Genomic DNA, 72089 nt, shown 5'->3' with positions numbered 1-72089 from the left:
TTTAACCTGTGTTCTACTAGAATATCAGCTGTGCTGGGCCATGGTGCAGTGACAGTGTATCATGTTTTCTGGGGCAATATTATTTACCATCACTCTTTTAGGGACCAACATATGGGCATACTTGGACATGCACAGCCAGGACATACAGCCTTTCCCAATCAAGCACATGTTTTGGACTATGGACTTCAGTTTTAATATTCCCTAACCAGCATAGCCAATGCTGACTAGAGGTGGTAGAAATTGTAGTTTAATACATCTGAAGAGCATCAAGTTTTTAAAGGTTAGTGTGACTGTTATATTCTATCACTCAATAACAATCAGCCTGATTACTGTTATGTTCCAATAGCAGAGAATATATATAGCTCAGGGTTGAACTGTGGAGTCCTTGGTGCTCTCTGAGCTTGGTTGTTTGCTTGAAGATGTTTCATTACCTGACTACGTAACATCATCAGTGCTAGTGAGTGTGGGGTTTGCTCCCTGTTTACATACAGTAGCTTGCCCTGCCAGTGTTGGTGGGGGTGTGGCTTTCTCCTTGACAGTTCCTTGATTCGGATATTGTTATCTGCTTGATTGTTTGTCTAGTATTATGTATTGTAATGTATGCTTGTTATGTATTGTACTATGCTTACTCGATTAAAGAAAGAAAATTATCTGCCCTTGACCTTTTTCTCCTGTTTCCTTTAGGCTTTTAAAAGCTAGCAGTATTGCCACACCCATATGAAATAACTCTGGAGGGATTTGTAGAATACATGTGCATGACAGAAAATTAATGAGTAAACCTGTCCAAGACTATGTATGAAGTGATATTAGGTAAAAAATTTGTAACAACCTCTTCTTTGTATTTGCCCAGCACAGCATGGTGGACAATAGGGTCCTGTCCTGATTAATGGGTTTCAGAGCAGAGGACTATTTCAGGCTGGAAGAATGTGCCACACCTATTTACCAGAGTTGGGGCTGAAAGGAACAGTTTGTGCAGTTTAAATCTGGCCAGAGAAAGGGAAAAGAGTTTGAGCTGTTTGGGGAAGTTTCTCAGAAGGATTCCTGTTGGCAAAACCAACTTTTTAGGATCTCAGGATGCTGCATTCTATAGGCCTATTTACTTTCCAATGGTTCATATTTCAGTAGAATATATAACTAGTATATTTGCAAATAGGTGCATTGCAACAAGGGCAAAATAACCACAAAAACTAACTCTCAAATGTCTTACTCTCTTTTCCTGCAAAGAAAATATAGCATAGAACATATACACAATCTTTTTTTTTTTTTTTAATGTCCCTCCCCATCTGGATCCCATGTATGGATGGACCCCACCCAAATTATCTTGGCGTATTTGGAATTATTAGATGGATCCATACTTCGTATTCCAATCGTAATAGCTAATCAGTTAAATAACCTCAAGAATAATTTCAGTATTAGAAGCTTTCACACCCCCACCCCCTCTGGAAGCTCATCGCTCCATTCAGTGCTTACATCTTTGAACAGACACCTTTCCAGTTTCTTTGCTTTCCCACTCCCTGCCCATACAACTGCAAACCTTTTTTTAAACCTTTCCTCTACTTCTTTAAGTAGTATAGTAGGCACATTGGTATGAAGCTATCAAGTTTCAGTGAGTACTACTTCGAAACTTAATCATCAGTTCTTACTTATACCAAAGCTTCTTTGGATCTACAGTGAAACCTACGAACAAAGAAACAACCTGCTCCCTTTGCTTTGATCTTTATAACATCAAAGCAACAAGGGTGCAATAGAAGGAAAAAAGAAAGAGATTGCTTTAGTGTCAAAAGAGAGAACCTGGAAAGGAGTGTGAAGGCAAACAAATGTGCAGACACCTGGAAAAGCAAAGGAAAAAAATTGAGATTGGTGAGGAGGGAATAATCCCTAAAAGGAAAAGGCAGGCACTGGGAGATCACAGAAGGGCCAGTCAGCAAAGCTTGACTTCCCAGCATGGATGGGGAGGGCAATAAGCGAGGAAAGGACCAATCAGGGCCTCTGGTGCCCATAGTTGAGACTGTGCATCAACCCAGCCCTGTTGCCAATCAACTGCAATCTGGACTGGAACGTCCAGAGTTAGCTTCAGGCACAGCCCACAGCTGAGAGTAGCATTTAGACTGCCATGCAAAGTCACCCTTAGAGAGGCCCTGTGTAGATGGCAACTTGAGTGTGATGATCAAGTGAGGGTGAAGAGGAAGGAAAAATGGAAAAAAAGGTATCTCAGGAGATGTCTCATTACTGTAGCAGTGACCTTGTCTACTGCTTCTCCTTCGCTATCAGTTTTTTAGAAACACTAAGGGAGAAGAAAAGTGTTGGGCACAGCAGCAGGGGGAGGGGGTGCTTTGGAACAGCAGGATTCATAACCCTCCTGCTCGCCCAGCAAAGAAAGAAGTTTGCTGTCCAAGTGAAGTTGGTGAGTCTCTACCTGCTTCCTCTCCAACTTCCTTTCCTGCTTGATGTTCTTTTCTCCTGCCCTCAGAGGATCGCTCAGCCTATCCAAACAGTCAGTCCACCATCTCTCCAGCAACCTCAAGAGTTCTCAAGAGCCAGAGCATAGTTCCAAATTAGCAGGTTGTAGGAATGAGGGATGAATGTCTCAGATAATATCTCTGTATTATGAACTGTTTATCAATCACACATTTAAATAATAAACTGCTCCTATATCTCCCTCCTCAGAAATATTAAATGGAAATGAAACAAGTAGTCAGGCATATAAACATGCATGCACTTTTCAAAGAAAAAGAGACAGCTTTATTTCTGTTGGTGATTCTTAGCGTTTGGTCTTCCTATTTTAACATCTCAGCAATAATCAAACATATGCATGTGTATCATGACATCACTGCAGAAATGAAGCAAATTATGCAATTTGTGTCATTTGCCTGATGGTGTCATGATGCATATGACCTCACTTGCAGCTTCTTCTAGTCTCCTGTGATCTCATCAGATATAGTCTGTTTCTGCAAAGCATGCAGTAGTATGTTTCACAAAAAGAAGATAGCAACAGACTGGATTAACTGGATTTAAGGCTATTTAAAGGGGAAGGCTGGGTTGCAAGAAGTATACAGTACATAAAAGGGTTTTATTTTACTATTTTAATTAACAAAAAGGAAATTTTTAGATGGAAAAATAAAAATGTCAGAGGGATAAGAATCTGAGCCTTTCCTTACTTAGGATATTTAGTGTAACGTGGCCCTTATTGTAATAACATGAGGTCTTGCTGGGGTATTGGGATCCCTTCCTGATTCTTGTTGCTATCACAGCTGGCTGCAAAACTCCAGGGAACCATTAGATGGCAGCAAAGAGGTACAACATTCCTAATGCTTTGTTGCCATCTAGAGGTTGTCCAGAGTTGTGCAGTTCAATTATAGTAGCTCTACAGCTAGTCATTTTTTCCCCCTGTATTGCTAGTGAGGAAAATATTGTGAGAATGCTGAGTGATTAATGAATAGTTGATCTTTAGCTTCCTCCTTCCTGAATATGGGCACCCCCTTCAGAAATCTAGCATCTGATCATTACTGTAGGCTGCATGGAATCCCAGTTCCTGTTTGCAGCCCCCAAAGTACTCCCAGATTTCCCCAGCAAATTTAATAGGAAAACTGCCAGTTTGGGCAGTGTACAGGTTTGCCCTCCACAGATGGGAATTAGATACATTGTCTTAACATATATATTTCAAACTCTTAAATCTTCCCCACAATTCCTTCCCTAAACAGACAGGACATTTTTGCTTCTTTGCCTGATAACATATCTCTAAACATGCCTCCTCTGAGGCCTAATTTTTTATTCAAAGTAATTAAGTGCAGCTCAAGCCAGTAAATAATAATAATAATAATTAAACAAACTGTCCATCTCTGGCTTAGTGTGATGTATGAACCCAGCCTGTAACAGCTTGCTCAACATGGGTTTTTCCAGACATATTGAACTCTAACCTTCCATAATCCCCAGCCAGCCTCGCCAAAGGCCAAGGCCATATATCAGTGGAGGGTTATAAAAAAGCCCCAGTTTAAGGAAGGCTGTTCTTTGAGGAGATGGAGTTGAGTGGCCTCTACTAGCCAGGATTTACTATTTATCTGCAAGACACTATCTCTTCTCAGAACTGAAGTTTGAATATGGATGAGAGCACTTCCATACTTGTCTTCTGTGTCACCAACTTCACTACCCAAAAACACAGAGCAGTATTTTGTACCAACATGTCCACAGACAGTGCTTCCTTGAATTCCCTGCAGTCAGCCCACAGGGGAGCACCAGAAATAGAAGACAGCTAGTTTGCAGCAAGACAAGGAGAATAAGTCAGTGAAGCTATTCTTCCATTCAGTGTTGAAGGACAGAAGAAGCCAAGGTGAGGTGTAGCCTTTGCGTCCAGCTTTTGAAGGAAAAGGGGGAATCCTAAAGGCAGGAGGAGGGATGAGGGGGGAGTTCCTGTCAATGGAAAGTTGCTCTGTGCTGCAGTTGAAGAGGAAGGACTCCTAAAAGAGACACTCCAGTGTCTATTCTGGATTTAAAGTCGAGCTGATTAACTTCTGGAGTTAATCAGCCCAGCTTTCATTGAACCCTTGATTCCCTATGGGGTCCTGGCAATTCTCAAAAGGCTGCCAATCTTAGATTAGAGCAGCCTTTGTAATTGGAAGGCCCTATAAGGGCAGACAGGAACTGAGAAAGCAGACGATTATCTACACGAGAGTCCGTAAGTGTGCAGCCCATTAGTACTCGTTATGAATGCATTGGAAGTCCCAAAGCACAGATGGTTGGTTGAATAGCACCCTGGGCAGCTTTATAGAGGGATTAAACAAATTCGCTGAGGATAAGGATGCTGGTGGCCACAAGCTGTATTATGTTCAGTACAGGCAGTATAGTGGCTACTGAGGAACATGAAGTGGAAAATGCTGCTATCGTGCTTTAATCCTTCTTGTGGGCTTCTCATGGACACTTGTTGGCCACAATGGTAAAAAAACAGCTGTGGCTAGTTGCAAGGTGACTCTCCTTATGTCACTGGAAATTCCAATGCACAAAAACAGATATTCAAAAGAAAATACAATAGAACCAGTCTTGATTAGATTTATAATATATCCATGAAAATATCTGCTTTCATGGCCATATAAATCCTCCCTCCCTCTTTTTTTTTAATCTGGATATTGTGAAAATAATTTGAATTGCAATATGCATATTGAAGCCAGATTTGTTTCAGCATCTTTGACAGAACACAAAGATAGATGTTCAGGAGAAGAAAGAGGAACTCCATCATAAAATACTCCTAATCAGAGTGTAACATATGCAACATTTGGACCAAAGCTCAGCGGCTAGATGTACACATCACGCAATCCTGTTTCATTAGATCATAATTTATTGAATAAACTGCAGTTGGCTGGTTTTTGTACCATGGTAAGCCATAAAACATGGTTTAGAAACTGCATTGGCTGGCTTCACAGTATACAATAAGCCAAAATTAAGCAAACTATATTATGACTTTGTACAAAGTGTGAACTAGTCAGCATAATTATATACTTTTCCCTCCTCCAAGCAGTGAAAAGTCCCAGAAACAGATGTTTCCTTCAGATGAAAGAGAACTGACCCAGGTTTAGCAGCATCTGCAATAATTGATTTATTAAAAAAACACCACAGAAGTGGAGGAAAAGTAGCACATGAGCAGCAGGCAGAGAAAAGATTTCAGCAGCATGTAATACTAGTGTGAAGGACAAATCTTAAGTAGGATCCCTGGGTATCAAAGCAGGGGAGGCTATAGGTTCAAAAGAGTGAACAATTTTCATTGATGAAATGGTGGTAGAAATAGAGCGGCAGTCTTGTGGATTAAGGGCTTGTGGTTCTGTGTAATCACAGGAACATTTTGGAAGGTTTCCCATAATTTCCAGTCTCCCTGCTCATCATAACAAGCCCAGGAATGGTTCATTTCATCTGAAAATGAAGTTAGCAATGTTCATGGTCTGATTAGTCCGCCCAAGCCAGTGCATTCCCTTGTTCTGACCAGGTTTTTAATGTGGCTGCAAAGACGATCTGTCACAAACAGTTTCGGTAGCCTTCCTCCTCCACTTCCCAACAGGCGAGCTGATCATCCAGTATCAGAACCTGACTCACCAGGAAAATATCCCTGGAATGAAGACATCCAGCTTGGTCTCTGAATGACAACCAGACTGGTGAAACACAGACAGCAGGCTCTCCAACCTAGATCCAGAGAGACTGAAAGCTCTGGGTTGCTTTTTTTTAAACTCTCTTCTCTCTCCCAAGTTTCTAATCTGAAAGGTGGACCAAATGCGTGCAGATGAGGAGAGAAAAGATTCAAGGGGGAGAACACAGCAGGAGAAAGGGGAGGAGACTTTTTCTTACCCCCATATGTGGAGTTCACATATGGTTGGGGGGGAAAAATAACAACCACACACACGACATCTCCAGATTGTATGGAAACAGGTCAGGTGTGTGCCTAAGCTAGCCTTCCCCACCAGGATGGGTTACAATGGCACTGCCCAAATTCCATTGGCCATGGTAGCTAGAATTCTGGGAGTTGTAGTATCAACTATTTGGAATGCCATTCCATCAAATGGAGTAAAGCTAATCTAAATAAATAGGCTTATTACCTTCAAGTAGCATGTAATGCTCATTCCAAGATTCTATGACAAGTCCACTTTTTGTCCTTTCTTGTACTATTTAGGGTACTACTTACTACTATTGAGGTAAAGTGATCTCCACCCATCTTTAATTCAGCAATCAACTAATGCCAGCACCAAATGCCCTTTGCTGATTGGGGCAGGGGCAGGGGCTGGGGCTGGGGGGGGGGGGGGGCGGGCAGGTAAAAAAAAAATCAAACATCCAAGCAATCAAAGTCCTATTGTTTTTAACATACGTTGCACATATGGTATATTAAAAAAGGGGCTTCCATTGTGCAGCCCTGGCCACCATCTTGACTTTTTTTACCCCTCTGGTGGATACCTGTGACTGATTCCAACCCTGCCTCTCTTTCAAGTCACTGCAGGCAGTTGATTCCCATCTTAGGTAATGGTGACAAAGCCTAACAGTTTTTTTATACTTTGAAGTTGTCTTTGGATAATGTCAGAATAAAAGGGATAAAATAAATTAATCCTATACCAATAGAGCTTAAAGCTGAGGACAAGACAAAAACAATGTCACAGGGACATGGATTTTACCAGGGCATGTTTGTACCATGGTTAGAACAAACAGGGGAAAGCCCTTAAACTCATTTTCTTAAAAATGTAAATTCTGATTTCAGTCAACTTAGCTCCTGACGATTTCATGAACATTTTCCATATAATTTTCTTGGAAACGGAATGTTTTTTCAACTTCCTAGTCTAGGCTACAATCAGGTTTGGTATCTATTGGGGGTATGCATTGAGATATTAATCTCACCTGCTAAGCTTTTAAGTTCAACTAAGAACAGTTAAGTCCTAGGTTTTTATCTAAGTACTTTCCCCACCATTAACTATTTCTCTTTCAACAAGTATATTGCACTTTTAAGCAAAGAATAAAGATCTGTTCTAATTAGTTTTCTGATGGCTTCCTCAGACACAGTCAAATTATTTACCCAAAACTTCAGGATGAAAACTATTTAGAAACAAAGCAAGAAAATATAAACAGAATCAACAGTGTCTAAACAGTATTCAAAAGCCATTAATGCAGCGAGGAAGTAGCTTGCAATGGGCACCAAGAGCAGATTTAAAGAGAGGGCTGGCTTTAAAAAGATAACGCCATGATCTGCCCCAAGTTCTAAAGATGAAGCAAGCACAAATCCCAATGAATAAAACACAATGAACTCAAGATTTAGCTCCTCCTGTTTATTACCAGAACCTATCCCATAAAAACTGAGATTTTACATTTCCTCTAGGTTCCTTTGTTATTCTGAATTACAGTGAACTCCAGCATAAATGTCAGTCAGCAGTGCTTACCATAGATCATTGGTTCTCAACGGGGGTGGTGGGAGGATGCTGAGGGGCGGTGAACTTGTTTTGGGTGGTAGGGGGGTGGTGGGCATGTTTTGGGCGGTAGAGGAGCGATGAGCATGTTTTGGCATTCGAGCTTAATTTTAAAACTCCCAAAAAAATTTATTAAATCGATTATCCGGTTTATACCATTTGTACCAGCAATAAAACGATCTTACGTGACGGCTGCCCTCACGCACTTCTAAGAATGGTGAGACGAATTTGCATTCTAGGTAGGCTGACCTTGAAGAACTCGACACTATGATTCTTCTCCGATCCCAACCAGCACAGTGCATGCGTCAGCTGTCTTCCTGCGCGATTAATCGCAGTGCGTGCGTTGAGCGTCCTTTCAACGCAGTATGTGCGTTAAGCATTTTTTTTTTGCATTAGTCATTTTAATTTTAATAAAAGGAATGCAATTACCTTCCAGGGCAAAAGTATCGAGTTAAATTGAACAAATTTGGTGTGTAAGTCTACTGAAAAAAATTACTTAAAATTTTTGCCTTTTATAATTCAGTAACTCAAACCCCCCATACCCTAAATTACAGGATTTTCACAAAGGGTGGCGTTGAAAAATTTTCCGCTCCTTAGGGGGGCGGCAGCTTCAAAAAGGTTGAGAATCACTGCCATAGATCCTGTGTCTTGCGTCTGCACTTCTTTGTGTGAAAGCATTAACAGATTCAAGGTAATAGGTGGGAATCTGGCAATAGTTCTCTACTCCTGGCTGTCATGTGTATGCCAAACTTGGTCTTTGAAGTGAAAACTGTGCAAAATGGCTGTGATTTGCAGTCATTAACTCTTGTAGAACTATATGTTTTCCCAATATCCTTGATATGAATGTTTGGTACACTCGATCGATTTGAATTTAGTTGGATGTTTAAGCCATGGAAAACCTGTGAAAGATGTAGACTTTCTGTCTAATATGTGAATCCCTGCAAGTGCAGGGACCAAGGAGAAATAGGGAATCTGCACAACGGGAATATTAGCAAGAACCAGAAATTGGAAAAACTCTCTAGCTCTGGACAGGGGCAACTCAGTTCCACAAGTGGCCAGAGTAATTTTTCGGATGAGCAATATTCTTAGGAATTTCTTCCAGTGCAATATCATCAGAGGAGTATTCCATAAGAACGTTTTCATCTTATTCAAGAATGCGGAGACGAATAAAACTGCAGGCCATCCCTTTAATGTGTGAGAACTGTATCAGGCAATATCAAAACAGATTTTTAAAGAGCTGCAATCCAAGAGTTGGCAGTGCAATGCAAATGAGCCCCTTATGAAAGTCACCCCTGACCCCTTGGTCCCTAGAGTCCGGTTGACATTGTCCTTGGGAATTTTTTCCAGGACAAGATGCCGCTGTGGAAAGAGAACCACATCTAGCAAAATTCCTATGTGCCAACTCACTCAGACAGACCATCCTATACTACTACCAGCCCTCCCCTTGCTCCCTGGCCCACACTCACAGCTTTCCACATTCTTTTTTCCTGCTCATCTCTCTCTTGCCCATATTCCCAGTTCTAAGGCGTCCTCTTGGGATCTTCTTTTTATCTATTTCATATTTCCACCACTATTATTCTAAGTTTCCCACCCAGGAAGCCAGAACTGGAATCTGTTTAACTGATACACACATCCAAGAACTCTGATTAATAGCACTTCTTAGCAGAAAAGTTAAAAGCCTTTACTCAAAAACCTTTCACAAGCACAGTATGTTCCCTTCAGATTCTTTGGAGAAGGAGGAGCCATTCCTGTTGGTTCCCGGTTTTAATGTCGCTGAGCCTGCCAGGGGGGTGAGAATGGACTCTGTTGGTTATTTCTTCACTTTTCCACTTACACAGCTTAAAGCGAAGCCACAAGACTTACAGCTCTATCCTCCATCGCAGGCTGCCACTTGATTGCCTGAAGTGATTATTTTGCTTTGGTTAAACATAGGACCAAGCCTGCCTCATCATCCTAACCTTGGGTTCCCTGTCCTTTAAACTGCCATCTTTCCCAGGACATTTTCTCTGTTTTCAGACTCCCTTATGTGAGGACATTTCTCTTCCCTTATTGAGCGTGACTTTCAAGCTATAGGAAAATCTGGGTTTTATGATCCATTGCAGGAACGGGTATCTGTTAAAGCTGAAAATCCATTAAATCCTAATGTACAATTTATGCAACTTACATAAAATGTATGAATTCAGTGTCCATTGCATCTGAAGTCCACTGCATGAGGTTCTATAGTACTGAGTTTTAACTTTAATTGCACGCTCATCTGCACATAACACTCTAAGTATCTAATCAACCAGTGTCAAGGACTTCAGTGTCCCAATTGCAACATATAGATTTCTACCATATTTATATAAGCAGCATTAAACTCAGCAAGACAGAGATAGTGAAGGACCTAGCTGAGGCTGTGTGAGCATTTATAAGGCAAAATCGGATTGTGATGTATGTGATAGATTGTCTGCAATGAAATAACAGAAATGTATCCTCCATTAAAAAAAAGTCTTGTGAGATATTTATTTATTTATATTTCAAATTTAGATACTGCCCATCTCACAAAAGGTGACTCTGGCAGTTCACAATAAAACAGCAATAAATATTAAAATACAATAAAACAATATAAAATACAGTAAAAATAGAATAAAACCAAACACATACACAAGTAACATCTTCCAAGATGTTGATGGTCAGTAAGATGTTAACATATGGGAGCATCTTCAAGGTGCTAGCCACCCCCAGGGTTGGTTGCCCTTTTTTGTGCCCCATGCCAGTTGGCAGAGCCAGGCCTTGACTGCTTTCCGGAAGGACAAGAGAGTTGGGGCCTGCCTCACCTCTGGGGGGAGAGTATTCCATATGGCGGGGGCCACAGCAGAGAAGGCTCTCTTTCTGGACCCCACCAGTCGACATTCTTTCATCGACAGGATCCGCAGCATACTCTTCCTGCCTGACTGGGTGGGACGGGTAGATATAATGGGAGTGAGATGGTCCCTCAGGTAACCCGGTCCCATACCATGTAGGGCTTTAAAGGTGATAACCAACACCTTGAATTGGACCTGGAAGTAGACTGGGACTCAATGCAGCTCACGTAGCAACGGTGTAACATGTGCCATCCTTGGGGCACCTAAAATTGCCTGCGCTGCTGCATTTTGAACCAGCTGAAGCTTCCAGATACTCTTCAAGGGTAGCCTGATGTACAGCGCATTGCAATAGTCTATACAGGAGATGACTAGGGCCTGAGTGACTGACTGAAGGGACTCCCAATGCAGAAAAGGGTGTAACTGGTGCACAACACGTAGCTGAGTAAAGGCCCTCCTGGCCATGACTGCCATCTGCTCTTCGAGCAGGAGTTGTGAGTCCAGGAGGACCCCCAGGTTATGCACCGGGTCTGCCTGGGGTAGTGTGACCCCATCCAGAACCAAAGATGGTATTCAATAGTTAGTAATACAGTGGTACACCAGTCAATGCAATAAAATCCAGAAAAATATACTAGAACAAAAGTACTTTGATTTATTATCAGCACCCATTTTCAACTTGTCTTCCCTCAGAAGACAATTGATTCCTCTTTGATTCTTCTGCAGTGGATACCCCTAAGATGAAGTCTTTCAATATGCAGAAGCAGACTCTCTCTGCTTCTGCATGTTGCAAGGAAAGATGGGGGCAGGGGGAGAAGCAGCCACCCCTGTCATTAATGGACTGGTCTTCCTACTGAGAAACTGACAGTAAACTTTCAAGAAATCAGGATGCCTCATAATTGACAGTATTTAAGAAGTACTTGCCACCAGTGATCCTAATGAAAAAGTGGAGGAAATGCTGACCAAATCTGCAGATAAATAAACAAATCTCTAGAAGACAGAAACAACATTCAAGATGATCTTATTAAGTTAGAGAAGTGGACTGAAGACCATAGACTGAAATGTAACAGAGGCAAATGCAAAGTTCTTTATTCTGGAAAAAGTAATCAAATGTATAGGTATAGGATGGGACAAAGCTAGTTTGGTAATTTTACATGTGAAAAAGATTTTGACATTGTGGTTGAACAAAATGAATCAGCAGTGTGATGTGGCTGCTAAACACAAGTGCAATTTTCAGTTGCATCAACAGAAGTAAAGTTTCTCAATTGCAGGAAATAATATTTCCATTTCATTTTCCATTGGTCAGATTCCATGAGAAAGAAAGAGGAACATCTTTATCAATCAGCTGATGGGAGATCCCATTACAGGTTTATCAGATAATCAGAGTTTTAGTCCTTCCTGCAAACATCTTAGGGCAGTGTTGTCCAAACTTGGCCACTTTAAGATGAGTGGACTTCAACTCCCAGAATTCCCATGGATGGGGAACCAGCATGGCTGGCTGGGGAATTCTGGGAGTTGAAGTCCACTCATCTTAAAGTGGCCAAGTTTGGACAACACTGATCTTAGGGGAAAAAGCTGCCAAGAGACCCTGGATTAATAAACTCATTAATAAAGGAGGGCTGGAGGATTCTTATCTCAGTTCTTAAGATTCTGATTCTAACCCCTAATTCTGGGCATTAAAACTAGTTAAAGAAACTCCAGTATAAATTTTGTTTCTTTTATCATGCTCTGCAGTTTGTTTGTTTGTTGAAATCATATTTATAAAGCTGCTCAACTCATAATGACCCTGGGATTGCATCTCAAGTATCGTACCCAGGTCTGGGTAGCACATTATAAGAAACATTGCAAGAAAGTGGATCAGGTGGAAAGACTGGTAAGAACGCTGATCTGGGGAGTGGAAATTAAATCTTATGAAGCGGTAATGTGGGAATTGGGAATTGCGGGGAACAGTTTGAGAGGACTGTGTTAGCACCCTTTACATACTGAAGTGCTATCACATAGAAGAAGCCAAGACATGTTGGCTGTTGGGTAAATGTGTCGGATAGTGAATAATGGCCTTATGTTATAGGAAGGAATTTTTGGTTGATTGTTAGGAAAAACTTTCTTACAGTAAAACAATTCAACAATGGAGCCAATTACTGGGTGCAGTAGTGAATGCCCCTTCCTTAGAAATGAATAAGCAGGATGTCACGCTCTTTGGCAGCTGCCAAAGCCAAAAGGGATTCTTTTCTAAACATGATTCTCATAGAGTTCTGTTTAGCAAGATTTACTGAGAACGAAGGGGAGGAGTTACAAGAATCCCAGGAAATGGCTATGGATGGTGAAACTGCAATTTTATATCGCTGGTTCTGAATGGGGCTGCAATGCCATCTGAAGGTCCTTCTGCGCTTGAGGCTCCTGTTCAAAGAGCAGGTGGCAACTGTGGCCAGGAGGACCTTTGCACAAATCTATCTTTTGCACCAATTGCATTCATTCTTCCCCAAGCCTGGGTCATGACCACTCATGCTTTGGTGACCTTTTGCCTGGATTACTGCAATGCATTGTACATGTGGCTGCCCTTGAAGACCACTTGGAAGCTATGGCTGGACCAGAATATGGCAGCACAGGAAGTTGCTGCACAATCTGCATTAGTTACCAGTCAGCTTACAGGTACAATTCAAGGTGCTGGACTAGTTATCACCTACAAAGCCCTTCACAGGAGAGGGGCAGAATATTGGAGGGACCACGTGTTTCACATGATCTCTGCCCATAAAAAAGATCAGGCAGGATTGGCATGCTCTGGGTCCTGTCTATTAAACAGTGCCATCTAGAGGGACCTAGGAAATATTCCTTCTCTGTTGCTGTGCCTGTCCTATGGAACAGCATCCCTCCCCACCCCCCAAGATCTGGATGGCACTGATCCTGTTGGCCTTTAGAAACAACCTGTAGACCTGGTTTTCCCTTGAGCCCTGGGCCAGGATGTTGTTTGAGCCATCAATATACGTGTTGTGAATTATTCTATCTGCTGCTATAGCTGTTATGTGTGTTTATGGTGTGCTGGATTTTTGTTATCTATGTTGGGGGGGTGGGCTTGGTTGCTTGGTTTCAATGTTGTTAGAAGCCCAGAGTCATTGGGAGTTGGGTGGCATGTAAATGTAATGTATCATCATCATCATCATCATCATCATCATCATCATCAACATGTTTTTTTAAAGTGTTCCTACATGATATATATCATGCCATCTGATATACCTAAGGATTTTTTTCCCAAATAAATTGAATATCTCTTTTTAAAAAAATCAAACCAATTTCATCAATATAATAGTCAAGTATCAACCAATTGTCAAACAGAAGCAGGTGTCTTTCAGAGTAATGCAGGCTGGCCAACTACCAAATGAGCAGTTAAACTCAACAGAGCCTCAATTTAAATTGCAAGCAGAAGACTGGTGATGGTGCTGCAAAGCTTGTTTTCAGATATATTTGCCTAGTGTTACTAGGCCATTCTGAAGGAACTTCAACAGCTTCACAACTCAGTTTGCTGTTCGAAAAGAAGTAAGAATAAGTGAAGTAGAAAAGTCATGCACTGAGGTAGTCATCATTGCAAAGTGAACGTTATGGAGGATGTTGCAGAATCACTGAGAAACTTGCAAGGAAATGATGCAAAAGCAGGGAATGAAATTCTGGAGATGTATAAGCAGACAAAGAAAAACCCAAAGAAGCAATAATGAGAAAATTAAAATGCAGCATTCTAGGAAAATAAAGCAAACAGCCTGAGTCCAAAATGAAAATGTTTATAAAATGTAAAGAAATGAAAATATAGGCACTAAAATTAAGCTATATATATTAAACCAGGAATAGATGACATAAGTATATGAGATATTAAAAATATAAAATAATACAATTGCAGTTTGGATTACTGAATGGCCATCCAGGTGTCTACCTTACAGATCACTGAACTCTATTTGAAAGGTTACAACAATGTTCTTTGCCTCTAAAGATTGGTTGTAATCTGATACCAACAACATTTAACACCAAGTTCACATTTACAGCAAAACCTCCATTTTGAAACTGAACTGCAAATTCATAGGTTAAACCTATGAATTTAACCTAATTTTTGGATTTCCTTTCTTCTTTCTTCTGTTTTTGGTAACATTGTACAAATTAAGGGAACTTGAAAATTTACACGTTTTATGTCATTTTGATTTTGGATTTTCACTGTGCACCCTCCCTGAACCAACACACGTTTCTTTCCTTTGAAGTATTTCCCAGTTCAAATCCAGTTGAAAATAAAGAATGATCTTGAAGAAGCCCATCAAGAGCTTTGAGCTGCACAAGATCACATCAAGGAGATGATTAAGGCCCTGGTCCTAGAGATATATGACCTGAAGTGGCTTACAGGTGTTTTGGGGTACACAGATGCTTGTTACTTATTCATTTCTATTTATTTTGAGCAAAATAAACCTGTGTGCCATGATTAGAGGTGCTGAGTGTGAACAGAAAGTTATACAGGTGGTCCTTGGGTTATGACCACTCATTCAGGGACCATTCAAACTTCTGAATGAGGGGGACTTATGATGGGTCCTTGGAGTTCCGGCCATTGCAGCATCCCCGTGGTCACATGATTGTGATCTGGGTGCCTGCCTTGTGATTATGAGATCGCAGCAAGCCACAGTCACATGTTTGTGATTTCTGATGTTTCTTGCTGGCTTCCCACAAGCAAAGACAATGGGGAAGCCAGTAGGAAGTTGGAAATCATGGTCACATGAGGTCCTCGCTTAACAACGGCAACCAGGATTGCCAGAATTGCCACCGCTAAGTGACACAGTCACATGACATCACGTTTTAAGGCTGTGTTGCTTAGTGACAGCAATTCTAGTCCCAATTGCCATTGTAACCCAAGGACTACCTATAAGCTGAAGGAACTGCATTTCCATCACATCTAGCACAATAGGCTGGACCTGTGGACACATTATTTGAGGTGGCAATAAAATAATATGAGATGTAACATCTCAAATCTGTAAGTTTAATTGTTACATGGTGCTATCATGCATTACATTTTTTGGCCAAAGATGATTTTTATTATATTGAATAATTTTTTATTTTGAAGGATAGAGTATCATGATTACGTACCTATATGAGTATTAGTTCTATACTTAATTTTAATTTCAATATTATATAAACTTTGCATTCTATTCACTTTACTAGCTGAATTCTCCTTCAAATATCTGGCAAACAAGGAACAGAAATATGGCTACAGGAAATGTGGCATCTTTCCCTCCCTCCCTCCCTCCCTCCCTCCAAGATTCTAGGGTAAAAGGAGGCATGCAACTGGAGGGGCCTTTCCTAAGTAGTGAATTAAACTTCTATCCACCTACCCTTAAGTCTTCATTAAAAAATGCCAGCCTAAAATTTGCTCCCCCCATTGGCAATCTCTAACCTGACACCAATGTGTCTGTTCTAAGACACTGCCAAATCATGATGTTCTGGTTTGGGAACTTACTACTCATATGGGCAAGGTGAATGGTTTTCTCCTCTGCTTTTGCTGCCATATCCTTTCAGCACATATCCTGCTAGTCAGAAAAGCCCCCACCAATCAAGGGGGTCACTTCAATAGTCTGTCTAGGCTGGCTTGTCTGATCCTTCTCCCGTGCCTCATTTGGGCCTCCCAGGTTAAAGTGATGTGAAATAAAGGAGCATCTGAGGAGGCACCAAGGCAGAAATAGCCCTAGAGAAGAGGGAGGCAGACTGAGCTATGATAATACAACTAATTCAGTCCTCAAAAGCTGCATAATTGGAACTGACTAGATGCTGAGCAACCAACTTTCAGGGGATGGGAAACTGACAACTAACTACAGTAACTACAAAGAAACTGGCAACTAAACAGCCCAGTTCAACATCCCTCATTATTCCTTGGATGCTGCAATAAGCTAAAAACACATTTCAGAATACTCTCAGAGGGGATTAGCATCAAAACATCCCCGTTCTGCCCCAAATAAAATAGTGGAGGTCTACTTTTTGGAAGCCTAGAGAGATGTTGGCATCCAAATTAGAGAAGACGAAGTGACAGATATGAAAGGAACTCAGGAAACCAATTGCTAATAAAGAAGGCAAATACTAGAAGAGAAATGGCTAAGGTGGAAGCTGACTAGTGACCAAGGGGGAGTGGGCAGGCTTGTACCTCCAAACAGATAAGGCAAAGATCTGAGCTGGTCCTGCAGACTTCTCTACAAGTTTTATGGATGAATAAGTGATCCTTGCAGGCTCAGACTCTGGTGTGTGTGTGTTGGTGTGTGTGTAGAAATCAGAAGTCCATCTGAGTGCATCTAACCTCAGTAACCTACAGATGTTCCTTTAGCAATGCTACAGTATGGTTTTCTCTACCTTTATATGTACTGAATTGTGGAGGAGGTAGAGTAACCGTAACTTTTGCACTAAGAATATATTTCCCACTCACTTTCTGGAAAAGTAGCATGTCTAATATAGCAGATTTCTGCATAATTAGAATTACATTCTATCCACACAGGAAACGTTGAGAAACAATACCACATGATAGGTGTGATATGTCACACAGTATGTTTCATGAAGTGTTGTGCTATTTCTAGCTCTACCATGTGATAACATTTCTCTGTCATTTAGCTATTTATGTCCATAGAAAGAAAATGTAGCAATTGTCTGATGGAAAGGACTGGCATGCAAGAAGGATGTACAGACAAAACAAGAGTCACTATGGTTAAGAAGCAGCATGTGGCATGACCCTGTCATGTGTTCAGAGATACCTCAGAGAAGCTAATTTGGGAAGGTTTTTATGAGTACATGGAGCAATTTTTTTTTTTTAAATTCTGTCCAGATTAGTAGAAAAGCAACCTTCTTGAACCAGGTAATTAGGTGGGACAACATCACAAACGGTTTTCAAAACATGGTTCTTTATGTGATATGATAATAATAAAAAAAGAACACAAACCACAAATCTATGTTCTTCTTTTTGAGATACTTTATATAGCAGCAGCATTTAGACCCTTTGAATCATATTCTCCTTTGTTTGGGCCAGAAATGAGAGAGTTCATTTCACCATTATTCTTGTCCATTGCTCCAGAATCAGATATGTCTCTACGGTTGTTCTGATAGGTTGTGATGCTTCTTGGAAGCCAGGTATAGACCCAGCTTGTCTGCTTCTCTGTGAGGACATTTATCTCTGCAAGGAAAATATTATTGGGCCGATCAGCAAATATTGGTGATATCTTGTCAATTCTGACCTGACCATGTTAAGTTGTACCTGGGCTGATCACAATGTGCAACTTTCTCTGGCTCCAAGCCATTACAATGAAGAACAGTTCTAAATGTTGTCCATGATCTAGAACAATATTCTACAATCTAGAGCCCTCCAGATGTTTGTTACTATAACACCAGGGTTCACAGGCTGACAGGGCATTTGGAGAGTTGTCCCAACAGAGCTGAAGGATACCTTTGGAGAAAGACAAATGCTAGTTTTTAAGAAACCACTAGTCACAGTGCATGGCTGTCTTGCTTTCTGATCATAGTGCCTGAAGGAACCCCTCTTTCCAGCATTGTTATTATCCTCACCATTTCTACATTGAGAGGTGTTTTGGAATGGGATTTGCCCCTTTAGACTTGAAGAGACAACTATTTTCTCTATGCTTTATACCCAGTTCCTAGTTCCCAAACATTATATGTAGATGGACCATAGGATATGGAATTACCCAGAGAGAGAGAGAGAGAGAGAGAGAGAGAGAGAGAGGAAATCTATTTCCTATAGCCTCTGTTAAAAGATGAATACATGTGTGGGATACACAAGCCTATTGCCTAAGCTGAAGTCTGGAACTACTTTGTGCCAAGAACAATAATTTAAAAACACATTGGCTTTGCACTAAAGAACATCATTTCCAAACCCAGCATTTTTCTGTTTTCTGGGCATTTATTTCATTTATATAATTTGTCCTATTATTGGAGTTTTCACAGAATATGGAGTGACTTCGTAAGAACTACAGTGGTAAAGCCAGGGATGAATTCTCTTCTAGCATTGGAAAGTGACTGAAAATGAACAAATCTGTCTTGGCCTGGTCCTGGGCTTTCAACAGCAGATTAAGCTGCTGAAATGAGACGTAAATCTATTTGAGGAACAGAGATAAACAGTTCTGACTTCTTAATAAAAGTAGATCAACCTGTTATTAAAAGCACCAAGGCAGAGGTCACAAACATTTTCACAATCTTTGGCTCTCACATCACTGCAAAGTTTCAGCCTAGGTTATCTTAGGCCCTATCTCTGCTTCATTTAACCATGGCACATATATGCCATCATAACCCCAATTAATTTTCCCCTTTCATCTCAATGGCATTGCTTTTATCCCATTCCCATCCCATGAGTGGAACTAAGCAAAAGTAAATTACCATTAGCTGTAGTGGCATAAAAGTAGCACCCATTCTGTAAAAATCTGTAAAACTTTGCTGTCCATCATCTTGAAGGCAAACAAGGCCAGCAGATTACCTGGTACAATCAGAAATGTGTTTGAGGACTATTCTGACGTATGGGCACTTATGTTCTTCTAGTTCTAGTTCTATGTTGGCCAGGCTGCTTATGAATACCAATTTAGCCCTCTTTCAGAAAGGCACTAGATTCATGGTCAGAAATAGGCCAAGTGACAAGTCACAAGTATGGAACACCTCTCTACTTGCAACCAGTTAGGCAACTTGACAGGTAATCAAACCCACCATTACATGCACCTGCCTATACTCACCCAGTCCCATCCCATCCCATCCCATTCCCTGATAGGGGGAATGATTAGTGGTTGTTCTTCCCACTTGTGGGGGATGCTTGGTGAGGAGGGAAAGAAAGCCTGGGAATCTACCAATTACCTGTCTTAATTTGACACATTAAATTAAATAAGTAAGAACAGCACCACTCACCAGCCTTGCTGCTTTAGCAAAGAGGGCTCAACCATTAGGGTAGCAAATTTTCTGCCAGCTCAAGAACTGGTGGATAGCACTTTAATGTGGCCATCTGGCTGTGTACATAGTGACCTGGTATCTCAGTCAGAACAGTCCTCTCAAGTCCTACATTATTTTCATTGTGAATTCAGAAGATTTAGGTGGAAGAAATATTGGTCACCTGGAAGTACCATTAGAGAACATCTCTGTTGTCTTGGGCCTGGCTTCAGCCATTGCAATAGACTCCAATAAAATAAAATATAAATTAGTAAATTTATTTATTGAAAAAAGGAAGAAGGAAGGAAGGAGGAAAGAGAGAGAGAGAGAGAGAGAGAGAGAGAGAGAGAGAGAGAGAGAGAGAGAGAGCAGGACTACAGGTAGTCCTTGGTTAACGACTGCCTTGTTCAGTGACTGTTTGAAAAGTGATTGTTTACGACAGAGCTGAAAAAGTAGATATACAACCAGTCCTCAAACTTACAGCTATTGCAACATCCCTGTGGCCACATGATCACAATTCAAATTGTCTGCCAGCTTCACAACTGGTGCACATTTATGATGGTCGCAGCATCCTGTGGTTCTGCAATCACCGTTTGCAACTTTCAGAGCCAGTTTCTGAGAAGCAAAGTCAATGGGGAAGCTGGCAGCAAAATTGCAAATAACAGTCACATGACATCATGCTTAACAATCATGGGTGATTCGCTTAATGACCACAGCAGGACTGACATTGTAAGTCAGGCATGGTCATGTGATGTTTTACTTAACAACTGCATCACTTAGCAATGGAATTGCCTATCCCAACAGTAGTTGTTAAGTGAGGACTACCTGTATTCCATTTTCCTTTGGGATCTCCATGTTACCTAGCAGCAGCCTTAAAACAGTTCTTAAACCATTTTCATCTTATGATAAGAGAGAGCTGATCAAATGATAACTTTAAGAAGTTATAGTTTGCTTTTTTCTCCCTCCTTCCTCATTCATTTTGCTTGTTCGGTCATGTCTTTTAGATTAAAAGCCTTAAAGTAAGGACTTTTCAATATGATTTTTGTAGTGAACCTTAAATAAATAATGACATGGACACAGATTATATTCGAGACCTTTCAAACACCCTTTAGGGCAGTGTTTCTCAACCTTGGCAACTTGGAGATGTGTGGACTTCAACTCCCAGACTTCCCCAGCCACCAGTTGTCAAGGTTGAGAAACACCGCTTTGGGGCTGGGGGGGGGGGGGAGGATAAGTTTCAGTTTTTTATTGAGACAACATGTTTCCTCCATTCCAATAGCATTCATAAATAAATAGTATGAAATTAAGAATAACAATTTCACTCTCTTGAGCAGAGTTGCCCTTTTCCTTGATTCCTGCAAAGGTCTCCAATTGTCCCCATGACCCCAAGAAGGACCGGAAGACTATGCAAATGAGCCTGAGATTGTCTGCGGCACAAACTGGGGCTGCACATTAAGTATTGCTCAAATTTCAGACTGGTGACCTCATCCCAGCTGTTCAAAAAGAGGGCAAAGAAGAGTTGCAGGGTGGGGTGCCGAACTCCTTAAATTGGCTTGAGGCTAGGTTGTTGTTCCCTTTTAATAAATACTGCTCCAAACTAACACAGGCTTAAAAGTATTCTTTTAACAACCTGGGCATTTACTATATTAATTGGCAATGAGCTACTAAGAGCACCAATAATGTTATATTGTCTTTTTTTCCCAGATCATAAACAGGTCCCTTGCTGGGCTATAGCACTAGCTATGGACATATGTCTGCTACATGGGCTCGGAGGTTGGGCTTTGCAGGCTGTTGTTTCAGCCTTTTTCACTTTCCTAAGTACGCTCTCATTCCAGCTAGTAAAGAGGGTCCTTTTGAAGGATGGGGGAGCCTGAAAGTAAAGCCAACACAAGAAGCTATTGGCTATTGCTTTAACTGGATTATGGTTATTCATTTCTGTATTATTTTCATGACCACATCTGCGATCTGAATATTTTTCTTTTTAATAATGTTCTTGTAAGAATTGTTGTCAGGACTGCAGTCCAAGGGCAGACAGAGAGATATGTTAAACCAATGAATAATAGCTTACTTTCCTTGGAGAAGCCCCATTCAGTTGAAGGCATCCAGAACAGGCTGGAATATTCTGGCCGCAGCCTGAAAGATGCCACTGTGTTTGCCTTGTCCAGCCATGGCACAGAGGAGAGAACGCCAGACCCTGACAGGGTGCAGATGGCAACTATAAGGAGCTTTGTTTGTGCCTAAACAAACAGTTTGGGGAACCAAGAAAACAGCTCCTCTTTGTTTAGAGTCTGATCAGATCCAGTAAGGGGCTCTGCCCCCATTCCTTTCGTCCCAACAATAATCCATAGCTGTCTTATTTTATAACTCCTGCTTTATAATTTGAAAAAAGTGCATGGTCATAATAATCAATGCAAGGAGAAAGTGAATAGAAGAGATACAGTGTTAGGGAAAACACAAGCTGTACAGTTAAAATTTTGAGAGCATATTAAGGGGTCTCTTTCAAAAATGACTGCCAAAGTATGGCCATTCACAAAACACCAATTTACCAGGAAGCAAATTGGTGATACTGCTCTTCCCCTCCATCCCTAGCACATCAGGATGCTCCCTACACTTTGGTTAACAAGGGAATTTTGGAGTTACAGTCCCAGGATATCTGCAGGATGCCAGGTTGGGAAAAGCTAAAGTAGACATTGGCTGAGTTCACATATCACACTAAACCATGTTTTGTTTTAACTGTTGTTTAAAAAGCCATCGTTATTTGATTTTGTGTATCATTAAACTATAAATCATGTTTTTTGAAACCACAATGGTTGGGTTCACAGATCACACTAACCTAAGAACAAACAATTGGAATGCATTAACACAACCAATGTCTTAAAATAGAGGACTGTTCTCTCTAAAATAGGACATGTGACATGATCCCATATGAGTGAAACCTCTTTGTAAATGTGTTTGCATTTTAAGCCAAAATTGTTTTCATGAAAGGCTGAACCAAACCAGAACATGAAGCTGGAATATCTTTCCACAAAAATAATGGAATGGAATGGAAAGTTCGTGTAATTTCTGCAGCACTTATGATCTGAGCTTACTCTGACAGCCAAGAACTTATCTCAACGGATAAATTGGCCATCTTCACTACTACTTCAACAGGAGCAGTGAAGATGGCCAATTTATACCCACAGAGGATGACATACAACAGTAAAAGAAAAAAAAGCTGTGATCTGAAAGAAATACATATTTAAAAAACATATTGAGGACATAAAGCATGAGCACACAATAATGAATAGGCTGAATACAGTTGGACCATCTTTTCAGTTCTTGTCCAGTGCTAGAGTCCAGCAGAGCCCTGCCAAAAAGGCTGGAGAACTAGTATGCTGGCTGGGGGATTCTGGGAGTTGAAGTTGCCAAGTCTGAGAAAGCCTGCCCTATGGAGTAGCATTTCAGGAGGAACAAAAGGACTGCCCATGGAAGGAGGAATTGTAACATTCACTTTCCCATTCCTACAGCTAGGACAAACAGAGCTCTAGTAAGTGCTACTCTGTATCCAACCTATTTATATTTATTTCTTCTTATATCTTGCCTTTCATAAGAATCCCAAAGCAGGTAACATTAATGTTAAAAAAATCAACAAACACATTTATTGAGAGCAGTCTTTCCAGGGATGGAGGATCACCATGGAGAACACCTTACTTGTGTCCATGATCAATGTACTTCTCATAATATGGCATAATACATTCCTTCAGATTCCTGTGTTCAAAATCATTAGGTCCTTATAAGCAAATGCAAACACCACAAATTGGAAATGGACATGTCCAGATTCCTTGAAGCAACATTTTATACCAGCTGAAACTGCCAAATTTCTTTTCTTTTCTTTTTTAAGGCTACCTCACATAAAGTAGAATACTGGTGAAAAGTTACCAGAGCTAATTCTCTCATAGTTTAGAAACAATCATAATTTGAGCCTCAGCCAAAGCTAATCAAGGGTACAATTTTGGTGTTGAGGCCACCTTAGCCTCCAATGATAGAGCCAGTTCAATGAGTTTTATCAGACAATGATTTATTTATACAATTTATATCCTGATTTTTTAGTAATCCCAAAGCAAGGATATAATTGAATTAAAATGTTAAAATAATTAATTAAAACATGCAATTAAAAACAGATAATTTGAAAATGGAATAATTCAACCAAAACCCTTAAAACTTATATACAAAATTATGAGACAAGTAAAATGCTGTGAACACAATAACATTCAGATAGAAAATAGCAGCAGTACCAATCTTAAGCTGACCCCAGAAACTTTCAAGCACTCATTCTATCATGTGAAGTATAATGCAAGCAGAATAGGACTGTGTTGCAGGACTTAAGAACCACCCATTCAGAAGTGCTTCAACTTTAGGGAATTCAGTCTAATATATAAGCTTTCATCCAAACATAATTGTCTCCAAGCATTGATCTACCACCTAGGTAGACTGACTTAAATGACAAGAAATCACCATAGTGCTTTGCACCAAATCCTCTGATGATCTCTTCTATGAGTTTTAAATAGAAATTTAAAAGGAACATTGCCAAATACCAAAATTGGCATTATGCCTACCAAGATCCTGTTGGTAGGTGTGGCACAATTATTTTATCACGCTTCCAATCCTGAGTCAATCCATCAGGATATGATGTCAATGATATCAAAAGCTATGAAGAAATTCAGGAAAGTGACCAGTAATGGACTACCTCAATTGTCATTTGGAAAAGCCATCCAAAAAAGCAGTTAAGACTATTTCAGTATCAATCCCTGGCTTGAAGCCAGATTGAAATGAGTCAAGGTCTATTTTCTGGAGCAACATCAAGACATATGAAACTTTTGTTGGAAGATACATATATTTTTAATGAGTAGCCTAAATGTATCTTATCTTTGCACTTGGAAGACCGCATATCCCATCCTATTACCTTACCTTGTTTATTGTTACATGATAGGCAGAAATCAACAAGTACAGCTCCCCCAACGCTAAGGAACCCAATGCCAGAAAGTCCTATAAAACTTCTCTCTTTGTACTTAGTTAACAAACAAAATCCAACTAAACCTGTTGTCAGGAAAAAGATGACAACCCTTCCTTGGGACTTCATGTGCAACTACTTGGCCTCACCTTAGTCCTTCAGCCACAGCAAAGTTGATAGGGAGAGCAAGTCACTTAGCAACCAAGCTAGGCTTTCTTGTTACTACAAATATCCTAGGGACTCCCCTGCAGACAGCTTCTGCTTTTTGTAGGGAGCAAATAAGTCATCAGTAATGATCTAACCATTATTGAGGTTTCCCTTACAAGGCAAAAATAACAATTTCCTGGAGAGCACACAATTATTTCCACTTGCACCATGCTAACCGGTATCCCCTGACATATAGTCATCTTCTTCCTTTTTATATGTTTCCACCATTCTGCCTGACCTCTTGACTCAACCAGTCTTAATGACAGGCCTGCAGGTTTAATTGACGAATCAGTTCAGTGAATCAGTTAAAAATTCTCTCTCTCTCTTGATTAATCAAGCAGCAGCAGATTAAAAGTAGCATTTTAAAAGAATACAGGATCTTTCAAAAAATGAAATAATAGCTGTTAGTTTAGAAAAGTAATTTGTCCTTTTCTCTTAAATATTAGCCTGAAGTGTTCCCCAACTGAATGTCTTCTATGAGCCTTTTTCCATTTGTACCTACCCAAGGACCATTCTGGTTTTGGCAACAGGAGAGCCTATGTGGACTGGGAATTCTGGGAGTTGTAATCCCAACACATCCGGGAAGCAAACCAGTTTAGATTTACTTACAAAATGTGTATTCCACCCCACTGAGAAACTCAGGGTGGTTAACAAAAATACAGGCCTCAGCAATCCATTAAAGTGCAAAACATTTAAACCATAATCATTTAAGAAATCATTCACACTGAATTCAAATTAAAAATCAACCCATTTAAAAACGAACAGCAATCCAGCAACTGTTACTTTAACTCCAAACATCCAGGGGGAAAAAACCTGCCTTTCTAAAAGCTAAAAATATGGAGGTCATCCAAACACTGGGATGGGGAAACAGTTACGCAAGGCCAAAGCTGCCATCCAGAAAGCATGTTTTTGGTTTCTTGCTCCTGACACTCAGGTTGGGGAGGCATCCAAAGTATTCCTTCTTATGTTGAATGCCCAACCTAGGAAGGGATACTTTAACATATGTAGTCAAAGAAGATGTCTCATGGATTACAAGGACCCAAGACATAAAGGATTTAATAAGAAGTAGCACCTTGAATCAGCCCTGGAAGCAAAACTATCAGCCAGTGCAGTTCCTACAACACAGGGGTTATTTTGCAATTGCTGTCATGTATCAGCAGGCAGGTGGTTGCATTTTGCACCAGCTATAGCTTCTGAGTTATCTTCAAGGAAAGCTCCCTGTAATCAGATCTCAAGGTAATGAAGGCATGAATAACAATCACCAGGACCCCTGCTCCAAAAAGGACTGCAACTAACAAAAGATCAAAAGCCCTCCTGGCTATAGTCTCCACCTGCTGATCAAGCAGAAGCCATGAATTTAAGAGTATCCCACAGTCGCAGACCTGCTCCATCAGAGCTGAAGTAGGAATCTCCGAGGAACCAGGTGGTTTCTGAATGAGAACTAACTATGTCTTGCTAGGATTTTGTTCCAGCCTGTTTTACCCTTCTGGTCCCTCATAGTCTTCAAACACTGGGTAAGCATTTCTACTGCAACTCCTGTATGGCCTGGGTATACAGTACAGCTGGGTATCAGCCTCATATTGAACCAATGGATAGCACGTTCTAGCAGCTTCATACAGATGTTAGACAGCTGTGAGGAGAAAGGTGAGCCATGTGCCACCCCATAAATGAGTGATTAGAGGTCAGAGGCTTAATCACTCATTCTTGACTGCTCAGGAAGGAGCAGAACCACTGTAAAACATTTTTGGCCAGACTTATCACATGATTTGCTTTCTTTCCTTCCTAATATCATAATGACTAATTTAATCTCCTCAGCATAAAGCCAAAGGGCCAGTGTTCCTCCATTATAATGGAGACTATGACTACTTGCACACACGTGTTTACAGTTGTGCTAGATTGGATCCCAGGCCATTTTCTGTTTTCAAGAAGTGAACTGATTTATCACCAGCTCAGCTGCAGTGCAAGTGACCCCTTTCTGCAGCTGGTTAGAGCTGCAACTACTGGAGTTCTGCAGAGTTTGGAAGTCTGAATCTTTTCCTTCATCCTAGCTTCTGATGTTCAGCTGCAGTAGCTAAAAAGGGAAAGGGTGGCTTGGGAACTCTGCAGTTTTCTTCAATAGGAGAGGGAAGAAAGCAGGGGTGGAATTGAAAAGGTCCTGGCTGTGTTCTCCTCTCTGGCAAGGGCCGTGCCAAGTGCCCAGCTGCTTGGGTTCTTCTTGATTCATTTCATTTCTGTCTCTTGTGTGTGGATTTTTATTGCTGTAGGAACTGTGGAAACAGTGCAGGCAGTGATTTTTGCCACTTGTTCTCTGTATTTCTGAAACATCAGAAATGAAGACAACTGGGGGCTACTTTCAAATTTCTTTTGAGGAAGTAGGGTGTGGAAACAATGATGGGGAAGTGACCTATGTCACATCCTGGTGCACATTGAACTGTCTTTTCTCCAAAAGGTTCTGACCTTTTTTAAAAAAAATTCCTGCCATATCTTTGTTTATTGGTATTATAATTGAGTAGTTAATGCCTTCAACCAGTTACTGAGAGTTATTGGCCTTAATGGCATCTTTTTGCATTGGGTTCCATAAGCAAGTCTTAAGAACAAATAGATCCATTCTTTCAAGTATCCTTACATTAAAAAGATCTTTTGTGCCATGAAATTGACTGTGTGTAGGAGGGCATATTTCATCAATAGCTTTACTTCCCTCCTTCCCCTCCATTTTTCCTTGCCCGGTTAATGCAGAACTGAGCATGACTCAGCACTGAGCTATTTTTGGAATGGTTCACACATCCTTTCAAAGCACGAGTGAAAGCCTCTGCCTCACTCCTCCCTCTGTCAGTTAAGACTAAGGGAATCTCAATGGTGTCATTGTTTTGCATCAGCAAACATTGGCTCACCAGCAGAACTGACTCACTCTCCAAGAAAGATGTATAACTCTACAATCCATGCTTGTGAATTCACTAAGGCAGGTGCACAAACAAGCAACTCTAGATAACTGGAAGGCTGCAAGATATGCCAGGCATGAATGAAAAACAAATACCACGATGAGGTTTTTTAAATTGATTATATAAGTTTATCACCCTGATTTATCTTTTAAACAATCTCATCTGAGATTTATGGGTAAATGTTTTCAGCTCAAAAATGGACTGTGAAGTAGATGAAATATTTACTTAGTAGTTGGATTCTCCAGACTTTGGGAGAGCAGTACCAAGGTACCCATCAGGTTTTCTGCAGGCATTTCAGCTCATCTCCCAGCGAGGCTCCCTCAGAGCAATGGTCCAGAAGTGAGGTTGCCTTGTTGTATCAGGAGGTTGGTTGGTGACTGGAGCTTTTCTGGGAAGCACTGAATATCCCCTGAAGGTTGGGAATATCCTGGATGTCAAGGGAGGAAGAGATATATGCATCTGATTTAGTTACTGCCACCTAGGTTAATCAGAGAACCAGTTTGTGTAGTAGTTAAGGTGCCAGGCTAGAAACCAGGAGACCATGAGTTCTAGTCCCGTCTTAGGCATAAAGCCAGCTGGGTGACCTTGGGCCAGTCACTCTCTCTCAGACCTAGGAAGAAGGCAGTGGCAACCTATTTCTGAAATCTTGCCAAGAAAACTGCAGAGACTTGTCCAGGCAGCCGCCAGGAGTCAATGTTGACTTGAAGGCACCCATAAATGAATGAATGATAAATCAGATGAAACTTCACTGGTCTTTGTAGAGATCTCTCCTCAAACTGAGGAAATTTCTTTTTGTTCCCTGCAAACAGGTCTGAATGGACAGATGCTGTATTTCATCTCTGAAATAGTAGTTTGTTTTCAAGTCACTTTGGTATCTTTTTTTTTTTTAATCACTGTAGAACAGCATGTTTCAAACAGTGACTTCTGTCTCATGAATTTGGCAAGGCAAATCAGGCAAAACCCAACTCAAATTGACAGATCGGTTTGGAAAACAGCTGCACTTTGATCCAATAATTCAAATCAGTTTGAAAAACTGACCTGTTTTTAGTTGAATATTTAAATCCATTTAGTAGGATCCAATCAACTTAATATAGATTTCTGAATCAATTTAGGAAAATCTCGAGGGGAGTGCCACAAGGCTCTGTTCTGGGCCCAGTGCTGTTCAACAATTTTATAAATGATATGGATGAGAGAATGCTTACTAAATTTAGACAATACAAAACTAGGAGGGATGGCCAATATTTGGGAGGTGAGGAAAAAAATTCCAAAAGACTTAGGCTAGAACAGTAGGCAGAAACAAATAGAATGAAACTTAACAGGGAGAAAAGTAAAGTCATTTATTTAGGTAAGAAAAATGAAAGAAAAGTGTAAGGGATGGGGAAAATCTGGCTAAGAGCAGCACATGTGAGATTGACTTGGGAGTACTTGTGGATTACAAGCTCAATATGTCCCAACAGTGTAACATAGCTGCAAACAAGGCCAACAACATCGTGAAGAGCATCAAGAGGAGCAGAGAGTCCAGATTGCAGGAAATAATTATCTTGCCCTACTCTGCCAGAGAAGGACTAAAAAAATGGTGAAAGGACTGGAAAGCAAGTCCTACAAGGAACTGTTAAAAGACCTAGATATGTTTAGCTTGCAGAAGAGAAGGTTAAGAGGGACATGATAGCTGTCTTCATATATCTGAAGGGCTGTAACTTTGTAGAGGGTTTGGCCTTATTCTCACTCAGTCCAGAGGGTAAGACTAATGGGATGAAACTTCAAGGATGTAAATACAGATTAGACATTAGGAAGAACTTCTTGACAGTAAGTGCTGTCGATAAGTAGAATAGGTGACCTCATGGAGCAGTTTCTTCCCCTTCACTGGAGGTTTTCAAACAGAGGCTGGAGAATCATCTGTCAGGGATGGTGTAGTGAATGCTGCAGTGTACAGGAGGTTGGACTTGATGACCTCTTAGGTCCCTTCCAATGCTGATTCTATGAAAAGCTGTTTCTATGCGTGTGGGAAACAATCCAATCAATTCACAGTGGGTTAGATTTTCCAGGTTGATTCAGAAAGTCAGCTCAGAGATTTGACTGAATTGTCTTTGAACTGAATCACTGTACTGATTTTTTGTACAGGGAGAATTAATACTGCACCTCTTAAAGAAAATGGATTCTAGAAATGTGTTTTTGCCATAGACACTAAACGACTTTCCATAATAATAGTAGCCTGTGCTTAGTAGAAGGCAGGCAGACACTTATTTAAAATAATGGCAGCCCTTCTAAATGTTGTAACATTCAAAACCCCACAAAATCAGTTTTTCTTCTCATTCCCAATATACAGTCAAAACAAGATAAAAGTGCTTAAGGTATGTGTAAAAGCTAAGAAATGGACTTGAAAAGTTTGCCTCAACAGCAGTACCCTTGTCTAAAATTATGTGACAATAACCTGTTTAAAACTAAGAAGGACTTAGCTAGAGAAAACATGGTGGAAGGGCATGGCTACATGTGTTGAGGAAGTGGTGGTGCAGATCTTCCCTAGAAAGCCATCTCTGGAAAAAAAAGCTCTTCTCTGAAGGGTTAGGTTTTGAAAAGCACACTAGTGCAGAAGTAAAGATGTGCTAGTATTGTACCAGGTTCAAAGTCTTTGTTAACACTGCAGATCATAGTGGTCATATTGGTCCTGGGTTAAAAAACTCTAAAAAAAAATTCGGGACATCATCCTGGCAAAACTATCATCCCAGTGAGATAAGGCCATTGGAGGATAGGACTGGAAAGCCTCATACTGTACCATGCAAGGTGACAGACTGCTGCGGGTCCATCCCAGCGCACCTCATTCCTGCAGTACATGACACAGGATTGTGACTGCCCCAGTTCCCAAGAAATAACTGATGATGGTTGGAATAAACAACTGACAACTTGATCAGCTTTGCAAGAAGCTGCACTGTGGTCTTGGGGGATATTGCTAATGCCACCTTTGATGCCTTCTCAAAGACCTATATTTACCTGACTCCTGATCTCTGGAAAGAAAGAGATTTTGTTTTCACCAAATCTCCTTAACAGGAGTTCACTGATCATCTGGCAAAGACCCACATCACTACAGTGTCTGTGCAGAGAACCCAGACAACTATCTAAAATATCCTGCACATTACAAATAAATTAATGAATTTCTTTTAAAAAAATCTCTTTACCCAACAGTCTTAAATAATTACTGGCCATTCTCCATTTCTTGGTAAGATTATGGAGAAGATGGCTAAGCTTCAATTACAAAAGAGCCAGTTTGGTCTAATGGTTAAGGAGACTGAATTCTAGTCCTGCCTTAGGCATGAAAGCCAGCTGGGTGACTTTGGGCTAGTCACTCTTTCTCTCTCAGCCCAACCCACCTCACAGGGTTGTTGTTGTGGGGAAAATAGGAGGAGGAAGGAGTATGAGGTATGTTTGCCACCTTGAGTTATTTATAAAAATAATAAAGGTGGGATAAAAAAAATCTAAAAAAAAATCCTGGATGAGACTATTATCTGGATCTCTTTCTTTTGGGTTTCAGTATTGAGCATTGGATAGAGACTGCATTTGTCACTTTTGTGAAAGACCAGCAGTGAGACCTGGAGAGTGGGAGGGAGACCCTTGTGCTGTTAGCTTTCTCAGGAATCTTTGAGACCATGGCATAATTTTGGACTGAGTGCAAGGATTAGGGATTGGAGGCACTGTTTTGCAGTGGTTCTGCCCCTTTCTGAGTGGGTGGGTTCCAACTGGAATTGATGGATAAGGAGACGTTGAGCCTTTGAACGCTTAGGTGGAGGCTCAGCTGTACCCTAGGCCAAACAGGAGATCTGGTGGAAGTCTTGACATGGTGCCTGGACGCTTTAAGAAAAACAGATGGTGGCCAAATCCTAGCAAGATGGACTTACCATTGATTCAGAGATCTTCTGGTGCCATGGATGTTCCACTAGTTCCTCAAGATGGGGTTGCACCTCACCTGAAGGAGCTGGGAATTCTCCTGCACTCCCAGCTCCTGCTGGAAGAACAGATAGAAGCTGTGGCCAAAAGAGCCTTTGGCCCAGTTTGGCAGGCTACTGTTGCATTATTCCCAGTACTGAAGGCACTGAATTCACATCCTTGTCATGTGTTAGACTACCGCAATTCATTTCACGTGGGGCAACCCTGTAAGAAAATACAGAAACTACAGCTGTTGTAGACTGCAGTTACCTGCCTGCTGACTGGCATTAGTTGATATAGCAGAATAACACCTCTTTTCCAGGAGCTGCTTCAGTTGCCAATAGTCTTCCAGGACCAGTTTAAGATGCTGGTGATCTTAAGATAAACCCCTATATGGCTCAGGCCCTGTTACCTTTGGGATTATCTTCTCTGGGTAGAATCCGCCCACCCTAGCAGGGAGATAAAGCACCAGGTGCCCATTCCAAGAGATCAGGGAAGTTGGAACTTGGAGAGCGACATTCTCAGTAGTAGCCCCCTCTCTCTGGAAACCCTTCCCCATGTCCTGTTGAAAAATTATAAAGGCAGTAGTCTTTCAGAGGGCATTTGGACAGGAAGATCTTATCTAATGGCAACAAACATTTTTATTAATCATAGTTAATAATTCTATTACAGTTTTATTTACTGTGAATTATTTTATAGTAAGTTTCATATATTGTATGCTGCCTGGAGTTGTTACAGCAGGCAGCACGCGGAGGGAGGGAGAACTGCTACAGAATCTACCTTCAGTTCCATAGTGGAAGAAAGGCAAGGCATGTCCAATAAATGATATGTGATGAGTATTTCATAAAGTGGATTAGGTTTGGAAATGATTACTTGCAAATAATGCAAGACCTCTGTATGGATTTCAATCACAGTTCATTCATTGCTTGCTCTGCAAAACATTTTGCTCTTGCTGCTGACTGACATTGTTAAGTTCATGCCATGTTTACTATTGCACCACGAAAGTTAGAAGCACATTCTGTACTTGCATCCAAAAGATTTTTCTGTGTCATCTGGACTGCCCTTTGGGAAATGTGGTGATGCCTAAAAATGCCTGGTGATTAGAACATTAAAAATATTCAATGGCCAAGTATTTTACAGTGCAAATCTAAACATATTAATGCAGACATAGGCCTGTTTTGTCCAACAGTAATTATTGTCAGGTTTCTGCTATTCTAAATGCTCTTACTTGGAATAAACCTCATTGAATGTAATGGGATTTACTTCAGAACAGGAGTGCATAAGATTGCACTAACAGTATTGCTGTCAACTCCTTCTCATTGTCGATGAAAAGAATGTCAGTACAAGTAGAGATGTTTCTCATGTCTTTTCCTGTAAGACCCTCTGCTGAGTTCAATCCTCTTTTACGTGCTGCAGAATAAAAATAAAGTGCCTCTAATTAGTAAGACCTGGTTTTTGAAAATAAAGTCTCCCTCAGTTTGATTTTGACTGCTGGTGACTTCACAGATATATCCATGGAATTTTGCTGGCAGCAATATGGATGAGTTTTTTTGACTTCTTCCCAGTATAGCCTGCAGTCCAGTAACTCCCTGATGGTCTTCTGCCCATATACTTGCTCACCCACCCTGAAACCTTATTAGCTTCTGAGCCCAGATAAGATCCATTAGCTGCTACTGCTTGTTGAAACACACCTCTGGGTTTACTCATTTGTTTAAAAAAAAGCTGATAAGGAATGGGTGGGGTGGGGTGGGGGGAACGATAAATGGCCGGGAGCATGTGTGAAGCAAACGAAGGATTGAAAATGATTAGACAGTCAGTGCAGAGCGTGCATCCTTCCTGCATGTGCCTCTATCAAATGGTTTGCCCATTGCACTATCGAGACAAGGAGGTGAGGTACTGATTGTCCCAGGAGGCTCCCTGTATCACTGGCTCAGCGAAATGCCATTCTTGAAAGAATAGAGGGAAGCAATTGAAGAAAACCAAGAATGTCAAAATAAACACAGCCAACCCGAGAGAATGGCAGGCTCGGGAGCTGATGGGCTGATGAAGCAATACCCCAGTGACAGCGTGGGTTCTTGGTTTTGCATGGCTGCCTTTTACACTACAAACAAAACTACCATAGGGATAATACACAGGTCACTGAGGCAAATCCCTGAGAGCCATCTCATTAGAGCACTGTTTCTCAACCTCAGCAACTTTAAGATGTGTGGACTCCAACTCCCAGAATTCCCTGGTCAGGGGAATTCTGGGAGTTGAAGTTCACACATCTTAAAGTTGCTGAGGTTGAGAAACATGCATTAGAATGATGGATTTAACTCCCCTCTCAGGATGTGTGCTGTGGGTTGGGGGGACTATGCTAAGGGTAGGTTAACCAATCTATCATTCAGGTTCTGCTGTTACTTCCTTTTGAGAGAAATAAGAAACCAGTAAGATCAGCTTACTCTAGAAAAGAACTCTCTGCACAGTAAGTCTCTGTGGTTGGAAGATTCTCATGATCATGATTTTAAACACAGCACTCATCAGGGTAAGATGACTGATGCTGTGTCTAAAACAAGTTGCCAAATTCATTGTGGCTTTTTAATAACAAGGGGAGAATATTCTGCATATGCTTAGATAACTTTCTTCTTGTCTGTTTTTCTCTGGCTGGATTCGCACAACATGTTATATTAGCCTGTAATGTGGTTGGGAAGTTTGTGGTTCAATATGTTATGGAAACAGCCATTGTTTTAGCATGTTTTGTGAACCAGGTCATTACACCAAGCCATAATATGTTTTATTTGTTTGGATATAGCCTGTTATGTAAACACAAGGCTAAGCTGAATACTGTCTGAGTTAGGCCCAAGAGATAGGTATATATTAAGAAAGACCAACCAGATGGAGGTGGTGAACAATGCTGTCTTGCACCAGGACAAGAACATTCCTAAAATATTCTTCTAAGTAATACTTAGAAGTCCCTTATGGCTAGGAAATGTGGAAAAAAGGTGTCCCAGTTAGGTCTAAATAGTCAACAAATTCTATACATTATTCTATAAAGATAAAACATGTGTGATGGAAAATCTATAGAGATATAAAACCAAAATACTGTATTTGCAACATGAAATTTGGAAAAACAGCTGAAGATGACAACATAGAAGTAGAGATTAATCTACATAGAAATAACCTAAAAACGATTTGCCAATAGTGAAATACTTGGCCAAAACACTTTTCATCTTGAAAATATCTTCTTTGGTGACTCAGTTGTAGAGTCGTATTAATAAAGTCTTATTAGTAACTCTCTTCTTGATCATAATTGGTGTTGTTACAGTGTATTTATGATACATAACAATGATAACAAAAAACAGCAAGAGGTAATAGTTACCTTTATTATAAATGTTTCATCTTATTTTTATCCTTCAGTCATTTTACCTATGAATTCATCTCCAGTATTTTGAGGCTTGTCAAAGCCCATTCAGACAATGGCCCACAGCCCATTTCATGATGTGTTCAGCTGTGGCTTTGGCCCTTAACCCAATTGCAACACCATAGCTGCCCCAGTTGGGCTGGGCACATTTAGAAAGGACTTTTTGAGCATATGGTATAACCAGGGTCAATCCAATGCATTTTATGGCTTGAGAAAAAGGACAATATGGTGTTACCCATTTCCCCTCATTCAGAAGCTGATCAGACCAGTGGTTGATTTACTTCCACATTAGCAACAGGCCAGGGTTGTGTTGTTGCAGCAGACTTATTGTCTCTGAGACCTTGCTTCTGCTTCCCCATCTCCTGCTTGAAGGGCCTCCTGATGAATTCCTGTTCCTTGAGCAAGTTCACATGATTCTTGCTGTCCACAGAACAGGTGTGGGCAACTTCCAATAGCCAAAGCTAACTTTAAACATTTCGAAGCAAGGGCAGTTGTGAGCATGGCAAAGACACAAAGTCTTATGCATGTGGATAGAACTAAATGTTCTCTTTTTTCAGTGGAGGATAGTTTAAGGGTTTTATTTTCCTTTACAAAAATACTGTGTTGAATTTGTGTATGTTTCCTATCTTATAATGCAAACACCTGTGCCATAATTCTTCAGCAACTTTGGTCAAAGGGGCCTCAGAGGATTGCAAAAAATGGGTTCAGGAGTTGCATGGGGTCCTGGATCTGAAGCTGACCATCCCTGCCACAGAGGAAAAAACAGTGTGTTCTCTGAACTAATCAGCAACTGTTTACTGAGCTAGAAAAGAACAGAACACACTTTATTGTGACTAAAGACCCAGACAGCTAAAACCAAAGAAATAAAACAAAACCTTGCATAGCATCAGAGTGGTCAGCAAGTAAACTAAGCTATAACTATAGGAGACCTTGCATCAGTTAGTACTTTGTCTTCTTTCTAATTATACCCAATACTAGTTTTATGCAGCTGTGCCATTACATGCAACTGTCTCTGAACCTAGTTCACTTCTGCGTTTTCTCAGGGAACAAGAGAGAGTTGGTATGTCAAAGGGCATGAGAGATGAGCAGTACAGTTAAGCAAAGAAGAACGGATAATCTTTGGGCAAAGGTTCAGAAGCCTAGAATATTTCTCCATGCTATTCACTCTACTTCTATTTACAATGTCGGAAAAATTATCAATGTAACCTAAGAATTAAAGAAATGAGAAAAAAAGGAGGTGGAAAGAGAGTTGGGGAAGAAAGCTACAACTGTCTGTGTCAGATCTTAGTTGGAACTGGGGCAAAGTCGGGGTGGAGGAAGGGAGAATCTTGTGATGGCTTGAACTCTGTGAGAGTATTAAGTAGTCTTGGCTAGATAAATGCTTGCAAATTCCACACACTGGATATAGCCTTTATGATCCTCAACCAATTCAGCTTGAAATGAATAGCTAAAAATTGTGTCATCATAATCTAAAGTGGGTGAAAGAAGAAGTGTGGATGACTAAACAATGTGCTGTTAAAGGATAATGGAAATAAAGATGTACATTTATTGTGTTTTTCTTCTAGGTGCTCAAGGCGGCATACCTAATTCTCACTCCTCCAATGTCACCGCAACCTGTGGGGTAGGTGAAGCCAAGACAGTCCACAAGTCACCCAGTGAGCTTCCATTGTTGAGGGTGGATTTGAATCTGGGTCTCCTGGGTCTTAGACCAATACCTCAACAACCATATCCTACTTTCTAGGAAAAGCTGTTTTCCAGGCTAGGAATGTACTTTTGGTTAGCAGTGTTTCAGCTATGTCAAAATTCACTAGGGTTTCATTCTCATAGGTGTCTGGTGGAAACCACAATGACATCATATACATCATGACATCATTGTACAAATGACACAGATTATATAATTGCTGTTGTTTGTGTGATGTTGTCATGATGCACTTGTTAATTGCCTGCCCCACCCACCCACCCACCAACAGATGTCCATGCTCACTTGGGCCAAATGAAATAACAGTGCAGAAGAAATCTTTGAATACAAGCGTAGCACTGTCTTTTTTCATTTATTTGTCTAAAATATAGTACATATGTGATAAACAGTAGCGAATGTGACTTTGGAGAATGTGACATTAGAAGGGACTATGCCAGAATTGTACCATTTTGTGGCTAGGGACTGTAGTTTTCTTCTCCTGGCTTACAAAAGCCACAGGGGCTTTAAAGAGATACAGTGACATCGACAAAGGAAGTAGAGCTGAAATTTTCAGATTGTTTTTTTTCAGGTTAGATCAAAACAGCTATGTAAACCAACTTAACAAAACTATTTTATTTTTTAATTTTTTTTTAAGCAAAAAAATAATGCCAGAGGAATTGATCATTTATCATCAGATAGCAATGGCATAAAGTGGAGAGTGAATGCATTTAAATAATGCATTCTATGTTGTCAGAAAGGTTCAGTTAAAAATGTGGATTTTTTTTTCAAAGCTTAAATTTTCTACAAATGTAACATCTAGCAGTATTCCTTCCAACATTATGACTAGCCATCATGACTCATTGATTACTAGTACTAAAAATTTTGTGTTTAACCACCCCCCACCTCTGCTTCATCCCTGTGAGTTGTACCACTTTATGCACTGCAGATAACTGTTCAAACTGAACTAACTACACAACTTGGAATTGGTTCTCTTGGGACTTAATAAGAATTTATTTCCTATCAGACCAACTATGTGATTTTCAGTTGTCTCATTTCCTCTCCCTTCTTCTTCTCTTAATTTCATCAGCTCTTTTCAGCACTGTTACCTTAACCCAAATGACTTTTCTGCCTGCTTAGATCAACAGTGGCAGGCTCTGTGATCTGTTTGCTCCTATGTAGCAGGAACATTATTGTGGCTGCTGTGGGAGTACTGAATGGTCTCTAGCAGCACAATGAGCACAAATGCCCCCAAGGCAGGCTCCACTTGGCTGGAAGCATTTTAAAGTGCAGAGAGATTTAGCCTATAACTCTTGCCTGGGCTTGCCCATAAATCTACTTTTTCTTGGATAATGGAACTTATTCTCAAAGGGGTGTGTTCAAACTGTTCCTCAGAAGGATTCAAAAGTGCAAGCAGCACAATGTTACTTCTTTTTTCTTGTTACTATATAAATGCATGGATATATGAGGCCTGGGAAAAAGTAAATTTGCAAAACTGATTGAGAGCCCAGTGCTACATGTCACTTCCACAGTTCTGTGGCACCTCCTAGGGAATGTAGTTTTCTTTTTACCTTCAAGTTCTTCAGTTCTACATGAGGACTATTGTCAGTTCTAATTATATCTCAACATCTCAGAAGGTCCTTTGCAAAAGCTGATGCATCTGCTACCTTGAAATCAAGCTCTAGTACCAATGGCTATGCTTGGTGTGTACTGACAAATGCTATTCCTGAAACAATTTCAATTCAGGCAGTTACAGGCAGGAATGATCACTGACAAACCAAAAATATATTTGTCCCTTACGCAAAGCTATTGTCCCTGTCTCAAGTGAGCAACAGAGATGCAGATAGCCATCACCATGCTCTTTCTGGCTGCTGGCAAAAACAAGATAGAATTTCTTTATTCCCTGTTCCTATTAAGACATTGATTTTGTTAGGTGAATTGTTACTTATATTAGTAAGGTAAAGAGTCAGAAAATCCTTGCCTTACATTAAAACTGACTTCCTGAGGGAAGCAGGGGGTGGGAGGAAGGATCAAAAGATATATCTCCACAATCTTGCTTTCTGTACCACTTCAAGCTGGGCTAAATATTTATCCATTGTGATAAGACCATTTGTTGTCTGATAGTTTCCAGGGGATAGACACATTTTATTTATTATATATGTTTAATCTGTCCAGTAACCAAGATTTTCTTGATAGTTTACTATGTGTATGTGTGTGTACGTTTGCATATAATAATATAAAAGTCAATGAAAAAAATATCAGCATGAGTATTCAGTATGAGTGTCATAATATAAGATCATGACCTGGGAAAATAGCATATTTTTTCTTTCGTTTAACTTTGCCTATTAGCTATGATGCAACAACATTCCAGCAAGGCATTGAATGCCAGAAACACAGCTAACCAAGCTGCCAAGAGAAGCTGTAGAAACTAGTGCAGTCTTATTTTAAAAAGTAAAACAAATGAAGGCACAACCACTCTGCTCACCTCATTTTTCCCCCCAAATCTTCATTAAATGTAACTGTTCCCTAAGTGAAAATCACTGAAACTACTTTTAAAAGGGTGACATAATCTCCCCCCTATATCCAAAATATCTTCTCATACACATACATACAGAGGCTGTTTATTGATTTATATGGCCATCCAATTCCCAAGAGAAGCTGTGTATTCATAATTTGTCTAACTATGGATTGCTAAATAGATTACCACTGGATGGGTTCCCACTTCATGCTAGGCTGTAAATCATGACTTTAAAAATGTGATGGCTATGTTCACACAATTCACCCAGTCAAAAGCAAACAAGCCTTGTTACATCTTTGCACAGTAACTGAACCAGCCCAGTGGGAAGCCACAACATCCTAGCTGAGAATGATGAAGCAGGCTCAGAGAATGGGCTTCTACCAGAAAGGCTGGGTGGAAGTGACATCATAAGAGTCCTGATGTCAGGTGCATGATGGCATGGTGGCTTCTAATGGATATCTATGTTCTGAGATCACAGCAGTTCTGAGTGGTAGGAATCCATTACTAAGAAATGATGATAGGGAGAATTCCACATTTAATGCAGATTTATGATTGGAGGTATTCAGGATATAATCTAGTTTTATTTTGTTATAGGACTTCAGTTTTTAGGGTCTGAAGATACATGCAAGTCTGACCAATGATGTGTATGTCTGACTTTTACCATTCTTGAACAATTACACTTAGTAGGGAAGCAATGCCTGAATTAATCTAGGAGGCAGAATTCACAGGAATTATTTCAGCTTCTTTAAATAAGGTGGCAGCATGACCGTGTCTGTTTGGTATGGCTTAGCACAAGGTGTTAATCCAGCCGTTATGGCTGAAAAGCAATGGTTGATGGCTGAAGATTTTTTAACCCAGCCAGAGTCAATCTGCTGATGCTTTTGGACTTCTAAGCAGTTTTCACTACCATCTACCATGGTAATTTTCTGGAATGGCTGACCAAATTGGGGACGAATAGCACTGCTTGTTTTTGCATGACTGGGCTAATATCTGGGCAATGCTTGTTCTGTGCGTTGAAATTTTGGTGTCCTTTAGGACTGTACTTAATCCCCCTTGTTTCATCCAGAAGAACCCACTGATTTTCTCATTCAGGTGACGGGTTACCAATAACTAAATTATATCTAAGTCTGTCACTGGGTTCACACATCACTATGGATCTGTTTAATGATAGATTACAAACAAGTGATTGCATTTACACATACTAAGCCTTAAGTTGTGGTTTGCAAAACACAATTATTGGTTTTATTCTTAGTTTACCATGTTAGGTTACCCAAGCTATTTCTCTATTTCAAATAACCAAAATCAGACAATTGAAAGGCTTAACCAGTGTCTGGTAGCAGGTGTGATGATTCATAAATTATGGCAAAATGGACATATTGTTCATTAGTAGATGATTCATCTGATTAGGCTTGTAAAGCATCAGGTTTGTAGTTTGGTGGGGCAGTAGAGGAGTGCTTATTCATCTGTCTTACTCCCTAGAGGCTGAAGTGGTCTCTGACACAGATCACTTCAAGCCAACTTAGGCAGGTACATCAGTATTATGAGGGGCTGTGGTTAGCCTCATCCATCCAATGGAAAAAGCCAAGATTCGAGTCTATTGGCTGGTTGGCGTAGATCACTACTAGTTCCAGAAGAATTAAGCCACCACTTAAGGGGTAGGAATATAAATACAAGGATTAGAGACTTATTAGAAAATTCAAGGTAGGATTACCAGAGCAGGGGTACAGAAATCTGGATGAGCATCACATGGCAGCAAAGCATTGGTTTTCTGTATCTCTTTGCTGCCCTCTAGTGGTCTTTGAGAGTTTTCCAGCCCAGATCTAGTAGTCCTGATGAAGAGCAGCATCACTTATCTATCATATTTATTAAATTTATACAGCCTTTAATAATTTATTTAATGGTACATTTAAATTGGCTGCATCTTAGAAAATAACTGGATGCAGGAGATCTTGCTTTGAGGCATTTCCAGGTTTTCACACTGGATTCTGAATACACTGTAGAATTTTAATTATCTTTCTCTTTGCCCACTCTTTCAGATCAGTCCAATTCTGTACTTTCTATTACTTTGTTCCCTTTTTTTCAATTTGCAGTTTGAGTTTCACTTTGCTATTATTTGTCATGCATCTTTGGTATTATTCTGTTTTGTTTTATTCTCTGCCCAGATGATGTTTTTATATAGCTTCCTATAAGTAATGTAAATAAATGAGTTGCATAAACACTGATGGCCTTTTTGAGGAGGAAAAAGAGACAGAAAGGAGAAGTAGCCCCAATCAGGAAGGACTGACCTGTGGAGGAGAAAAATAGATAAAAATACAGATATATGCTTATCTGTAAAGTTAGGACTCTGCTGCCTTTGCTGTTAAGGCCCTCCTTCCCCATACATTGTTTTTCTGGTGCCAACAGCTGTCAGAACAATTCGGTCCTTGCAAATGGAAAATAGCCTAGTTAATACTGTCTTCTGGCATTCTTATTTCCTCTTTCCAATAGCTTGGTACTTTCTAGGTAAAGAAGATGCTAGTATTCTCCTTTGCTCAGAAGTTTCAGTGCCGTGACATCACAGAATCTACATTTCTCCAGCATCCTTGGGATAATGTCACTATCAATATATTGTATTGACAGAGAAGGGAACTGAATATTGCATAGAGTGAGAGATGTTTCCAACAAGACAGCTTTGTTTTTGAAGATGGGGGGAGCGAGAGAGAAAGAGTGTTTAAAATTGTACTCTGGCTAGGGTTTTTTTTAAGCTGTGTTATATTTGGTTTGGGATCAAGGTGACTTCTAAAGAGTGAATTTTGGCTTAGTGCAATAGAAGTCTTAATCAGCTGTGGTTAAAGAAATCACAAATTAGCATAATGTATGAATCTGGCCATGCAGTTCATCACAGATTTGTTCTTTACTGAAATATAGGCATGTGGTCCAGAAATGTTCTTCAGAAAGTATTTAGAGGTCATTTTGAACTGCTGTGAATTGTGAGCCATTTGCCCAATGGCTGTCCATTCGGTTATGTTTAGTCAGATTTCTCAAGATAGATGAATTCATCCGTTTGCTTGGTTTCCTCCATGAGTTAATCTTGTCACATCTTGCTTTTTCTCCCCACCTTTTTTTTCCTTTTCCTGCGATCACATCATCATCTCAGCTGACACTGAGTTAGAGAGAAGTTAATAGCAACTGCAATCTTTCTCCTTCCTGGCAATGATATGAAGAACAAGGTTTCCATCACCAGATGCCCTATCAGAATGACAGTGAAGTCCATGGCAGGAGGGTTTTTCCCCCTAAGAACTTATTAAGTGTAAAAAATGTCTGCTCCTTGAAAAAAGTACTTGAAGCAATCTTCAACAGTTTTATTGAAATAAAAACAGAAAACAGAAACAAGAAATAGTTTTCCTAAACAGTTGCTTTAGGAAACAGAAATTACATGAATATCTTTACAAAGAGGAGCTATGTGCAACCTAATTCAGTGCACAATTCTTTAAAGGTTAATTTAGCACAGAATGTTGCACCTGTTCACATTGTGCACGAGACCTTCCATTATAATAAATATAGATAGAATGAGATGCAGTAGAATTTTCTGAGTATTATGCTGCACTATGATGCTTCAATAAGAGGGTTTTTGTTTCATTTTCCCCAAATGGAAATAATTTCAATAATTTATGTTGTAATCAAGTACTGTATTGAACCTAGGAGAAAAAACAAGTGAACAGCTAGCTTCAACAGCAAAGTTTCTGCCCCACCCCTCCAGGTTCAGTGTTCGATTGGAAGAATAACAGATTCAAATCATTTTTACAATTCTTTCAGAACTGACAGCCCTTTTAAAAACTTCATTCTGATGTATTAAATGTATAAAACATATACTGTAAAGAAAATACATTGTGAACAGTCTTCTTAAAACATGGCAAAGGCTATTTTAAGTAGGCAAACTATTGAAGCATTCTTCTAGCATTCGTTAGCTTTATATTTGCCCTTTCTGGCAAGAGCTGAATTCCCCACAATAACCCTGTGAGTTAGGATGGGCTGAGAAAGTGACCACAGAGAAGCCAATCACATTTAAACTAGAATGTTGTACAGACCCAGCCTTTGATTAGTTTGTAAGTTCATGAGTTAGGTAAATCTAAAAAACAGGATTAACCAAGCCAAAGTAATGTTAGAAGGCCTGCTGCCACATTATTAAGCCTGTAACCCAGTCATAAAATCCATCAGGCTATACTGTATATATTTTTAAATAAATGTTATTTTCTTTAAAAACACCAATAAAACAGAAAACAGAAACAAGAAATAGAACTTGTAAATACCAAACAATTCAACCCAACTATCTGTATTAAACACACATGCACACACATGCAAACTATCAACATATTCACAAAAGAAAAATAGAAAAAATAAATAAAACAAAGGACAAAAATAAAAGAAGTAAAAAATAGAACAAAATTTTAAAAACCCTAAAATTATGAATTGCTTTTTGGATGGACTGGCAACATGCAGTACTCACAGATCATATTATTTTGTATTATATTGACTAATACAACTTAATTTAACACATTTTGAATATTTTTTTCTTAAATAAAAAGATATTTACACAATAAAGCAAATTACTTGGCAGTTAAAATAAGGTCAATTAAAATTTCAGAAATTAGTTTCTATTCCATAAGAAAAAAGGAAAAATGCTGAACATAAGAGCCCCTGAAATATTCCTAAAACAAGTGGTAGATTTTCAGAGTTGGTGGCCCTATTAATTAAGAAGATTCACTCAATCAGATTATACAGTTGCCTACAAATGAATCAGCTTTGCCTTCTCCAATCTTAAAGTGCCAGTACTACTACATCCAGTTAAGCATTACTATATGGGATTTGTTTGTTTTTGTTTAGTTTGTTGTATGAACTCAGCTATTCTGATTTGAAACCATGGGTTAAAGTGTTGCATGATCCCACCAGTGTGATGTATTCAACAAACCATGGATGAAGCATGCCATTGTTTAACACAACGTGTAAATTCAGTCAGTGCTCTAATTTAGCAATCATCATCACCATCAATTTCAGAGCCTTTCACTCCATTCCTGGCTCCCAGTACTAAGAATGTAGTGCTTAGGGCTGGAGGAAGGAATAGGTTCTGCTGTAAGAGACCAAAAGAAGCTCTCCACCAGGGCATCAAAAAAGTCAAGATGGTGGCTATGACCATGCAATCAAAGCCCTGTCCCTTTGTATGTGCATTGTAGTTGCCCCTACTCTCAGCTCTCCATTGATTGATTATGCATCCACAAGTTGATGTCGACTTAGTGACCATGTTGATAAATTTTCGAGCTCTCCATGGATAACTAGTTTTCTCCCATGTTTCTGGGAGTCCTTCAGCCTGCTCCTTAACATCTCCCCTGACCATGTTTTATGCTGTCTCTTCTATAGCAAGACCAAACTGCCACCTGGGGCAAGGAATATTCCCCCCTCCCCATGTAATTGATTGTTGTGTCTGCACTACTGCACTCTTGCAGTATCAGCAAGCACACAACATTAGTAGAGTACTGCAGTATACCTGACTGAAATGTGGATGATGGCAACTTTGTGGTTCAGTATGTTGTGCAAACTCACTTATGTGGTTAGTATCTGGTTTTTTGTGTCATGTGAATGCTGCCAATATAGCTTAGTGTAGTGGCTATAAATGCATAACTGACTGTATAGTACTATGCATATTTATTTTAAAATAAATTCACCTTCAGTGGGACTTATTTTGACACAGATGTAAGATGTCTATGTTCACACAACATGGTAAACCCAAACAAATCAAACTACATTATCATGGCTCAGTATGTTGTGTGAATCCAGCCACTGTGGTTTATGACCATTGTTTATGGTTAACAAGTCTTGTGAAAGCAGCCAACCATGGCTTATTCAATCAAACCAGGATGGCTTAGGTTTTCTGAATTCAGCCACTGGATCGCACTGTCCAGCAATGAGGTGCAAGGGCTCCGTGGAAGGATTTTCTCAATGACTGCAATAAACGTGGTTATTTGGCACTTGCCGCCAAGGCCTCCAGATTCGGGATGGTCAGGGCGAGGGGAGCAAGGACGCCGTCAGGTGTCCTGCCGTGCACGACCAAGAGGTCCCTCCTACGAGAAAGGGCGGCAAGGGTCGAGCAGAGTTATCGCTGAGCATCTCCCGTTTTGACGCCTCAGGCTTGACAAGCAGAATAGCAAGCAGCCCACAGAAAAAAGTGGGTCGAGACCGGCAGAGGGGGAACGAAGGCGTACGAATTGGCTCCCATCCAAGGTAGTTTCCCGTAAGCCACATGTTTGTGCGGCGCTCTTTATAAGCACGACCTCGAGGCAGCCAGCAGTTGGAGGCAGTCTTTCCTAGGGATTGTTGTTACGAAGTGGAAGTGCCAGCCCCTCTTGCCGGCCGCCTACAAACGGGAGCAGGACTAATTGCAAGAAAAAGGCGCGCCCTCTGTCCGTCGCGAAGCTGGACTTGGAGCCTTTGGCAGTGCAGTCCCCGGAGTAGTAGGCGCGCGCCCGGCGAAGGTAGGAGCCCCTCGGGGCGGCGTTGTTGTAAAGGGGACCGGGGCTGGCGGCCGGATTCTTTTCTCCCCCGGACCCCGCCGGGCCGGTAGAGTAGCGGAATAGTACTTGCTTCAAGCAGTTGCGCAAAGCACCCAACTCTTTTGCAGCCGTCCCAGGCGCTTACGCTTTGGCCCAGTTGCTCTGACACTTTGCTCGTTATGTCTTGGGCGGCTGTGGAGATCCTGGAATCTCTGCAGAGCATTCCTGTCAGGACCTACCGCCGAGTAAGTATGAAAAACGAATCGCCGTTGCAAACGTAGGCTTTCTGCGAAACGCTGGGCTTTAACCTATTCGGGGGAAGATAAAACTGCGCTGACAATGGCCTGTCCGCCCACTGTTGAGTCGGGCAGTGCAGGATTGTCTCGTTGCCCCTTGGCTCCTCCCTTCAGGGCATATTAACCTTTGCTTGTCGCTGGCTTCATGCTCCCACGTTCTCTTCTCTGCGCGCACCCTCATCTTTCACGCCCTCTCCTGTCAAGTTACACAAAGCTGGTCAGAAAAATCTAACGCTTTTGGAAAAAAAATATTGAACCCCAACTTGAGGAATTGCTCCTCCAGCTGGCCAATGTTAGTTTGGAACTAAGGCCCAAAAGATATTTTCGAATAAACATGCATTGTAGTTCAGAATAAGTTGCTTTTTTAAAAAAATCAGCTGCACTGTAATACACTTAAGTTGGTTTATTAGTGCTACCAGCATGTGGCCAACCAAAACTGTAGAGCAGTAATAGTGCAGAGTGGAGCTGTTCGCATAGTCTCAGAGAAGGGACCTGTCATATGTCGGGGTAAAGTATCCTTCTGGTATGGAAGTGTTAGAGCACCACAGGACTCTTCTGCTGTACTCAAGTAGATAAGCCATCTAGTGCAGTGTTTCTCAACCTTGGCAACTTGAAGATGTATGGACTTCAACTCCCAGAACTCCCTAGCCAGCCTTACTGGCTGAGGAATTCTGGGAGTTGAAGTCCACACATCGTCAAGCTGCCAAGGTTGAGAAACACTGATCTAGTAGTTTAAAGCCTTGAACCTTTTCTTCCTGTTTAGCCTTGGTGAACTTTTTCTGGTTCCTTAGACCTTAATTTGAACCTGTTTTTGACTAGGTCTTTACTCTGAGCCACAAAATAAAAGATAGTACTTTTAAGTGCAGCATGCTGAAACAGAAATCATAGTTAACAATACACAGTGGCCAAGCCCCTATAAAACAATCATTCTGAATGGGTACCGTCACAGAAAGCTAATAGTGTGTGGCGGGTGGGGAGTTCCAAGAACACATGGTTAATGGTTTTGTGCATCCTTAGGTGTGTTGTATAAAAGGGTGTACCTATACTTCTAGTATGGAAAGTGAAATTCTTAGGCCTGACTTACATATTATACTTAATACTTTAGTTTTGGTTTAATAAGTTGTGTGAATGCAACTGTTCTGGTTTATGGCTTAACCAGAATTGGCTACGTTCACCAACATGCTCTGCTACAAGTAAGCAAAATATGATTTAGTGATGTAGTTTTAGTATCTCCTAGTTAAACTTTGTTCCCAATTCAGAAGTGGTTTGCCATTGCCTTCTTTGTAGGGCTGAGAGTGTGTGACCGGCCCAAAGTCACCCCAAAATTTTTAGTACTCACAGTCTCCTGGTTTCTAGCCTGGTGCCATTAACCATTCTACCAAGCCAGCTCTTGTTTGCAGACAGCTAAGCTAAACAAAAAGGCTTGAGAGAGTTATTTTAATGTTAAGACACTATAAACCTATTTAGTTTTCAACCTGTTCATACAGTATTAAAGGCCTCCTAGTACTTTCTAATTGGGCATATTTCAGTAAACGAAGCATGATTTGAAGTCTTTTCCAAATCTTTCCTCTTTGTTTTTTCCTCTCTTCTCCTTCATTTTGGGCTGTTTTGTCGAGCTTAGAGAACAAACAATTGGATGCATTTTGGAGGATTCCCCAAGGTTGTAGGACAATACCTTCTGAAAGCCGTGTCATAAAATAAGCCCAGTATTATTCTGGAGAAACAGGGCTTTGCTTGTGGACGGCAAGGTGCCAAGGATAAGGTAAAGGAACATGCAGTGGCATGAGCCCAGCAGAAAAGAGCTGTGCATAGGAACCGAAAGTGAAGACATTATGAAAGACGAACAAAAGAGAGCAGCTGGAAAATGTAATTCAGCCTTCTCAGTCTCAGCCTTACATTGGGTTATTAAGAGTTGTGCTCCAGTATATTTGGAGGGCCACACTAAATAGGCGACTGAGGTTGCACTTAAGCGTGGAATGTTTTTCCACAGTTATTGCCCAAACTTGAATGTTAATGGGAAGTATGATAGAAAGGCACTGCCAGGTCTATTTCCAGGCAAATAAATACTTCTAGTGACCTAAGAGTAGGGTTACCATATCAGGCCTTAAAAATTGATATGACTGCTAGATGGCAGCAATTGCCACACACACACACCTCTAAGTCTTTGCTGCCATCTAGTAGTTGCCCAGATGTTTGCAGTCTAGGTATGGAAGCCCAAATGGGTCTTGATCTGTGAGGACTAGAGTAACTTTTGTTCTGGAGCTTTTTTCCTCTGTTATCTCTAGTATTTATAGATACAGGATCCTTAGGATTTATAGATTGGAAGTCCTCTGCAGAGTAGTTGAGCAATTTTTAATGTCCTTAACTGCTGTGATCTATTCATTACAGCACTTGAGAACATAAAAAAATGGCTTGCCTGTCCTGCAGAGGATTCCCAATCATTTAGTCCCAGTGAAGTTCCTGGAGTTGATGGTGGCTATCTCAGATCACTGCTTCCATTGCCTTAGATTGCAGGGGGACCGAGTGGGGGCCTAGAGGTTAGTCTCAACATCTAGACTGGCTCCTGTGGGAGAAAGCTGTGGTTAGTAGATCCAGCTTTTGCAAGTAAGTTCCAGGAGCTGACTTGTCTGTTAGTGGTTGCTACAACTTGGTGGTCTTCTAACTTTTAATTCCTAGCTTTTTTTCCCAAGCTGCTGTTCTGTAGTTTTGCCCTCTATCTGGAACCATTTCACATCCTGCTAAGACTATAACTTCAGGGGCTTTTCATAGCAGGGAATTTTGGAACATAATGCCTTGTGGAAGCAACAAAAGATAAATACCCATTTTTAGCATCTGCAGTCTGTTTTGAAACAACAGCAGTTTCAGAAGATACTGAAGGGGAAATTCCAAATTGATCTGTGGGACTTGAGCTATTTCCTTGGAAAATTGAAGTTAGAAGAGTGGAAAGGTTGTAGAGAAAAAGAAGGAAACCAATTTGTGGGCGCTACCCTGAATATTTGTGACATAAGGGATTAATTCTGCCTTTTCTGTGGATGGATTAAAACATACTTATTTGCTTGTAATATTTGAATGATTTATTGTTAAGGATTTGTTTTAGTTCTTACTGTTTTACATATTGATCATATTTAAATATTTTATGATTATTTTATAGTACTGTATTTTTGTAAGCTGCTTACAGCCATTATTATTAATTATACTTTTATCCCGCTTTTTTTATGTATAACTCAAGGCAGCAAACATACCTAATACTGCTTCCTCCTCCTATTTTCCCCTCAACAACAATCCTGTGAGGTGGGTTGGGCTGAGAGAGAAAGAGCGACTGGCCCAAAGTCACCCAGCCAGCTTTCATGCCTAAGGGAGGCCTAGAACTCACAGTCTCCTGGTTTCTAGGCCGGCACTTTCACCACTACATCTGCATTTTCTAAATTAAAAAATGCGCCAGAGACCGGGGCTGCAATAGACATCTAGAAACTGAGCTTAGGGAGAATAAAGCTGAGCGCTACAATACTTCATTGGTAGAGCGTTATGTTGGAGCAAGTGTTTTCATCTGCACAAGGAAGGGAAAAACCAGCTTTGTCACAGAACGGCAGGGGATGTGCAATCCATCTGAGCTGTAATAATGGGGGAAATTCCCAGCTTGGCTATTTGTCTGGCCTCTTCTTTTCCTACAAGTGGAGATGGAGGGAGAAGAAGAGGGAAAGGAATGCTTGCAAACCAAAGTTAACTCTTCAGAACCTGCTGAAAAGGGTCCCCAGTTGTTCCATCATGTGCAGCCTTTAAAACACTCTTGGGAAATTGACACCTTAGCAGCGGCGCTGCTGCGCTTTGCTGAACAAATGTGGTAGACTTCATAAATAGTCCAGAGATTTCTGCAGTCATGGATGCCAACAGGATGCAAAAGAGTTGTTGTTGGAGGCATGCCCAATATGTGGTAATTTGATATGGTTCATTCCAGGCACAAGTTGGTCTGAAGCGAAGGCCGGGTGGGAAAGTACAAATAGTAGAAGGAAATATCACTGCAATATTTTAGCACTGACTCTTTTTTTTTTTTTAAACTACATTCATCTTTATTAAACTTCTGTTCAATAATGGCTGATAATTCTGAGACATCTTAGTACCGCAGTCTTCACTAGTAAGATGTTGTTATAAAGGGCAGTGGGAGAAGAGAGAATGATTTCCCAGCACTTGTGGTTTGGAAGGAAGATGTGTGGCAAACCACTGCAGAGAAGAAACAAGTGATGAGTCCTTTAAATAAGCTGAGTAAATTCTATGGCTACATCTTTTAAAAAGAGGGTGAGGGAAAACAATACCACATTAGCCAGACATAGATGAGTTTGGGACTTATTTTTTGAAGTATAATGTTGATTTACATTAGAATAAAACAGAATGAAATTTAGAAGCTTGCTAAGGGCAGTCCTATCTATAGGAGCAGAAAATGCAAGACTCTAATGTGACACTTCTTTTTCATCCACAGCCCAGGAAAACATGGTTACCTGTATGCAATTAGCCTTGTTCCTTCTTGTAGCCTACGGTATCCGTGAAACTAAACAGAATGGTTTTGGCTGCCAGCGGCTCATCTTGGCATCCCACCTTAAGAACCTGACTGATTTGGTGAGTCTCTTTACAAATTATGTAGTAAGAATGAGGTGTTTAAAAAATAATGATGTGGAGAAGTAACATTATATGGACCGGGTGCTTGTCCTGATGGTAGCTTGGTAGTAGACCTCCAGCTTAACAGTGCAGTCAGGCTGGGCTATATTAATTAAAGTTATAGTAGTACCTAATTTCCAATATTTTATGTTGTTCCTGGTCTCCTAGCATTAGGTTCAGGAGAAACTGATTCTTTTGTATGTGGTACCAGGCAGCAAGAAAGCAGCGCCAGACTGAAAGCCACCTCGGTGATGCAAACTATGAAATTAAGCTTGGCACTTTTCTCATGTTTTCAAATGCTTGACCATTTTCAATGCAATAAAACTGTAAAGTAGTTTTTATTTATTTCCCTCGTGCCAGTGTAGATTCTGATTGAGAGCAACTTGCTAGAGATTCCTACAGGGGTTGCCTGGGGTCTTTCTAATTTGTAGCTCAGTTTGTTTGACTACCAAGAGCATCAGAAGAATGAATATGCAAGCCAGGAGAAAAAAAGCAGGGATTATGCATATAATAAAAGTAACTTCGAATTCTGTCCAAAGAACTGGTTATATTGCACATATAAACTCATGCATAAAATAACACTTGATTTGTTCAAGTTCTCTTTTGGCAAATTATAGATGGGGTGAAGGCCTGTGAAAAAGAAAGGTAGATTATCCAAGATGAGCATAATTCCTGATATTTTCTGATGATCATCCATCCAAATAATAACCATCTCCAAGATCAGCTGGGCACTGCTTCTTACCTGGGACACTAAAGCCACAGTTATTAGGAAGCTTATTTTACTTTCATTTAGTTTATTTTGGTGGTTTCTATAATTTTATCACAATTACTCAATACCTCTTCTATGCCGGCAGAAAATGAAATTGCCAAATATATACTGTTCTAATGCAAGCTGCATGAAGCTCCTAATGTCTTTGGTCCCAATGTCTTTGGTCTTCTGCAAGCAAGCTTTCTGCTGTTGGGGTGGTCAGATCAGTTGGGTGTCTGCAGGACTGAAGTTTAGTACAACTTGCTATCTTTTAATTGACATGCCATTCTCCCCTGGAAGAGCAAGAGAAAAGGGAACAGCAGAAAAGGGAAAAGTAGAAAAATAGAGGAGGATTAGGGGCTCAATTTATCTGAATTAAAACTTCTCAGACTCATGAGGGAGACTTAATATACTTTGAGTATGTTATTAAGAGTGCAGATAGACAGCTTGGAATGCACTGAGAATAGGGCAAACCCTTTGTGGATATTTTGCTTCTTCCCCTGTCCGTCACTTTGGGTTATTCCTCCAGCTAAGGTTTTAAAAAGCATAAAACATTGCTTTTTAAAAATTTAGTTGGAGGAATAACCCACAGGTTGTATATATAATTGACGCAGGCTGGATTTTCTAAAGCTAACGTAACTGACAAAGTAATGGTCAGGGTGATCTAGAGCTGCAAAATGTTGGAAGCAAAGTCTCCTGGAATCTTGATCTTATGTAGACCATTAATGAACACTGGGAAATCTTTGCTGCAAGATTTTGTTTTTATAATTAACTCCCAAAGTTCTTGATTCTTATCTTGCCCACAAAATTCCTGGAGGCCTTGTGGAATTCTGATTCAGTCTGAGAGTAGGAAAGACTGTCACAACCATTATTATTTAGCTAACAAAAATGTGAAGGCAAAACTCTCTCAATGACCAGGAGATGAGGCTGTACGCGGCATTGTTCTAGGGACTCTGCTGAAAGCATTTCTCTTGTGTTGTTTCTGTCTTGCCTGCTTCTGATGCATCTCTGGGGTGAGCATACAATTGACTCATATTTTTATCCTCTATGAGGATGACAAACGTTTGAGTTGGTCCTGTGATCTTATTAAAGTTTCTTTGCCATCCTAAATCTTCTCTATTCTCCACCATTCCTTGACCAGTACTGAAAAACTAGCTTCCCTAGCCCTCCCACAATTCTCAGCAATTATGGTCCTGTTAGTTGGAGAATCTTGGGAGTTCACATCTCTAGTCAATACACACAATACACACAGAGAGTACCCAAGTTATGGAGGGCAGTTCTTGCCAGTGAAAGCAAGTCAGTCTTTTACCCAAAGAAAGTACTCTGTAACATTAATGAGACTGATCTTCCATCATAATATGTTTGTACTATATGCTACTAGATTCTGCAAAAACTAAACAAGGAAGCACTAACTAAAATAATACTTCAATGTTTTGATTATCCATATTGATTGCAAGCAGTCTCTTTTAATAACATCTGGTAAGAATAAATTGTTTTTATCTTGACTTTGGGATAAACCTCCTCAAAAAGGCCAGTTTGGTCTAGTGTTTAAGGCACCAGGCAAGAATCCAGGAGACTATGAGTTCTAGTCCCGCCTTAGGCATGAAAGCCGGCTGGGTGACTTTGGCCCAGTCACTCTCTCTCATCCCAACTCACTTCATAGGGTTGTTGTGGGGAAGATAGGAAGAGGGAGTATTAGCTATGTTTGCTGCCTTAAGTTATTTGTAAAAAAATAATAAAGTTGGGATTAAAAAGTCTAAAAAAAAAAATGAATGTGAATTGGTAGTGTTCCTCTTCCAGGGCTCAGTTTTCTCCCTAGGGAAGCAAATTCCTGTCTGGTTGAAAACATCTTGACTATAATTTGCATGTTAAACAATGCTGCAGCACTTGCTATCTCTCTCATATATTAGTTGCCAAGGAGTATTCAAGGAAAGTGATGTATTTATAGTACATTGTTTGTCCCCTTTGAGGATTTTAAGGCAGTCAGGTCTGCTGCTATCACATCCAATCTTTTAATAATTTATAGGCCCAACTGGTCAGGTCTAGTGGAGATGACTGAGGCTCCATCCTGCAATGTTATTTGGGATGAGTTTGATCCTGTAACTCCTGAGGAAGTAGACAGGGTCCTCTGTAGTATTTGCTCAGCTGCTTGTAGTCTAGATCTCACCCCTCCTGGTTGGTGAAAGCCTCCAGAGAGGCGTCAGAGAGCTGGGTTGTGGTGGTGGGAAATGTATCCTTCAGAGAAGGAGTATTACCATCTCTTTGAAGGAGGTGGTGTACCCCTTCCTAAAGAAACATTTCTCAACCCCTGTATTCTGAGCAATTACCAGCCTGTTTCCAAATTCCCCTTTGGGGGGAAGGTTGTGGAGAAAGTGGTTGGGCTGCAATTGCATAGGGCCCTGGAAAAAATAGATGATCGGGACTCATTTAAGTGTGTTTTCAGGCCTAGATTCAGCACAGGGACAGCACTGATTGTGTCCATTGATGATTTCTGATAGAACTGGGATAGGGTTAATGCAACCCTCCTTGTCCTGCTTGATTTCTCAACAGCTTTGGATACCACTGATCGGCCTTCTGAGCCATTTCCAATAGTTGGGAGTAGGGGGCACTGTATTACAGTGGTTCACCTTCCCAAAGAGATGGTTTCAGTCAGTAATAATGGTGGTGAGAGATCAAACTTTTGATGTCTTAAGTAGGGAGTTCCCCAGACTTGATATTCTCCCCCTCCTAATCAAGATCTACGTGAAACTGCTAGGTGATGTCATCTGGCTGCATGGAGTCAGGTTTCACCAGTATGCTGGTGATGCCCAACTGCATATCTTGACTACTGGCCAAATAAGTGATGCTGTTGAAGTTTGTTCAGTAATCTGGATTATCCAGGTCTGAACAGGGATGAACTGGTTGAGATCAATCCCAGTAAGACACAATAGCTGTGGGTTTGAAAGCAAGCTGCTTTCAGTGGGATTCCATCATTAACTTTCAGCAAGGTTACACTCCCCTGTGCAGATTTAGTTTGGGGGTTCTCTTAGATTTGCAGCTTCTGCTTGAAGAGCAGGTGGCAGCTGTGGCTAAGAGGCCCTTTGCTGAGCTACAACTAGTACACCAATTGCAACCTTTCCTGGAATGGCAGAAATTACTCACTGTCACTCATGCCTTAGTCACCTCTCATTTGGAATATTGTAATATGTAGCGCTGCCCTTGAAGAGTATTTGGAAGTTGCAGCAGGTCAGGAATATAGTGACTTCTTACTATAAGGAACTCATGTAACATCTTTACTCCAGGAAGTCAGTGCCAGTTGGCTTCTGAATGTAGTTAAGGCATTGGTTGTCACCATTAAAGCACTTCATGGTTTGGGGCATTCTTTGAATGCACCTTCTCCTTATAACAGGTTTTCCCAAATTGAGGTATGCCTCCCTTGGGGAGGTGCAGACAGAATCCAGGGGAGGTGTGAAGAACCTTTTAGTTGCATTGTTACAATAAATCCACCTTTCCCAAAGTTTCATTGTATTGTTTTCATTGTTTGTGTTCATTTTGGTGTTTGGATTTTTAGGGGAAGTGTGTACATTAAGATTACACTAAAGGGAGGTGTGATGGCAATACGTTGAGGAACCCCTGCCTTATAACATCTGTCTACTAAATAAGATCTAGCAGGGTGGACTTGTGACATGTCTCTTCTCTTAGAGACTGCCATCTTTTGGGGCCATACAGATGTACGTTTTCAGTTGCTGCCCTTCTCTGGAATAACACTTGGCCTGAGATGGGATCAGCCCCTTCCCTTCTAACTTTTAGAATGCTGATGAAGACAAGGTTGTTTTATCAAGCCAGGGAGACTGGGTTGTTGTAATGAACTCTTGGTTGGGAGAGTGAGTCTCTATTGCTGTTAATGTTTTTAGTCACAACTTCAGGTTCCTAAATATTTAGGAATATTTCTAGTCACTGTTTTACTTGATTGTATTTTTTGATCCCAGTTATATATTGGGAAGCTGTCTATCACTCCTTGTCAGCAGATTGGAGCAGCTTATAAATCCTGCAAACAACCAAATAAATAATAGGCATTTGAGTTCAGAGTGAGCCTTACTTTAATAACAGCCAGATAATATAATCAGAATTGGTGGAGATAATGTATACAGTTTTAACATTGACTAAATTTTTATTTTAAATCTCCTGTTGGAAAGGAATAATATATTGTTCAATTTGTTTGTTAAAAATGCATTTATTTTTCACTATCTTTTCTGAGCCAAGCAGAATGAGTCATTTGTAACTAACCCTATTTCTCAAATATTACACTGCCACACCTTAATGGAGCTTGTTGTTTGAATAAAATGCACTGGTGACTAGTTTTGCAGCCATGACTAAATTTTAGGATTAGTCGGTATATATTTACTAGGAGCCAAGCATTTAATGATTCCAAGTTTAAAATATTGTAGAAGTATTGTGTGCATATTTGGCATTATTTATATCCAGTATGTTGCTTATTACTGTCATAAAAATCTCCCTTCCCTACTCCCAAAGAGAATATAGATCTTGGAACAGAGAATGGGATTTTCATGTCACTAATATCTAGGGAAAGGAATGGATTATCAAAATGTATTTTTAAAACTCCTTGAATTCCTGAGTAGAATGCCTTTAAAACACGTAGGAAATAATAGTTGCAAGATTAACTGTACAAGCAGTTTTCATGCTGCTTGTCATATGTTTTAAGGATGCTCATTCAGAAACCTCAGTTCATTATCTGTTGCAGCAGCTGTTTTAAAAGCTGACTTATACCTGCAGAGCCCCTTGAATTTGTAAAGCTGCTTTTTCATTCTAGTGTGATTTTCCTTGTTATAACTGAGCATAACAGTAGTCCTAATGATAGAATGAAATCAAAGTGACAAATACTTGATAGCACATAAGATGAAAAGGAAGTAGTGCAAATTGTAAATTCATATTCAGATGTGCTCAAGGAAGAGAACGGCTGTGAAATGGGTGGTGTGATTTCCAGAGTAGTAGAAATTGTATAATTTTTTTCCTGGTGATGTTGCTTGAACAGTCTTCCAGCAGAGTATCCAGAAAGCAGATCAAACTGTTGTTCCAGTTGCCAAAGTTTAATCTGGTTAACTGGTTGGTGCCTAGTTGTTGCTGTGCTGGCTTAGGAGCCATATGTCTCTTTTGACAGAATCAATAATCCCCCATCCTTTGGGCCAAGTGGGAACAGAATCATGTTGAAAATGGTGAAATCAAAACCAAAAGGGATGCTTTTAGGCTGCTATCATTGCTAGGATAGTGAACCAAACCTTTGCCCTGATTGGTTTCCTGCTTGCCTTTGCCTAAGTTGCTCTGTGGCGTTGCTAGAAGCTGTTTTGTGTTCAGATAATGGAGCAGTTATTTCCATTGGATGTGTCTTTTTGACAGACCCAACTCTGGTCAATCACTGTTGCTAGCTCTGAACCATTCCCTGGTTTATCTATCCTGAACATTTATATTTCACATTTCTTGCAACACTAAACAAGTTCTTGGTTTATGCAAGCAATTGAGTTCTCTAACCTTGTTATGCTGTCACTAGTGTTTATGCTTGCCCTAGATATCTTGGCTTCCTTGGAGCATCCTTTGGATTCTTATTTTAGATTTCTAGATACAGCTAAAACTGAGTAAGATTAGCAGATCTTTATCCTGTATTTTTTCATTACAGATTGATAGCCAAATGAAAACTTCCTGTCTACGGTTTTTTGAATATGTGGATGAAAGGGAACTGGTAAGTTGCAGGGGCTTGTCCTATATTCAGTTTGTCACTGTTGCCAGTTAGAGTTTATGTAAGAGCTTCTAGTGTCCAGACTTTGGAGCAGTGAATTTGAATGTATTTTTTAAGAATATTTTTTTTCTCTATGAGAAGTTGTGGGTACAGTGCTGAACTTTGCCTTAGCCTTGTGTTCCTGCATATTTTTTCTCTTCCTCTAGCATGGCCACTACCAGGAGATTCCAAACCAGACTTTTCTGTCATGTTAAACCTTGAGATTCCAGTTGGTTTTGAAGCTATGGCTTGCTCAAAATCACTGGGATTGTGATTATTTCCTCCCCACAATTTATGAAGAAAGGTTATCTTTCTACTCTAAAGGTTAGCTTATAAGAATTTTCTGAGAAAACCCAGAGAAAAGTCTCTGGAACACAGTTGAAAGATACTGTTTTTAAGAACTTGTGAACTAAATTTAGCCTGAATTCATTGGTATGCCATTAGAATTTGCTTCAGCAGCCAGGATGTGTCTTCTGGGTAGTCCTGATTTCTGTAAGATGGTGGAGAAGTCATTAGCTCTGTTTTTCATCTGATGAGCTCCTAGACAAAATGCCCCAAGAGGAGTTAGAGCCCTTGATGCTGTTATTGCTCATTTGATTGATCTGTCTCTTTGGACCCATTGTATAGAAGAGCAAGCAAGAAGAGGCTACTGATCTTTTTTACCCTTGTCCTTTTCTGGAAAGGACAAGTAGTAGCAACAAAAAGAAATAATACTTGATCTGAACAATGCTAATCTTTCACATCAAAACTGATTATTTCCATTGCTGACATCTATGTTTATTACCTTCTAGGATAATACTGAATGCTTTCTCAAAGCAGCCTATTTTCCCCTGAAAGATATCATTGATAGCATTGAATTCAAGGAAAACACTCCAAACTATCTGAAACTCAGACTGGTAAAGGATTTACACATGGAGCTTAGAAAATGCATTAAACCTCACAGTGATAAGAATAAGGTAATTTTTACTTATCAGTCTTGCAATCCTCAGAAATAATGCTAATAAATTTAATGAGACCAAGAAGCTGACACCTAAATATTGGAGCTGAGGATGCTGAGCAGAGAACTGAAAAATGCTTTAGTGTGTCTTTCCTTGCATGTGCCTTCCTTTTGAAGAAGTTGGGATTGTGCCAGATATGACCTTAATCACATTTTTGGACTTGACATACCTAATATTTAAAATACTTAATACAGGGCAGGAGGGAGCCAGTTTGGGGATTTTGAAACAATGAGTAGGCTTCAACCATGTGCTTCTCCCTCCAAATGCTTGCTATCTACAATGGAAGGAAATGCTTCCAGTTTAACAACTATGGTGAAACTGCTTTTTGGTTAGGATCATGTCATGTTGGCCCATGGACAAAATATCCAAAATCTATTGCTGGGTGATATCATTTAGGACCAACTGAAATGACTCAAAAAAGTATGCAATCTTCTAAATTCTCCAAAACTCGTCATCAATCAAAATGTCCCCAAATATGAGAAAAAGTTGTAGCAAGAAAATCCAAAAATTAATTGTTCTAACCAGTGGGATCTACAGAGTTAGTCTGGAGATGGACTGAATGTGTAATATGTTGGTATCTGATTACACTTAATCTTTAGGGACTGAGGAAGTAGTTGCTCTATCGCACTGACCTTTTAAATCCCATTGATATGTTGGATGTTCCTTCTGGGATCTTCAGTATAGAGTTGAGAACAGGCCTTGCTTATAGGAGTAGAGAAACTTGTTTTTTGTAATTGATTGGCTGGTGATCATTTCTTATGCTCTCATAGATAAAAATAGCTAATTTTATTTTTCCTCTTGCTTTCTGTTTACCTCTGAAAGAAGTGCATCAAGACCTTCTCTCTGACTGCAGAGGAGACTTTGCAGCTGGTGCACAAATACTTTAATGAAGCCAAGCAGTTTCTGATGAGGGAAAAGTTCACACATGATTGCAGCAGCGTCTTCCAGAAGTGTTCAGAATCATGGGAAGAAGAGACTGTTTCTCCAGGTAAATAGTTCAAGACTTTTCAGATATCCATTTCCTGCCAGTCATCTGGCACAGAGTTGGGGAGAGATGATTTTAAGTTGGGTGAAGCATTTTGTCGCCTTTATGTATGTGCTTTTATGTTTGTGCAGCAGGCTTCTCTCTGTGTTTACACTTGCAAGCGTTGTTTATTGTCAGCTGGAATGCATGCCTTACAGGTCAATAGGCATCTCATTTTAGTGGAAATGTGGTGGGCCTCTTCAGTTTGAAGTGAGGGCAAAACTGTCTCTGTTTAAGTCTGATGTTGCTGCAGATTCCTGACCCTAATGTGCAGCAGGATGGTGTGGATTTTAGCACAATGCCAGTTGAAATTCTTCCCTTCTCGTTACCCATTGTTCTGTGTTAATCAACTTTAATATTTCTGTATTCCTTTGTCCTCTATCACTTATTTGGGTTCTGTTTGTTTTGAGAGAAGCTTCAAACCATGTGTATAAAGGCTGTCTAAAAGTATACTAAGGTACCCTTCTAACAGAAATTACTTTTGTTCTAAGTATCTTCACAATCAACTTCAGTTTCAAAAACTGCAGCATTTCTACTTGGGATTAGAGATGGATGTGCTCTGAGAATCCTAGAATGGCATCTGACCACCAGAAATGGAATCTTTTAATATTATGGCAGAGAATTTCAGATATATTCCTGAGGTGGACCTCAAATAGATGCAAGGGCTAAGCTGCAAAGACGGGAATAAGTTGAGAAGACATTGCATTCTTATCTAGATGGTATTTCTCTGGGGGTGTATGTGTACATACATCCTTCTATTTTTTAAATTCAGCTTGGAAGGTCCATATAAGATGCTTGAACTTCTTATGGTCCCAGCATTATTCAGGCCTAAGTGAGTGGAATCTTTCTGGCTGGGCTTTTGTCCACTTTTTAAATCTATTCCTAAATAAACTTCATTTTTAGTTCTATTTCTCTGAGACCCAGTGACACAATGAAGCCTTCAGTCCTTCTGAGTGGTTGCTAAGGAGAATGCAGTCACTGTCTGACATGAAAATCTGTCTTGAGTCCATCTGTGTTCTTGTGGCCGTTTATGTTTAATGTCTGTGCATGCACCATCTATAGTGACATATGGCTCACCTGTTGTGGCCATGGATATCCACATCCCCACTCCTATATGGAAATTATAATTCCCTTTGCTTTGATTTGCTGAACAACTGAATCCTGATCCAGTGCTTGATCTCAGTTGTATATGATTTCTCAGTAACTTTAGTTGCATGAGATCTTCTTGATGTTGCTACCCGCAGCTAATCTTACAGTGTTTCCTCCATTCATCCATTCATTCATTAATCTATTCATCCTTAAAGTCCTTTCTGGATCCTGCTGCTGGTTGTCTTGCTTTGTTTCAGTTTTAACCTGCAGTTTGTTCTGTTGCTTTTGGCCATGATCTGTCAAAGCTGAAATCTGGTGTTGGCATGGTAGCTTGAAAGAAGGGTCTAATTTGAACCTAATGCAATCTTTTGATTTTCCTTGCATTTTAAGAAGCTGGTTACTCTATGGCCATTCTCTCTATCTGGATCTTTTCAGGTGTTGTTACTGCCCTGGATTGCAAGTGTCCATCTACAGGCCCGATCAGTGTAGAAGGCTCGACATATCTCGTTCCAACTCCTGAGTCTTTCTCTTCTATTGCAGACCAGCTGGACAGCAGGAAGGCAGCTGTCAGCATTCTCCAACGATTAAGGCTTCCTGATGCTACTCAGATTCAAAGTGGGTCAGAGAGCAATTCCAGGTCTAGGGTGCCTAGAAGCACTCATAAAAGCCAAGAAATCACCAAAGGCTTGAATTTCAGGTCTGGCATTGATGCCATATTACCATCACCATCATCACCCTCTCTTTCTATCCAGAAACAGTTGGAATCCATGGAGACCAGATCTTCCTCCCTGGATTCTAGAACTGGTGAAAGCCAGAAAAGATCCGATGAATTAGCTTCTCAGCATCCCCCTCTCTCTGACTTAGCCAAATCCTTTCTCAATGAGCAATGGTTTGAGATAAAAGAAAAAACTGAGGCCACTCCAGGACTTGCATCTGATCAGGATATCGCTGTTGCCAGCAGTGCATTCAGCTTAACTCTGACATCATCTTCCAGCTTGGAGCAAGTAGACAGCTCTAGGGTGCCCTCCAGTGGCAGTCCTCATGTCCTTGGCCACAAGAATTCTGTCTCTGCAACACAAGAGCCTTCTAGACTAGTGGTCGCCACAGAGAATTCCTCATCCCCCAAACAGATATCCCATGAAAGCTACTCTTGGGAAAAGCAGAGTAGCAGAGATAGAACCCCCAATGCATTGCAAAACACCCAGCTGCGAGAGAGGCGAGAAGAGGGTCTGGCCAAGGACAGGGACTTGGAGGATAGCATCCCCGGACCCAGCTTTGATCTGAACTTCATTCCTCCGAACGCAGAAAAGCACATCAAGAAGTCAGAGCCCAGAAATATCCAAGGGACGTCTGTGACATATGTGGTGATGCCCAGTGTCCTGGGAATCCTGCTGGCACTGGGAGGCCTGCTGTTCTACTTGCATAAATCCAGGGTAAGGTTGAGTCCTGCCTTAACAAACATACACCTACATTCCCTTCTTCTTCCTCTCTTGGTGGCATATTTGAGGCATAGAGTTTCCTGAAGTTAGTAACATAGACCTGTCATTTAGAGAGGAGTGTAGCTTCTTGGCAGAATACAGACTTTGTATGTGGGTTCAGTACTTGGCATCTCAAGGTAGGTCTGGAAAACCAATAGTGTTAGGTATGACCAATAATGCCAGATGTGAATTAGTTTCTTGTGTCCCTGAGCAAAAACTCTTTCCCTGCATTTCCATTAAATTTTTCCTGCAGCCCATCTTCTGTTTTGTTTGCTGTTGTAAGATATCTTCCTTCTACTTTGTTTTCATTGGGAAGCAAAAAAAAATGAAAAAAAACCTGAGGTTTGTGGGGCATATCTCATCTCATGCATGTCTTGCAGTGGTTACTCTGTCTTGGATTGCCTGGGCCACCTTAAATCCTAGAGTTTCCTACACCACAAGACGCAAGCATTGCTTAAGATGGACTACCTCCCGTGCTGCCCAGCACCACACCTCGACTTCTTAAAAGTATTTGGCTGTAAAAGTATAGTGCTGAGGGTTGATGCTGCTGTCCTGATAAGTAGAAAAGTATATCCTGTGGTTCATCTTTTGATCCCTAGAATCAGGATAGGGTTGGAAAATGTTACTGAGCATCTTGAAAGTCTTACGGAGTTGAAGAAAAATTATAAATACCTTTCCAGGATGAACCAAGAGAAGATGTAGTTGCATGCTAGAGACTGTGTTGAGCCCTGCATTGTGATTAAACATGTTGCATGTATCTTTGCTTCATGCCTTATTTAGAAGAACTGCTTCATAGGAAGGAAGAGGAAACAAGTGTATCTCTTGATTTGTGGGGCTGGCACGGTCTGTGTTCCAAGGGTGAAATCTGTTGCTGCTTGGTTCACAAACAGCTTGCATAATTAAAGGGAAAAAAAGGATACATTCAAGGAATGGCTTTGACTATAGTAGTAACAGCTATCTTTTTGCAAGAAAACAACCAAGCTCAGAGAACCCCAAGGACTCCACAGCTATCTTTTTGTTAATGCTAAAATTTACCATTCTGTGCAATAAGAGACAGAGAAATATTGAAAAACCTGGAGGTAATAAGCATAGAATCTAACGATGGGCTTGACCCTTGGGGGCCTGAAAGGCATTCTTTACCTTTAAATGGCATGCCAGGGAACAGCACTGCAAAAGTGTGCCAAAGAAAACTAAACTTGATTTAACGGTTGATATAATTATTTTTCATGTGTTTAAAAACTACAGTTGAATAGCAAACTTTTGAAGGGGCTCTGTGAAGAGGCCCAGACAGTGCTGGGCTTCTGTGGTTTCAGAGAAACGTGCTTTCAGAGAGCGTTAAAAACGGCTGGTGACATCCCTGAACAAGTTTCAAAGAACAGTGCCCAATAGTATAGAGGCCTTCCATCTGCAAAGACAGCTGTTATGCTTGTTGGTAGCACTCAAACTGCAGTAGAAGCATTTTCTTGGAGTCATATTCAGTTTGTTTCCCCATGGTTGTTTCCTCTTGGGACAGCCACAGCTTTTAGCTGGAAATTCAGTGGCAGTGATACCAGCAGTTCAGCCCACTCTTGGTTGGTTCAAATCAGGGTTCTCTGTCCCAGTACCCAACTCTTCTTTTCTTCCGTACAGATCCTAGGAAAGAGGCGGACCCAGCAGATGGGGAATAATGCAGAAGGAACAGAAGAACAGAGGTGAGAAACTAGAAGATCATGACAGCTGCCTGTGCAGCTAGATTTTCTTCCGTTAGCCTCTTTCTACAGTAGATCAATCATTCCTGACTTTTAGATCCCCCCCCCGTGTCTCTCTCACACACTCACCCACACACACACACTACACATTTCAGATTCTTATGTTTAAACTCATTGGCTGCCCCTCAAGACAACAGAGGTCTTGAATGTACTGCTGTGGGATTGAATCTGTTAGGCTGCTATGTGAATGTGCCAACCTGAAGCCTTCCAGATGCGTTGAGCTATAAATTGAGAGCACCAGGTCATAGAAAGTTGAACAAGATATTGACTAGTGAGTCATTGCAGCTCTTCCTCTTTGTCTTGATGTTAAGATTTCTGTTCCTTTTTTATAGGTCACTGAATGGAGGGGAGGGACATTTGGAGTTGCAGATTCAAAGGGAACTATGAGGTAAGATTTTTTTAACTTTCTCAGAGGAAAATAAGGTCTTTGGAGGTGTTTATGTTGCCTATCTTGCAACAAAATTGCTGGAAGAGAGAAAAAGATAGCAGTTACAGCATACGTGTACATAAATTTGGTGGGCAGTTTTGAATATAGCTTTCCTATGAATACTAAATGCTAAGGACAAGTAGGAGAATACCATTGTCTAATAGTCCAGAATTTTAGATACGTCTAAGTAGGCGCTATGGATTGTAGCTATGTCCTTAGGGGATAGCAGCAGATAGGCATCAACTTAGAATCCATTCTTAGTCTGGAAAAAAACCTACATTCTTATGTGACTGCATTTTCTGTGAAGTCAAGAGTCACCCATGAGAACTGAAGTTGGACCTTTTGCATATGCCTGAGTAAAAGTTCCTAAGTTGTTTGGTTTGTAATAAAATAATGGTTTGTGTTCTACCTCTTAACTCATTGACGCTTGAATTAAATACTGCATTGTCTTGATGACTCTTCATGTCTTTTTATTTTCAGCTACACCATTCCCTCTGAAATGAGAAACTGCCTGGGTTTTGGACTGAAAGCCCCACTTTTAAAATACAGTTCTCTTGCTATTATTGGGAGAAATTGCACAGAGGAACTCTGGAACTGAAGCCATGGCAGTACTTTCCCATGAAGAGTGTTTTCTACACTTTTTTTTTAATGGGAAGGAATTTATCAGGAAATGGACACTATTTATTTCTGGTAGCCAAGGCTGTCATTCATTATTACAAGTTGCCTTTTTTCTGCCACTCAGCCAACAAACTGGAGCTTGAGAAAAGGAAGATGGTCACTTGGACTGCAAAATCCCTTGTGAGATGGACATGGTCTACTAAAAACTACTGTGCCTATTCCATTTTGAAGGGGAATGGATGGTATCCTCTTCAGATCTATTAGAAGTGGATTCTGCAGTTTAAACAGCCATGCTAGGCATGAATGAAAATTGTCTGCTTAATTCTTTTAGAGCTTCTGGCCTCTTGAACTGCAGAAGACTTCAGGACCTCAGCTTCATGCCAGCTATTAATTTCTTTAGGCACTTTGTCCATCTCTTAAGCTTTGTAGGTCATACAGTACATCTCTGTGCACAACCCCATCCAGTTAGCACTCTACATAAACTAACATGTTTTTCAGAGAAAGTTGCTGTCTACCTTTCCAGGAGCTTATAGTTTTACTTCCAGGATCCATTTTTAACCTTATCATTGGGTAGCTGTTTTTAACCTTAAATTTTAACTTAGTAATAAAATGGATTTTACTTAGATTTTAGGACAGGCCAAAAAAAAGTACTTCATACTACACAAGATAACATGCTGGGTACTGGCTGGAATGGCTTTAAAGTGGAACTATGGCTTTTCTTTTATGTATTCATCTGTTTTTAGTCAATGATAAATGGAGGCTCCCCATTCAGAAACAAGTGTGCTTCTGAATGCCAATGGCTGGGTTGGTGTAAAGAAAATGAAGGCACATTGTAATGGCTGGCTTGTGGGGTTTCTTAACAACCTTCCAGTTAGCAGCTGTAGAAAGAAGCATCTGGCCTTTTCTAAGCAGAATTTAGCAACGGAATATTTATCTTTTTGAGCCTTGTATTGTACCACTGGTACAACGCACCAACTGATGTACCCCTGGAACATGACTCAAGTCATAATGAGAATTAGCCTTATTCCCCTTGTTTCCTCTGACATTACAAGAAGTATTACTGAAGACTTAGCTTGTAAACTGGGGCACTGATAAGAGATGCACAGGAACCATTGTTCCCCTGAAGTTGTTTCAAGTGTAAGTGGAACCATGTTTGAAATGCAGCTGTTCTGAGTTGCTGTTTAGATTTTCTCTCTTCTAGACCTCGCCACCACCACCACAAAGAAATTCTGTAGCAGGACAAACATGACCATGCAAACATCCAAGTATGGGCATGCTCTTAGAACTGCTGAAGTCATGTGCCTTTGGGGCATATGACTTTGTTTTCTTCTATTGTGATAAGGTGTCAGTATACCCTTCCTCACAATTCTTGCTTAATTTTTCAAACCTACTTTTTACTTCAGTAGATCTGTATTCCCATATTATTTTGCCAAGCAGATGCAAAGTAAGAGAGTGCTTGCATGGAAGGCATGGAGTAAGACTGAGGGTCCTGAACCCCTTTTGCACTTGCTGATTCTTTCCTGCAAGTATGTTGCCAGGCTGTATTCCTCAGTATTAGAACTTGGCTGCAGAAACAAAGTCAAATTCTTTCTTGTAAATGTATCCCTAGTCTTTAAAGGAGGCAGCATGGTTTCCCATCCATTGTCTGTGCCCTGCAGAGGCTAGATGTTTTCTTTAGCAGAGCAAGAAAATCATGAGGTTGAGAGCCCTGTGTTTGCCTCGAAATAAGTAGCCCTGTCTCTTAAGCTTTAGTTCCAGGATCTCATAGATAAGGTTTTGTCCCTCTTCTTTCTTTTTCCATGTTGTAGTGGAGAGTTGAGCTATAAGAAGCAAATGGGAGCTGCCTCGACAGCCATATTTTGAAGTGAAGCAAAGCAAAGTGTTGCACTTTCTATACTTAAAATGTTTTTCTGTTCGTTTTTGAGAACATTCCAGCTCTTCTAGGGATGTGTCTGGTTGAGGATCCAGAGTCATTCTGGCCTCATGCTTCATTTCAACCCATTTGCTTTTCTTTTTTCTGTATCTGATATTTTGCCCTTCCCTGTTTCAGCAAGGTAGGTGATGGTTCTGAGCTGGTCTCTGAGTAATGCTGCTACCTTTGCTGTTTGAAAGTTAATGAACCAGATCAATTTTGATAAAGCTGTTTTTTTTCTTTTTTAAGAGGAGGATGTGGATGTAACAAATCAGGCTCTGTGAGAAGCGACTGCTAAACAATGCAGCATAAATTGCTTTGTTGATATGAGCAGGCCTCAGTTTGATAGCTGTCCTCTTCATGTGCCAGTGAATGATTTTCTGCCATATAGTGTAGGTGCAATATCCTGAGCCATGGGGTGTGTGGCCCTCAGTTTAAGGTATTGGTCTAGCTAATCCAATAATCTCTGCCCAAGTCTGTCTGTTATAAGAAGTTGTTGTAAGAAGGGGGCTTGATGAGACATCATTTGATTGCTGTATTTTTTCTTTTCTTTCCCCAGACCAGTTTAGCTGGTTAAACTCGTAGAGAATTCCATTGCAAAAGGTGTCAAGCTCCATTTTTATTTTATTGCAGTAGGACATACGGAGGTGTTGAGATTTAAACGTTAGCGGGGGCTTTGTATAGGTCAATGAGCCACGCACAGGATTAGCATTGGCTTGTTTCCAAGGAAGATCAGTCCCCCACTCTCTCACCTTTGGGCCAGGTTTATCATTGTGCTTGGATGTGCAGTTGAATTGCTCCCTCTGAAGGACTTACTTGCTGGCACAGTGAAAGTTTAGTGTTAAAGTCAGATCCTAAGAACCACATTTCCATGTCTTTTTTAAAGTTGCTTTTTAAGAGAGTTACAATTCTGGTTCAAACTGTGTTCTTTTTAATATATATATATATATATATATATTACAAATATTTTATATAATTTTTTAATGTCAAATGTTTATTTAAAAATAGAAAAGGATGTATTTAATAAACACTTTTAAAAGCTTTCTGTGTTTTATGTTAAAATCAGTGGATGGTGTTTAAGATGTACTTAGGACTATATTTATCCAAATTATGCCTGCTGAGGATTTTGGAATGAGGTTACAGGTGATTCCTAAGTGTGTGTGTGTGTGAGAGAGAGAGAGAGAGAGAGAGAGAATCCTTCTTCCTGCCCATTGGTAACCCTATTAGTTGCCCAACAGGCTTCCTACCATTTACTGCAGCTCTCATCCTGTTTGGGTCAATCTCTAACCCAGCCGTCTTCCTATTCCCTACAATCTCAGGTCACCAATCAGTTCTCCCTGTAAAGATAACTGATAATACATCTTGTGAGGTTATCAGGGATGAGTTTGAGCCTGTTGGTCCTGAGGAAGGGAACAGCTACATTCTTGGTCCTCTCTGAGCTTGGTTGTTTGCTTGCAAACATTTCATTACTCAGCTAGATGATGTTACCTAGTTGGAGTAATGAAATGTCTGCAAGCAAACAACCAAGCTCAGAGGGCACCAAGAACTCCATAGTTCAACCCTGATCTACAGAAATTCTCTTGTATTGGAAGGGAACAGTATTATGAGTTCTCAGGATTGATCAGACAAAATACAGCACACAAGGTGAATCATTCTGAATCTTTCATTCTTAGTAGTAATAAGGGTAAAAAAAATCAGATTCTCTGACATAATAGTCTCCAACAGGTAACTAAAGGGGATTTCAGCAAATAAGTGGACCTACAGTTCTGTCCTCTCTCCTGCAACTTTCTTCAAAGAAAGTTAACACAGAAAAAAGTATGATCTAACTGGTCTACAATTATAGAGCTATCTGCTGACAATAGCACTGCTGGTGTTGAAAGGACAGAGTGTCTATTCTAACTTATAGTAACTACTATATTCCCCAAAGAGTTAATTAAGGGCTGCAGCTAAACTTAGCTGACAACTCCTGAGGTTAGCAGTGCTTGATTATTTTTTCTCATCTCTTTAGTTCCTTCTCCCTCTGGATATCTCTTCAAGGAAGAAAATATCTGATCCTCTTTCTTCTCTGGCTATGTCTGCAGGATAGATAGATCCCACACTATCATCCTCCTTGCATAGCAATCCCTATGCCAATTCCTCTTCAGTGGGCTTGAATCATCCTGGAACCAGCATCTTTTCTGCAATCCAAGACACTCTAATTCCATCTTTGCTTGCTAGCCCTTTTTTTTCTTTTTTCTTCAACTCAGCTCCCTTTTGCCAGCTTCTTAGACCATTTCCATCTCTCCCCCTGTGAAATATGTTCTCTGTGTAAACCCTTTATTTTTCCAGATTCAGGTATCAGCCACAAATACAGAATGTCTAGGTTGTCATGTGACAGAGCAGATGGAATTTATCTCCTACATTCTGTTACCATCAGCCCTTGGTGAGATCAGCTCTGCCACCTATAGGCTGGATCCCTGCCCTTCCTATTTGGTGAAATTTTGGTCAGGGTGCTGATAAATGCATACTTGATTGAGAGATGGTGCCACTTTCCTTGAAAACCACTCAACAAATTTGGATAACTAAATCTTCAACTCTCCATTTTTGAGGAAGTTTGTTAGGAAGGTGATGGGTCTTCCACCACAAAGGGCTCTGGAGGAAATGTACTATCTGGTGGTTTTCAGTTGGGATTCGGGCTTCTGCATGGCACCAAAGCCATACTGATTGTGCTTGTAGATGGTCTTAGATGGGAAAGGGATGGAGGAGTATTGCCCTCCTTGTCCTGCTTGACTTTTCAGTGTCTTTCAATACTATCAATCGTGGTATTCCAGACTGCCTTCATGGGTTAAAATTAGGGACACTGTTTTGCAGTGGTTCTTCCTAAGGGCAATTCCAGATCATCCATTGGCATAGGGTAAGGGTATCATCAATATGCTGATGACATACAGTTATTCATTTATTTATTTATTTATTTATTTATTTTTATTTATTTATTTATTTATTTATTATTAAACTTGTATGCCGCCGATCTACCCCAACGTGTGACTCTGGGCAGCTCACAATAACAAAAAAGGAAAAAACACCAATCCCTCCAACAATGGCTAAAATCCATAAATACTTAAAATAGAAACATACATTAAAAATGTCCTAAAAAACCCCTATAAATTTTAGCCATAACACCTTCAAGATGCTGGGGGCGGGGGGGAGCCAAACCCATCATCCCACCAGCCATTCCACAGAATATATCTCATTCCCAGACTGAACAGGCAATATGGTTGAAGGGCTATAGTGATGCCCTGAGGCTGTTAGAGCTGGATGGAGAGGAACTTGCTGTATGATGCAGCGAGGAGTATGGATTTGAAAATGAATGCACTGAAAACCAAGATAGTTGTGTTTGACAGAGAAAATGGAGTGAATGATTTCAAGTTATACATACATGATAAAACTGGAGCAAGTAGATGCCTGTATATAGCTTGGTAGAATGTTTATTAAAGAAAATGGAGAAATGTTAGGATGTGTAAATGCTGGCAGAAAGGTGGTAGTAATATGTGGTCTGTTATGAGGAATGAATGTTTGTTGAAAGAAATAAAAATGGCAGTGTAGAGAAACATGCTTTTGCCCACTTAATTACATGGAAATTAGGATTTAGTATTTCAGGAGACTGAGAAAGTTGTGATTGGATGGAGTTGGTGAGATCCTCAGAAAGAGGTAAGAAGTTTAAAAAGCAATCTTGGAAGCAGTATATGGTTGAAGTGGAAGCCAGGATTGTTTGGAAAGATAAAAACATATGGACAGGTTTACCAAACACTTGGATTCACAAAATGCATTAAGCCACAAAAACCTAGCCATGGTTATCACTACAGGTAGTCCTTGATTATGACCATTTGTTTAATGACCGTTTGAAGTTATGCAGTGCTGAAAAAGTGACGACTGGTCCCCAATGGACTGGGACCATTGCAGCATACCCACAGTCATGTGATCAAAATTCAGGCGCTTGGCAACTGGCATGTATGTACAACGGTTGCAGTGTCCTGGGGTCATGTGACCATTTGCGACCTTCCCAGGGGGGCTTCCAACAAGCAAAGTCAATGGGGAAAGCCAGATTCACTTAAAGACCGTGTGATTTACTTAATGACCATGGGAAAAGTCATAAAATTGGGCATGACTCATTTAATCACATTGCTTAGCGATGGAAGTTCCAGTCCCAGTCGAGGACTACCTGTACCCAGGTTTAGCATGCTGGAATTAATCTACTAGGTTTTATCTGGCCTTACTATGCATGTTATGTGAATGCAGGCTCTGTATTGCAGAAGCAGGTAGCTGATCCTTTTTAAAGCCTAGATTGCAGTACTGAAGTTTGGTGGCAAATTACCAAAAGCCAAAAGAGTGACTTTTTTTTTAAAGAAAGAAAATACTATTTTACACCCTGAAAACTCCTTAAATAATTAATTACTTAAATAAAATAACTGTTTTTAAACAGTTAAGCGAGTTCTCATCCTGCCCTCTTCAGTGATATCACACCACACCCTACAGCTCTTGGAAGAGGGAAAAACAAAGTACATCCTTCAGATACAAAAGTGTTGCCTCTTCTATATTGCATTGATATGTAATTCTTGTTCTGGATCTGGAGGAATAGTTTTGTTCGAAGAACTTGTATTTATCCTTTCTTTCCTTGCCTACATTCATGATTTTTTTCTTATTGTGTGAAGTGTGAGTTGAGAAAATATCAACTAATCTAAATATTTGAAACATAGCTTTCCTCCATCTGATGATCTGTAGTCTGGTGGCTACAACTCCCAAAGTTTCTGGCAACATGGCCTTATTGGCTGACAGTTTTCAGAGGTGTAGCACAACTTGTCTAGCAGGCATCAGATTGGATAAGGGTGAACAAAACTAAACAGTTTGAGAGCTGATTCTTATATAACATTCTTCCAAGGAGTTTCCATCCCTTTTCAACTATTTGCTATGTAACTTGCTTGATAAGAGCTGGAGATTCTCTATGTGGTTTGCCTTTTTTTTTTTTTTTTTAATCTAATCAATTACTCAGAAAAAGCTGCAACAGGAAAGAGATACTATCCCAGCCTTGCACATATTTACTTGGGGAGAAATGTGGTCAGTGTGCTTAAGATGGTAATCTTTGCTTAAGATATTAGCAGGTCAGTCTACTCATAGATGGAGTTTATTTACTATTTGGTGCAGCATCTCAGAGCAGTGCTCTTTATCAGTGGATGTTACATTTGTCGACACTTAGGAGACTAGTAGACAAGTAGGAGATTTAATTAATATTGAGAAGTAGGGAAGGTGAGGTCCTCTGAATGCTGCTGACTACAAATATTAGCAACTGTGCTGGCTGGAACTGCTGGAAACTGTATTTTGGCAACATTGAAAGATGCACAGCTGCTTCTACCATAAAACCAAATAAACTTATAGTGAAATGCAATCTAAACCTGTGAAGCAGCTGAAGCCAATTTGATGCAGGCAACTACTTTGTGATGCTGAG

The 72089-nt window shown here is 40.4% G+C and overlaps 1 protein-coding gene and 1 pseudogene across 3 annotated transcripts; both read left to right on the top strand.

Moving 5' to 3' along the window:
* Positions 1 to 29262: 29262 nt before the first annotated feature.
* LOC112540836 (small ribosomal subunit protein uS5-like) lies at positions 29263 to 30934 on the top strand (annotated as a pseudogene).
* A 14631-nt stretch (positions 30935 to 45565) lies between these two features.
* Positions 45566 to 67645, top strand: CSF1 (colony stimulating factor 1). 3 transcript variants are annotated; one of them, XM_025167745.2, is made up of 9 exons: positions 45566 to 45834; positions 50623 to 50759; positions 57218 to 57280; positions 58108 to 58272; positions 59137 to 59302; positions 60968 to 61860; positions 63535 to 63596; positions 63986 to 64041; positions 64561 to 67645. In XM_025167745.2, exons 2-8 carry the CDS (start codon positions 50634 to 50636, stop codon positions 64038 to 64040), a joined length of 1530 nt encoding a protein of 509 aa, XP_025023513.1. In that variant the 5' UTR covers positions 45566 to 45834; positions 50623 to 50633; the 3' UTR covers position 64041; positions 64561 to 67645. The 3 variants fall into 3 exon arrangements, with proteins under 3 accessions (XP_025023513.1, XP_007429952.1, XP_025023512.1); XM_007429890.3 differs by having other exon boundaries at positions 45573 to 45834; positions 60863 to 61860; XM_025167744.2 differs by lacking the exon at positions 45566 to 45834 and adding an exon at positions 45847 to 46097 and having other exon boundaries at positions 60863 to 61860.
* The last annotated feature ends 4444 nt before the right edge of the window (positions 67646 to 72089 follow it).

This window comes from Python bivittatus, unplaced genomic scaffold, assembly GCF_059951505.1.
Source record: "Python bivittatus isolate LINGU-HERP-01145 unplaced genomic scaffold, Pbiv_v1 ctg000700_np1212, whole genome shotgun sequence".
NCBI lineage: Eukaryota > Metazoa > Chordata > Lepidosauria > Squamata > Pythonidae > Python > Python bivittatus.
The sequence above is the reverse complement of the archived record's forward strand: the minus strand, read 5'-3'. Positions and strand labels throughout refer to the sequence as shown.

What these genes read in the sequence shown, in the direction of transcription:
- CSF1 (XM_007429890.3), top strand. Translation starts at nt 50,634, where the DNA reads ATGGTTACCTGTATGCAATTAGCCTTGTTCCTTCTTGTAGCCTACGGT. An exon ending in CTCACAGTGATAAGAATAAG is followed by an intron (nt 58,273 to 59,136) that starts GTAATTTTTACT and finishes TACCTCTGAAAG; the next exon opens with AAGTGCATCAAGACCTTCTC. An exon ending in GAAGGAACAGAAGAACAGAG is followed by an intron (nt 63,597 to 63,985) that starts GTGAGAAACTAG and finishes CCTTTTTTATAG; the next exon opens with GTCACTGAATGGAGGGGAGG.